Source organism: Centroberyx affinis, unplaced genomic scaffold, assembly GCF_046629955.1.
Source record: "Centroberyx affinis isolate AG114_WGS23_722 - 3 ecotype Tasmania unplaced genomic scaffold, CSIRO-AGI_Caff_v1 ptg003132l_1, whole genome shotgun sequence".
Lineage (NCBI taxonomy): Eukaryota > Metazoa > Chordata > Actinopteri > Beryciformes > Berycidae > Centroberyx > Centroberyx affinis.
Window position 1 is genome coordinate 55,001 of NW_027281193.1, and position 65,000 is coordinate 120,000.

Sequence of the window (65,000 nt, forward strand, 5' to 3'; positions counted from 1 at the left end):
CTATCTTTTTTTTTTCTCAGTCTCTCTCTCTCTCTCTCTCTCTCTCTCTCTCTCTCTCTCTCTCTCAGGGAGTGGGTCCTCAGGGTAAGGTTGTGGCCAGTTTCCCAGCGCTCCCTTGGGAGTCCGTTCCAGCTGCTGCGGCTCCATGCGGTCCCAAACCTCATCCCCGACTCCGCTGCCACGGCCGCAGCCTCTGCGCTGACATCACAGCCCAGACTTCCACGCACATGCGTACGCTCGGACCGGCACACGCACTCTCTTCCGCTGAGACGTCACAGCCGCACGACTGACATGCGGACACATGGACGTCTCTACGTGGACGTTGTAGTTCCCAGGGCCTCTGAGTTGTAGTTCGCAGGACTGAGGCATTGTGGGTACTGGTCCTGGAAATGTTCAGGAACTGTTATGAAACTCTGTGACACACGGAGGGAGGCACACAGGAAGAATCCAGACTTGCTTTAACACACGTCTCAGACAGATAGAAAGCACTATGTACTATGCAGACACTGTGTTGCTGACTTTATGACGTCTCATTGTACATATAATTATTAAAGGCCCATTTAAACTTGTGGAACACATCTGTATTAATCCACTACCATATGCATTTTTGAGTGTGAAAGGCTGCAGACCAGATCTGAATGGCACAGGAACCGGACGTGTCCAGTAGAATTTTTATTTATATAGTAACAGTAATAGTTATATAGTAGTAGAGTGTGCGGCTTTGACTGACAAATAAACTCTTGTATTAAGTTATTTTTGGGGTGAGGAAAACATACAAAAGCAGCTGAAATGGTGTGCGAAAAACAGGCTCATCAGTCAAATTTAAGTGATCAGCACATATTGTGAAAGCACAGGAGGACAAGTTGTATGGATGTGGATCTCAGCTGTAAGGTGTGCTCTCTTGTGTGTGTGTGTGTTTGTGTGTGTGTCTCAGGGCTGAGAGGCGTGTTGAGTGGTCGTTCTGGGTCTTTGGCTGTGTTCGTGAGTTGAGTGTATCTGTTTGGCATTGTGTGTAACGCTCGTGGTCGCTGTGCTGTACATCCGTGTAATGGATGCATATTTGATGGACCTGGGAGGCATCAAGGAGCATGCACGGATAGTCCTTCCCTGTCGCTCCGATGCCTGGCACACTGGACATGATTTCCACATGGAAGGATGCAAATCCTGTGTGTGTGTGTGTGTGTGAGTGTCAGTGTGTGTATTTGTGTGGGTGTGTTGTTCTGTGGAGGAGGAGGACCTGGGGAAAGGAGTTAATCCGCTTTGAATACGATGACAGCATTGATGGAAATGTTCCTCTTTTTTATCCTCTATTTCAATATCAATCTCTTTCTTTCCTTCTTTCCTTCTTTCTTTCTTTCTTTCTTTCTTTCTTTCCTTCTTTCTTTCTTTCTTTCTTTCTCTCTTTCTTTCTCTCTGGCTGGGATGCCGTTGTCCGTCTGTCAGTCTGTGCGCTACTGAACAGGAGGGGGTGTCAGGAGGAGCAGAGTCAAGCTGTAGCGTCAATAGTGGCCACTTCAAATGTAAACAAATTAATGGGACTTGTGGAATGCTGGAAGTCTACTTGTCAATAAATCGTCCAGAGGTTATTCATTACAGCTGATTTCCTATGATAGGCCATTTGCCACCCATGCATTCTGACAGAGGACGTGCTCTGCATGTACACTAACAATTGCTGGGTTCATAGCATCAGTAGACCCGTACTTGGCTATTGTTCCTTGGGGTGTGACACCCACCCACCCTCTCCCACCCTGTTCCCCTCTCTGTCCTTTTGCCTTCCCTCTCTCCTCCAGCACTGTCAGTAGAGGTGTGAGAGGCACCGGTGTCCGCCTCGCTGTCTCTCACTGCCTGTCATCCCTCGAGGTGAACACTCACACTTTTCATGTTCACCACTCAATCTCAACAGAAAAGAGTGCGGAAGGGAAAGGATCTTTGGAGAAATATTGGGAGGAGGGATGGAGGGATAGAGGGATGCAGGGATAGAGGGAGAGGTAAAGAGCCTGAGGGGGACAGGTTGTCCTGTGTTAGGCCTGGCTGAGTCTCAGCATTGATCTCATGAATAATAGAGCTCCAGTGGTCGTGTGACGATATTAGACGTGACATCCCACCACAACCTGGATCTACTACTCCACAGAGACATACACACACACACACACACACACGCACAACTATAGAACATGTTGCTCCACAACTTTATGCAGCACTATTGTGTGTGTGCCTATTTGTGCATAACCTCTTTCTGTACCTAACCCAGCCTGGACTGCCCAGTTCATCAGATATACATGCTGGAAGTGAAAACATTTAAAAATGAAAGCATCCGTCCAGCTCATTGTTGTGTTCCCGTGGAGCCGAAACAAAGTTATTTCTGTTTGGCTACAAATCACAGACACACGACAGACTCATCAATATAAAACAGGCTTATGAAAAAATAATCAGTTGCCTGCTAAACAGACAAGTTCCTCTGTTTCCCTGTATTTCTCAACTTTTTAATAAAACATAGAGAGACAGCGAGAGTCCACTGCTCACAGCTAAGACGGGATGCCTCCTTCATACACACATGCACATACTGTAGGCACACATGCTTGCACGCGCGCGCACACACACACACACACACACACACACACACACACACACACACACACACACACACACACACACACACACACACACAGATGCATGCTCACACTGCCATGTTTACTCATGTTTACTGTCTGTCTCCTCTCATCAATCATTCACTGAGACAAATCTCTGTGAGAAAAATCTGCAAGTCGGCACTTTTCTCCCCCAGCCGATTGTGTCTTTGGTTTGTTTTACCTGTTCTTTACCTCATCCATTTATTCATGTGAGCAACTAGTGAGCACCGTGGGGGGCAGAGCAGGTGAGGTGCAAAGATGAGGAAGAAGAAAGGAAGAAAGGGAGGAAATGAAAAGCTGGATGACAGGAAAGAAGAAGTTAGCAGGGAGGAAGAAAGGCGTTAAGAGAGGGCAGGTGAAGAAGGAAAGATGAGAAGTTGAGAGAAGAAAAGTCAGTAAGTTAGTGTGTATGAGTGTGTGAGCAGCTCCTGTCAGTTGTTTTCCTGATATACCCCCCCACCCCCTTTGCCACCCCAAGCCCCGCACACACAAACCTCTTCACCTCAGGCTGCTAGAGAATTATGAGTGGGGGACTGGTATGTCATTAAGTTATTATCCTCTCTATTGCCTGGGGCTTTGACACACACGTGCTCATAGACAGAAACACACACCCACACACCCACACACGCACACATGCACACACACCCACACACTTATCCTGATTTACAATTGAGTATTTTAAGGGAATTCCCCTGCTCAGACCTGCAGCCAGACTCCCCAGGAGCAGCGTACATGCACATTCCATGCAACTGCTGCGATCGCAAAGCAGCCCAATATGCAAATCCTTGTGTGTGGAAAGGAGGGAAAAGAGCTTATGTAGCAGTTCTGGAGGATGTGTAAGCCAGGGCAGTGTGTCAAGACCGCTGCTTCCGACTGGGTCACAGCAACACGCTGGGCGATGGGTCAGATGAGCTTTGACATGGGCCACAGACCGGGGCATTTCTAGGAATTCAGTAACAGGAGGGTCTGTGTGAGTGGGGGTAAGAATACCAGTTAGCTCATATGAAGGGCAGGTTGGCGCCTGCTCTAGCTGCTGGAGAATTATGAATGACAGAGTAGTCTGATCAGAGCTCAGACACACATTTATTATGTCTGCATAAATGAAACTGGCTTTAGTCTGGCTCCAAATGAATATGCAAGAAGCACCTGTTGCCACTGGGTTATGTTCTGAGTTGCAGATAACAGAGAAGGAACTATATAGATACTATTATATAAGTTTCACACAGCTCAGCAGCCATAAATGTTTGATAAGCAGTTGTTGGTGTTGTGTTTATATGGGTATATGGACTGTACTGTATATGAGAAAGCAATTCACATAATGAACCCACACCCTGAACACTTAAGATTGCAAAATATCTTTCCCCTGGAAGACACACACACACACACACACACATACACATACACACACACACACACACACACACACACACACACACACACACATACAGATTCACTGCCAAGGTTTGGCTGTACCTTACCTGCCCTGACATACCTGCTGAGAAAGAATGAACATACCTTAGAACATATGCTATATGCAAACCTGGCAGCCACTATATGCAAATCAACTGGAAGAAGCTATTGTGATGATAAGGGGGTTAAGTAACATAGATGTATGTATGAAGATGAAAATTATGATAGCGTTCGTGTAACTCACAATTACATATCAAATGTACTCGTGAGAAAAGATGCCATGTTCATAGACACAATATGTTTTTAAAGTATTTACTGTTGTCACGAGTTATGATTTCTGATCCTTCATCACCTAATTGTTATTAAATCAGGGTTCAGTTGTGAGGTTTGAAAGGAGACTCACTCACCCTAGTTCTTCAGTTATGACCCCTCAGGAAAGCTGTTGGGTTAATGCCTAGCACAACAACTGAGGTCGATGATGGTAAATTATTCATAACCTTATTCAGTAGTCAACATCGTCAGTGTTGGAGACGGTGATGTTTCAGTGAGTGATGGTACAGTATATATATTAGTTTATATATCAAAAGCGTCATGCTCTATGTCTGTCCAGCGGACATGTGACTGAAGGCTGCTCTCATGGTATCTGACACTGTCGGCCTTCTTCCTCATTCATCAGCTTCAGAGCTCTGCCGCTCATCATGTGGAAGGCTTCTGAAAAGATAAACCACTAAACCACATGTCTGTTGTCTACCAGTCTGCTGGCCCAGTGCCGAGAGAGAGAGGGAGAGAGAGAAAGACTTTGAATTGTGGTTCTTTAATGAAACAATATTTACAGTGCTGGCAGCCCTCACAGGTACAATCAACATTTAAATTCAAACAGTCAGACCTTCTTTTCCCACCATACATAATGCATTCCACAGCCCTCAAACTTTCATTAATGTGACAATATAATTTCTTTAAAAAAAAAACAATACATGTACTCCACACTAAGGTGTCCTGTTCAGCAATGCCACAGGATCTGTAGGCCTATAAGTCTTGTTCCTGCAGATCAGCCAAATAGGAAGCCTCCCCAGCCTGGCATAGAGAACACTCAACCAGTTCAAAATGCATGTAACCTACTGGCATTGAAAAAACACATGGATCTCAGATAATCCACAGTAAAGACAGTCACCACCTCCAGGATCCAGCCGTGCCAGAAAGTTGTTTGTTGTCCCATGTACTGTCCCCCGTCCTCATAGAGAGTGTCAGCATGTGCAGGCAAGGAGAGAGAGAAAGAGAGGGGAGGGGGCATTGTTGAATGTCAGCACATAGTACTCAATCAAAACTATCAAAAGTGATAGTGCGACATCACCGGTCATCAAAGGAACGGGACTCTCAGCTGCCACTTTAACGAGCCCGTGGGGAGGTCAGAGAGACAGGCGAAGGGCAGAGTGAAGTGGTGTGTGCTACGTGACAGGGGCACCCGCTGCTCTGAAGGAATGCTCTCCATGTGCCTCTGACATCACACCAGAGAGAGAGAGAGAGAGAGAGAGAGAGAGAGAGAGGGACAACCCCCCCCCCACCCCCTAACCTACTACTGTCCCTCATCTGTAACCTACTTACACTCTCATCTGTCCAGTCACCAGACCAAACCCTGGAGAAGGACAGAGATAAGTGAAATGCTTTGACACTGAGAGAGGAAGCAAAAGCAGGGGAGACTGGGAAGGGGGAGAAATGGAGAAGTAAGGGAAGGTGAACTTCTGAATTGTTATAATTTGAATAATTTTTAATTCGGCGCTCGGTACATGTATGTTATTTTGGAGTAAAAATGTTGGTGTACATTAACATTTCAATGTTGATTTACTTAAACTAGCTGTGGCAAAAGCAGTCATGATGCTGCCATATTTGAACCATTATTTTTTATTTTTTTAAATTAGAAGTGCAGAGAATTGTGTAGCAAAATAAATTGAAGGCGTAGTCAGAATGTCTCCATCAAAATATTTAAATGAAGAAGAAAATTATATAAGAGCCAGGTGATTCCCAGACACACTGTACACCCCCCCTCCCCCCTCTGCCTCACCTCTCCCCTCTGTTACGGCCCTGCGCCGCTGCACAAGGAGTGGAAAATACAGCCCCCTAAAAATACACTGCACATAAACACACACTCACAGCACACAGTTGCACACACACACACACACACACAAGCCAAGTGTCTTTAATATTAGAAAGCACAAGGCTGACACCTGAGCCACTCAGCATTGCGGTGTCACCCCCCCCCCCCCCCCCCCCCCCCCCCTCCCTAAATTAGTCCTGCCATGGCCGGTGTGTCCCTGAGGGTCCGGTCTGATCATGCCATGGGCTGGTGGGAGAGGGGTGGGGGTGGGTGGGTGGGTGGGAGGGGTTGGGGGGTTCTAAGGGACTCAGCGGAGGGGGGGACACGTGCTGGTGACATCACAGCCCAGTTAGCCCTGCATGCCTGTGGCAGTCACACGGGGCATCACCAGGCCTGACACGGTGCTACCCGGCTGCTGGTGGGAGGGGGGCTGTTTGTGTGTGAAAAGGTCACAGCGACCAACGCTGCCTTCGGCCTGGGGTTCTCCTTAATGTAAACACCCCCCTCCCTAATTGTACTTCTCCTCGTTCCTATAATGTTATACCACCAACCACCTCCACGCAAATGTCCCGTCTGTTGTCCCTGATGAAATCTGAAATGAAAACTGAAAAGTGTTTACTGGACGCTTAAGAGAGTTTGAGTTTGTTTACTGAGGCAAGAGTGAGGCAGACAGGTATGTGAATGATCATTAAAATTCAAGGAAACAGCATGGTGGTGGATAGTTGTTGCAGTCATCCCCTCAGGACTATAATCTGTTATTTGCTTTGCTTTCTTCTTAAGTGATTCCCTTCATTGTTTTCCATTTGTTCATTCCATTGTTTCTGTTGCTTTGCTTTCATTTACAGTATAAAAAACATGTCCGTTTCTCAGCTGTCATGCTGTGTGTAAGCTGATGCAAATATATTAATAAAAAGAGGACAGACACAGTACTTGTAGTTATTGTTTTTTTTTTGTTTTTTTTGCCTTTCATTTACTGTTTTGTTTTTTCGGTGGTGTTTGAAAATGAAAGGAGCACAGGTAAAATGGAAGCAGGCATGAGGAGAAGGCTGGGGGTCTTCGGTTCTTGAGGGTGGTCAGCCGGGGGAGAAAAACAAAAAGAGTACCAGCATGGGTTACAAATAATTTCCACCTCAGAGGAAAGCTACAAGTACATGAAAGCTTCAATAATTGGTGAAGGCTGCCTTGAATGTTCTTCATTCCTAGCTATTAAATTTCCTTTTTGAACATTACATCAGCTGCTTCTTCTGCCTTACACTCATCCTTTTCTTGGGTGCCACTGCCTCCTGCTTGGTTGCATCAACAGAGAAAGCAAAGTCTAAGGAAGTATTGACTATATATAGGCAATCTAACTTAAATAGTGACACTACAGAAGACCAGTGGACCTATCTTGGACTGTACTGTATATGAGAAAGCAATTCACATAATGAACCCACACCCTGAACACTTAAGATTGCAAAATATCTTTCCCCTGGAAGACACACACACACACACACACACATACACATACACACACACACACACACACACACACACACACACACACACACATACAGATTCACTGTCAAGGTTTGGCTGTACCTTACCTGCCCTGACATACCTGCTGAGAAAGAATGAACATACCTTAGAACATATGCTATATGCAAACCTGGCAGCCACTATATGCAAATCAACTGGAAGAAGCTATTGTGATGATAAGAGGGTTAAGTAACATAGATGTATGTATGAAGATGAAAATTATGATAGCGTTCGTGTAACTCACAATTACATATCAAATGTACTCGTGAGAAAGATGCCATGTTCATAGACACAATATGTTTTTTAAAGTATTTACTGTTGTCACGAGTTATGATTTCTGATCCTTCATCACCTAGTTGTTATTAAATCAGGGTTCGGTTGTGAGATTGGTTTGAAAGGAGACTCACTCACCCTAGTTCTTCAGTTACGACCCCTCAGGAAAGCTGTTGGGTTAATGCCTAGCACAACAACTGAGGTCGATGATGGTAAATTATTCATAACCTTATTCAGTAGTCAACATCATCAGTGTCGGAGATGGTGATGTTTCAGTGAGTGATGGTATATATATTACCATAACGTAACTTAATTGCAGATGTCCCCTTCCTCCTGCTCTCTCTGTCAGATCCTCTCAATCATTCTCTTGTTATGGTCCTTCAATTTCTGATTGAGCCAGTTCAAGGCTCTCCAGTCTATGTTTCTGTCCTTCACAGTTACAATGGTTTCCTTGGAGATTTCAGCACTGGCCTCCCCTCCCTGTTTTTGGTCAGGCTCTGTCAATTCTTCATCTATTTTATCATTACAACCTGGAGTTAATGCCTGGTTAACACTTTCTTTCAGGAGGTTTCTACGATCATCATCATCCTCACCCTATGATATAGTCTCACTACTCTCTGCCATGTGGTGCAACCCAGTTGCTGTATTTTGTTTTCTTTTTAATTGGCCCCTCGTTCTTTGCTACTGTGTTTTCGTCAAACAGGCCAAATGTGTGTTTTGTGTATTTGGCTTCCTTCTTTTCTCCCACTCTTCTCCCACTTTAATTTTTGTTTACCTTAAGCTGAGCCCCCTCTCTGTTCCATTCCGTTAAATTCTGTGCACATATCAGTATATTTCTGTCTATTTTGTTCTGTTTTTGTTCCACCATCAGCTGTTTCCACTGGAGTCTCTTTCTGTAACGTCGTTTACGTCTGTCTTTTTCCAGGGCCTTGTGTTCTTTTGTCTTCCTCTCCTCCTCCTCTCTTTGTACCTCCTGCTTCATCTTCCCCTCCTTGTTCATTTTTTCTGTCCATACAATCTTTTGATGGCTTTATTTCCCCCCTTACCATCTTTTTCTTCTCCATTTTCTCCGATTCTGTTTCTTTTGAGCCCCGGTATGTTTGTTTTCTTGTGTTTGTCTTTTTCTCCATCTCTGTTTGATTTTCTTCATGCAGCTCTCCTGTCTCATTTGACTGCATCCTTGAACTGACAACTGGAATACGCTTGTGATCTTATGCCTATGTGATGTCACGGAATGTTCAACATGACTCCTTACTATGGCATCACACCTTTGTTTTGTGAATGGGGCACGTGTTCCGTGCAAAAGGACACTTAAATGTAGGCTACCAAATAATGTATTGCATAATATATTTGCTTGAGAAATATATGAAAATACCTCTTAGGTTTGAGATGATCCTCATGAGTATCAACTGTTTTTGGGAGATGGTCATAAATAAAACAGTCAATAGTCTAGTACAAACTATGAACATCCTTTCACCTAAATTTTACCCCCTTAGTGCATTCTGTTTGTCTACTTATAAACCTTTTTGAACTACGACTCGTGTAATTTTGTCCTAGTTCAACCAAAGCCAACTGTTTGCTCAGTATTTTGTAACAGACATGACGCACTTAAAGTGGGTGTGTGACAGCACCGTGGAAATCACCTCACAAAACATGTTCAAAAATGTACATGGTGATTGCGGGTGGCAACAACAGGGTAATTGAGTGGGAATACTGGCTCGGCAAGTGTCTAGACTCATTGACACAATTTTGGCAAACAAGTGGCCAACAATTGTTGACGGAATTTAAAATCAATGTGATGTGGGAGGTCACAGGTGTCAGATAATGTGTTCACTGTTTACTGTGGAGCAGCTAGTTTTTGTTTGGTGAAAGTGGAATTCCAGAGATGCTGCACTGTTTATGAACAAGATTGTCCATGTACATGACAAATATCTCAGTAGTAATGTAAAATACTGTATATCTAAAATGAAGTAATCTGTTTTGATGGGTATAATGGATTTGGTTGTGCAGTGTGCAGGTACTGGTGAATGTGTTAATGTATGACCTCTTGATCTTACACCTCTGACATTGATATATGGATATATGCAGTCTCTTTCTATAATAGAATATCACCTGCATTGCTCGGCATGCTGGGATGGAGGTGCAGTGGCCTCCGATCGCATCACTTTATTTAAAGCGGACAAAAATACTTCAATACTGGTTCAAAAATCTCTAAAGACACTATAATCAGTTCTGTCATAAAGCTCTGTATGTCTCAGAGGTACAGGCTGGTTGTACAATAGAAACATAGATTACAGCAAACATAAGTCTTTATTATTAAATATTTATAAAGCAATGCATTATAAATGGATTTTGAAACCACTTTTAAACAACTACAGTTATTGTCATAACACAATAATATCAAATCATATTTATAGCTTATTATAACTACACTGAAATGCACTATAAACAGGTATAGTTAATACTTAACTTAATAGTACTTAATAGAAATGTTATCAGTAATTATTACTTGTTATTTACAAGTAACATCTCTGCAGGGTGTTTAAAACTTTCTGTTAGACCGCAAACCAAGAGACAACAAGTGTTTATGTCTGTAGATATGTAGAGATGTGTGTGTGTGTGTGTGTGTGTGTGTGTGGCTGCATGTTAGAGAGAGAGTGAGGCAGAGTCTTCACAGTATTCATCTGCCATGCATAAACCACGAGGTGAGTGTGTGTCACAGAGTATTAAAGGGAGAGAGAGGGAGAGGCGAGGTAGTGATAGATGCAGACTCAGCCTTGGCCCGGACTCTGACGCTCTTATTTCTGTCTGAAGGAGGGTCCGGATCCAGAGAGAACCAGGGAGTCTCCAGCTGGCACACACACACTCTCTGTCTCTCTCTCCCCTCACCTCTCTCACTGACCCTCCTGACCCAGATACATATGACTGTGGCCATGTGCGCTGCCCCTGGTGGAATATGGAGGCAGATTGTTTTACAGTGAACAAGCCATCACCTCTCAGCAGACCAGGGCATGCTACTGATCACTGGCCATTAACAGAATATCTGGCCTATTGGCTGCTATGCTGCTGACTAATCACTGCCTGACCACTGGTCTTATGATCATAAGGTCCGGACCAAAACACACACATAATGCCAATGGCATAGCGTAAGGATTAGGACATCAGGCTCCAGGCTCGCCCCACCACACCACCCCTTGGTTTTTGGGACGTCCCTTAGGATTCGCTTGGTCAGAGAGCTGAATCGATTCTGCCCGCTTCTCCATGCCACGCTTTACCAACCGTGTGATCCATTCAAAGACACACACACACACACACACACACACACACACACACATGCAAACATACACAAGTGAGTGCACACACACACATTTGAAGAAGAAATATTCAGCATAAAACGAAGACTAGTTTTGGATCCCCCCTAGTGTGTCTGATATCCAATGGACAGTGAGATTGAATCCTCAGGGCTGAGGGAAGGTATCTGAGTGTATCTGCCAGAGAGAGAGAGAGAGAGTTTTTTTCTCCCCATGCATAAACCACAGAGGGAGCAAGTGTCACAGAAGAGAATATACATGTGACCTATTTACAGGTCTCCTATATTGTGTGTGCGTGCGCATGCTTGTGTCTGTGTGAGGGACCGTCCCTTGAAAAAGCCTGCGGTTTCTTCACAGGATATGGTTTCTGGTGAAAAAGACACAGAGAGGAAGAGCTCTAAAGAAAGCTGCTCTTTTCTTTCTTTCTTTCTCTTCCTATCGCTTCCTATCTCTCACTCATCTCTCTCTCTCTCTCTTGTTACTTCCATAAGACACATGTTATACCACTCAGTGTATGTCCAGGATGATTTATGTAGAGTTCGGATATAGTCTTCAGTTGTCTGGTAATTTATACCTGTTGATGAAATCTCTTTTTGATGCAGCTCAGAGTGGAAATGACTATGACTCCCAACACCTTCTACCTAATCGTCTCATCAGCAGAGGGAATAAATCACTCAGTTGTGAATTCCAACCTGACCAAATGTATGACTAGATGTGAAAGACGAACAGTGTTTACCTTCCTTCATCCCGGTTCATCCACACTGGCTCGTTTGCATTTTCTTTTGTCAACTTCTTGAGCTCGAAAATCAAGTTGAAGCCTTAATGCATGCACAATATTCTTTTTCCTATGCTTTTCTTTATGACGATATGCTTTTCTTTATGGCTGATTCACTTTATTATCCACTCTGTTTTATGTAGTTTATTATTTGTTGTTTAGTGTAAAGTGTGTAGTAGTGTAGAAACCTTTTCACTTTGCTTTGCAGACAACCCTATAAATGAGAGCTTCGCTTTCAGTGCGTCACTGAATTTTATTGATCTCTGACTTATTAGAATATGGGAACTGTCGATGCATTTTAATATTCCCTATAATGAACAAGGTGTTGTATGCATCTATCTGTCCATAACACAAGGGGTTCATATGACAAAGACTGTGGGTTTTGGTCCCAGACATTAAAAAATTCAAGCTCATTTTTACCCCTTGATGTAACTTCAAGTTGACTTCTATAGACCGTGTCAGGAGGAGTTTGGAACTACAGGTAGTTGGTTTGGAGCAGCAGCAGCATGGAGGGTGACAGAGCTCCACATGCTGCCTGGGCCTGTCTGACTCCTGAACACTGAGGGACAGCCTCACCACCGCTCCTTCATATTTAATTGTTATGTTGAATTATTCTGGCTCACTGCCGTGTTGTGCCACCGTGAATTGTGCCGTGGAGTTTGTGTGTGTGTGTGTGTGTTTGTGTGAGAGAGAGTGATGTGGCAGTGGTGACTGGGTTTGCCACGAACACTGGAAGCCTGTGGGAAAGCAGAGCCATAGCAACAGAATGAATTAATGAACAGGATCCGAACGCTATGTTAAACACAATGAACAAGCTCACACACATACACACACACACATATGTGCGCGCACAAGCACAGGCGGTGCCAGCTGGTGGTTTCATATTCAACAGAGATAACCTGGGGATGCAGGTTGGCCAACAACTACTTCTACAACTACAAAACATCCAGCCAGCAGCATACTGTACTGCTACAACTTAATTGGTCATTATACTGAGCATCACGTTGTAAATTCTTCTGTAGGTGCTGCACTCTATTTAACCCCATGTAGACAAATCAAATTATTTTGACATATTTCAACCATGTTTCACTCAACTGGTGCAATTCATCTCAAGAGAATTCATTCAAAACTGAGAATTCTGGCTATGACACACTTGATTAACACAGACTTTATCAAATACTTTCACTGCTGTACCTCAGTCTGTCTATGCCCGCTGGGTATGCCACATAGTAATATAATGATTTCATCAGTAAAAAGGCACAGCAGAACATGTGTTCATGCCTGTCCCTCCGCGAGGACAGCTTAATATCTTGAAATCTTGGCTGAGCAAGTGATGTTCAGACAATAGTCTGGAGCGCCCCCCGCAGGAAGAGGAGGACACTGCAGGTGAAGAAGTCTTCACCTGGGCAAACTTCAACTAAAGCACATTTAGGATAGGTTTTCAGTGGTTATAGAGGAAAACTTAAAATATATATTCATTTAATTATGCAAACTGATCACACTCAATAAATATCACTAGAAACTGTGAGCCAGTTCACTGACAACAAGGGCTTGCAAAATACCTATTCTCAAAAATGTTAAAAGAATATGATTTGTTGATTTAAAATTTTTTCTATCTTTTTTCATTTATTAAAAATAGATTAAATTGTACTGTGAATGTATTGTATTTTTGTCTCTCCTAGAACAACCATTCATATTTTCTGTAGTGGTCAGAAGCTTTATTCTCCCCCAGATGTAGTCTACTGGATTCAAAGGAGTAAAGGTACTGCATACTTACGATGTGACATATTTAGTCAAAGAAATTATTAATCTGATGCTACAGGTCATTAAACATCTGCAACATTATTTCTGATGCACTGCAGGTCTTTTGCCTTCTGGTATTACTCTGATGCTATGGATTCTTACTTGCTACTTTTCAAAAAGTAATTTTGCCTATCAGCAATTATTTATTTTGTGAGCTGCAGAAAAAAAAAGCTTCAATGCTGGCGGTGATAGCAAACCCTGGGACAGTTAATGTTGGAGGTTGATGCTTCTGAACTTCTATAGATGTATACATACTGTGAAGTTAAAATTTTCATCTGAAGTCAAATGTCTTTAAAGCTGCTGGAATATGTATATATAGGTCTGACCTTTTCTGCTCATACAGATAATAAGATGCTGTCCATGTGTGTTGTAACATATAATCTTGAAGAGGCTCACATGCAAATCCATAGGATGACTCACATCACACATTACAAGTTGTGTCCCACAAGACATGGCATGATTAGGATTTTGTATAATGCAGTTTGATTATACAGTCAGCAGGAATGCAAATTTTGGGTACTAGCCAAGGTTCTTTAACAAATGTACATGATATCTCTTTCCACACTGATAGGATTAATGAAGAGGTATAGCCCAAACCTGGTTCAAATAAGTTGCAAAAATAGTTTTTGTGTTAACCAACAGGGTGGACAGGACAACTCAGATAGCATTACATGAATTGTCAATACACTCAACTTTTAAATAGTTCTGTGATTGTCCCAACTTTCTGCCACTCATATTGTTCTGTGGCAAACCACACCCATCTAGAATGTAATTACCCTTAACTAAATCAGAAACATCTTCAAATGCCATTTGGTGGTGGACAATAAGCCATAAGTGCAAAAAACCCAACTTTCAATAGTCAGCTAGCAGTTAAAGAAGGTTCAAAGCAGCAACACAAGTCACTGCCTCACTGTTCATTGACAGTATAGTTAAAAACATTCTCTTACACAAAAAGCTCACTGTTAATGTGATCATTGCACTTTCTAATACACATATCACCAAAATAAAATGGGGTTTCATTTAAAACACAGACATTCTATTTGAGTCTTTTATTGTACAATATTACAATTAAATTTTGTACAAATGCGGTTAACAAAAAACAAAAAAAATAATAATAACATGTTCCAATTCAGGCTGGAAAGAGGGATGTTTGCTGGGGGCCTGAAAAACAACAATGTCCTTGAACACTCTGCACTGAACCTGCATGCAGCGGTGGAGGGAACACAAGCTGCTGCTGCTCGGAGGGAAGGCCACACACACACACACACACACACACAGCATCTGAGGTGGGCTAGAACGGCTTCCCCTCCTCCATCCTAACTGATCTTAAAAACATGGGATGGGTAAAAGCAACAAGGTGGATACCATCAGTGCAGATGAAGATCATCTACTGAAACGGGTGCATACAAAACCCAGTTTGTAAGTCTGTGTGTGTGTTGTAGTGTAGGCGGGAGGGGACTAGGGGAGTGTGGGTATTGTTCGCTTGCTGTTTGGTCCAGGTCCAATGTGTTAAGAAGCCGAGGCGCAGGGTTGGAGGTCACAGGATGGAGTTTAAGAGCGGGTGTACTTCCCCCAGATGTGCAGCATGAAGACCGAGGCGATGAAGAGCAGACTCATCACCAGCACTGGCACCGGCCCACTGTCACAACAGAGACACCCAGATTAACACACTTAAACACACACTTGTGTGCAGAGACACACACACAAAGTCCCGTCATTTGCTATAACCCCGGCATGAGCGAGAGTCTTAGTGGAGTGGCTGATTTTATTGATGAGCTTTGGAAACAAGGAGGGGCTCTCATCTCTGAAGGAGGGACTGAGTGGGGGTGGGGTGGAGAGGCGCATCGCTAAGTACCAGCATTGCCATGCCAACCATCTCCTCCGTTGCCCCCTCCTCCCCCTGTCAGAAGGCTGTAATTGAGTTGACCTTTCAGAGTGGATCCTTTAATGAAGCTTTGAGGCCGGCGTCTAACGCAGGAACAAACACACACTCGATATACAGCACTGTATGGCTAGTCTGCCCTCCTTCGACTGCTGGAGAAATACACTCAATAACCTCCACAGCACCATCGATCAACCATGACCGGGAACGGCCAGAAGACGGGAGGCGTTCTCTAATATTGGGGAGGTTTTGCAGCAGAATAAAAGTTTATAAGGTTGAGGAAGTTTTTAAAATGCATGCTCACTCAACAAATTCAAATTGTGTGCGCAACATACACACACACCTAGAAACATGCACAGGTACACTCTCACACCAGGTGATCAGCGGGGCAGAGATTATTTGTTCTACCACAGAGGCACCTAAACTCAATTTCCCGTCATTAAACATTCATATCAATCCACCTAATGAACATGAATACCCTTATTGATACTGTGTGTGTGAAAGAGAGAGTCTATCTTAGAATTAGTGAAGGCATGTATTTGTGAGTGGATGCAAAAAATGAAAGAATATCCAAGACTGAATATTACTGCGTGTGTTTACAGTAGGGCTGAACAATTAATCAAAATTTTATTGAAATTGCAATATGGCCTACTGCAATTTTCAAATCGCAGGAGGCGCAATATTTGTTAAAGGCGACGTGTGTCAAAATACCATTTTAAATGAAATATTGTCGTGCTGCAGAGATGTCCTGGCCTACACATCATATTCTACAGACTTAAGAAAACATCTTTGTTTGGTACAGATCCCCGCAAAAATCACACCATAATCATTTTAATATGTTTTTCAATGAAAATTAGACTAATGATGTAAAAATGATCATTCCCTCTAATATCGCAAATCATATTGCAATTGCAATATCAGTCAAAATAATCGCAATTAGATATTTTTTCAAAATCGTTCAGCCCGGGTTTACTTGCACCTGTGAGTCCATACGTTCATGCAGGAGTGTGTGTATAACTGCTCTTCTGCACTGCACTTACACTTTGAGCCCTGGCGAGTCCTCTGTGTAGAAGCGCCACATGCCCCCAGTGCCTGCCGATGCTGTGGTCCTGCCAGCGCTGCGTGTGCCGCTGCTGGTTGCTTTCCTGTGAAACACACACATAAAACACGCAAAGTCAAAAGTATGTCAACACTGTCAAGTGTCACAAGTTTTGTGTGAAGAACTATATCATATATCTGATTATATGGTCATGGAGTTTTCTTTATTTTTTTAAAGATTCTTTTTTTGACCATTTTTGCCTAGAGAAAGTTAAGAGAGAGGAAAGGGGGAAGAGGGAGGGGGATCACATGCGCCAAAGGTCCTGGGCCAGATTCAAACCCAGGACATTGTGTTTACATGGTACATGCCTTAGACCATCGAGCCACCAGGACAGCGCAGTCAAGGTCAAGTTCATGTCAACGTATTGAAATCTGTAACTGTCAAGTGCCTACTTTTGAAACCTGAGGTTTTTCCCTGTGCAAGTAGTTTCTGAAAACTAAACTTTGCAATCACTACGACTGGCAGGTTTTCCCACCAAGTCAAACCGCTAACCCTACTCAAGAGAAGCTTGATGCCAATTAATTTCTAGTGATTTCTGGAGGATCTGAGCTGGCTATTTAGAAAAAAAAGAGTGGCATTATACGCTGTATTTAGAATACAACTCCAAGTACAGTAGCTGGTGATGGCAGGGCTGAGTGATTCATGGCTAGTTCACTGGTGATGAGATTAAATGGAGGTTAATGCGGTAATGAAGAGGGTGATTGTAATAGGTAATGATGAGAGAGGTGACAGCGAGCCTCTGATTACACACTGATTAAGCCCAGAGCACAACATCTATCTGCTGCTCTAATCTCCTCAGGGCTCACAAAAATACAGCGAAGGGTTATCTGAAAATCATCAATCATTTATTACAGTATGATGTAATGAGGGGGCGGGGTCAGGTTGGGGGTATATGGATAATAATCATGGAGAGGGTCTAAAAGAGTGCACACCAGAATTGCTGGGCACCTTATCTTGCTTATTTAATGTACAGTGCACATCAATACCCACTTTACCAGGTATAAGTACTCTGCTGCTGGCATATAATCACTCTTGTGGAAAATGAATCAGACATATTTTTTTGGAGAGAATGAATGAGTGAGAACTGTAACTATAAAGCCATGCCTTGTTTGACCCTGTAATAGAAACCAGACCACTGTTAGCCATCATCTGGACAGACTGAAAAGTGTAGGAAGTAGAGGGGTAATCAAAAAGAACAGCTGCTTTGCACAGTTTCTCCACGGTTATCATTTAAGCTCCATCTTCTCCTATCTTAAGAGAGGTTATATGTCTGTGTGCATGAGTGAATTTTGTTGAGGTAAAAGTTTGTGAGGCTGTGAGTGTATACCTCTGTCTGACTGTGGAGCCTGCTGCGCGGGGAGCCACTGTCTTGCTGGGGGAACGGCTGGAGGCCCCAACATTAGTTGCACTTGCTGCTGGTCCAGGCTGGGAGAAAGACACCAGAATTAAAACACATGCAGATAGGATTCACACTCACTCAACCACACACACTGACTCTCTCTCTCTATCTTCAGTAACACACACACTCTCTCTCACTCACTCACACACTCTCTCACACACTCTCTCACACACTCTCTCTCACACACACACACACACACACACACACACACACACACACCTTAACTATTCTAATAAAGAGGGCTTAATATGATCTCTTGACAACATCTGGACTGTCACGTTTGTCCCAGACACTGATGGCTATGGCCTTGGCCCATAGTATAGTTTCATTATAAAATTGGCATAGGAAACATACATAGTCTCGTTGGCTAGCAACTGCGTATATATATAATTGCTTACTTAAATACTGGACCAGCTGAAAGATCTTTTGATTCGTCAGTCAATTTAAATGCTGAAGTATAACGTTAGCCACGTCTACAAATGAAGAGCTAACGTTAGCAAGCAAGCTAGCAGATAGCATAACGTTAGCTCCATTCTAACGGAATCTAAGCAGAAAGTAAGCAGGTTGGCTATGAACATACAATGGCAGACGGAGTGGGGGGAAACTCACCATGTTGGTTTAATGTTGCGATGCGAGTTGAATATGAAACCCTGAGCCCCTCTTCAAGCTGATGTCCACGTCAAATGAACAGTGGGCAGCCGGTGTGAATTCGTCAAAACTTGAGAAGAGAGCTCAGAAAGATGACGCTTGTCTAAAAAGGACACGACTGCAAAACAGAAGACCAACGCAGGAGGCCGAGCAGAAGCCTGACAGTCTGGTCGCATTGTCTGCACGGGTAATTAGCTGAACACCTCATTTCACGTGTTTATTTTCAGTATTTCGCCTATAAAATATTTTTCAAAACTATTTATCGTTTTATTCTATTTTAATGGAATATTTCTTGGTATTTAAATTTAAAGGCAAATGGATGACCGCTTTTGTCGTGAGGTGACGTGTCTCACAGGAAGCGTATTGCTGCTCAATGAGGAATTAGGCGCCATTGTGGTTCATACATGAAGGCGCGAATGGCTAGATTACAACGGAGAATTTGAGCCATCATGGCGTCCGACTGGTACAGTGTCAGAGTAATCCATGACAGCATTTCCACTAAAGAAACTACAGGGCAAAAGACACAGCAGCATAATCACGGGTTTCCCCAAACTTGGACAAGGTGCATAGTCGAGATACACAAGGTAAACGTTCGGCATTATAATTGAGCTTAGAAACTCACAAGATGAAGTGTATGGAGATGTGGATGTAATGTTCAGCTATAAATACAGCTGTCCACCAAGTTGCTAACTAAATACAGTTTATAAACCCAGCGACTAGACTAGCAACCACCACCATAGCAACACTGTAAATGATAATTTATCAACCCTGCCTAAAACAAATATCCACTTGAATCAGAATTCATTGATTTTGAACAGAGTGAACAAGAGAACAAGAGAACCACAACTCCTAACTGTAATGCCAGCAAGAGGCTTTCTGGATGTTCCCCACTGACAATGAATGGTAGAAATATTTGGGAACATCTTGACAGTACCCAGGATGATGCGCAGGACATATAGGCACATTTTATGCTTTCGGATCTATAATGAAATGAAGCTGTAGTGGCTGTAGAAGGTCATATAATTATTTTACGAGACCACAAGGACAAATTATGCTAGGTGTTTTTCAACGATGCAGTTCCAGAAAGTGTCTCTTAATGCCATCGGAGACCAGATTCTTGATTTGGAGAGTTGTTTATTTTTATCAACATGGACCTGATTAAATGAAAAAGAAACTTTATCTGAGTAATCTTACAGGCCAAGTCACCCTTTCTGTTAAACTGTTGCTAACACTACAGAATATAGGAGTGTGGGTCAGTATCACATGAGTATAGCCAGCAGCCTTGTTTTTGAACAAGAATGAAGATTATTTGCACTGTATACTTCCCCTCTCATCTTATCAACTGATAATTTGTTTATTGGTATATAATTTGGGGAGTTAATGTGTTTTTACTGTATTTCAAACCCTGTCTGCATACCAAATTTCCCATATAGGAAAAAGACAATGCTGATAAAAATGTAGATGTAATTTGAATTGAATTGATTCCTCAAAAAAAGAAAAGCAGCACACCTCAACTTTGACGGCTCACACTGTGTATGTGTGTGTGTGTATGTGTGTGTGTGTGTGTGTGTGTGTGTGTGTGTGCAGGATGGCGCGGGTGGTGTTCCTCCATCCTGACCTGGGGATCGGTGGAGCGGAGCGGCTGGTGGTCGATGCTGCTGTGGCTCTGAAGTCTCGGGGATGTAGTGTCCAGATCTGGACAGCCCATCACGATCCCACACACTGCTTCTCTGAGACCCTGGACCCAGACCTGCCTGTGGTGGGTACACACACACACACACACACACACACACACACACACACCTCTGAATTGTATATATAAAACATGTAATAGTTAGTTTAGGTACACACACAAAGATATATCACAAAACCTTTAATGAGGTATTGTTGCTTTCTTCAATTTTTCCCTGCATTTTTTCATGTATTTCCCCGGTAACCATATGAATATTTAAGTGTGTATAACCCTGTTTTGTTCTTCTAATAGGTGTGTGTGGGTGACTGGCTCCCCACCAGTGTGTGTGGCTACCTGCATGCCCTGTGTGCCTACCTTAGGATGATATATGTGGCTCTCTACCTGGTCTTCTTCAGCGGGCTGGAGTATGATGTCATCTTCTGTGATCAGGTGAGCCGCCTGTCTGTCTGTCTGTCTGTCTGTCTGTCTGTCTGTCTGTCTGTCTGTCTGTCTGTCCGTCCATCAGCAAGGAGCTCTTGTCATCACTCTCCTTAGTTTGCCTTCTATCTTGTGTAACTGAGTCTGTCACTCAGAGGATAACTTACATTATCAACAATGGTCTTTGTCTCTCTCTTTCTCACTCACTCACTCACTCACTCACAGTTATATCTCTCTCTTACACATAAGTACAGAGTTGTATGCTCATTGTTAAATTTACATTACATTTTACTTTTTAGGCATTTGGCTGACGCTCTCATTTGGAGCGACTTACCACTAGAATGAACCTCTAGAATCAAGTTATTCACTAGAATAAGCTTCAGTTCCTAGATCTACAGCATTACAAGCAACGAAAAATAAGGCTTGTAACGGTCAGGGCCATAGTGCTCTCACAATATAATAATAGATCTTTTTATAGTTATGCTTTAGACATTTTTTATTATATTTTTTATATCTTTTATTCAGATATAATGTGTAGCGTATAGCTATTTTACAGTAGTAGAGTAGGGTAGAGTACTTTGGATCCGTCTCCTTTCGTTTCATCGCTTGGTCGTCTGTCTTGGTGTATGTCATGTCTGACATGTCATGACCACATCACCACTTCTTCTCCCTGCCTGAAGGGGTCACCACATAGTTTGTTTGTCCATGTGGCACGCGATACCTCAGACACCCCTGATTGGATTTGTTCAAATCCTGGGGAAATTATGCATCTCACCGCTGCACTCCAGCATTTTCAAAATTACACAGTTTGGTGCAAGTGGGGCGCTACAATTAGAGGTCTAAACAAGGTGACATATTTGTTCCTGACTAACTGTGAGGGGGGCTGCATTATTTGTGTGGGGCGACATGTTTATTGTTGCCTTGTTTATGCTCCTTTCTTTCGTCCCCAGGTGTCGGTGTGCATCCCGGTACTGAGACTGTCCCGTCACAGGAAGAAGGTTCTGTTCTACTGTCACTTCCCAGACCAGCTGCTGACCCAGAGGAAGTCGGCCCTGAAGAAGCTTTACCGCGCTCCCATCGACTGGCTGGAGGAGCGCACCACTGGCATGGCTGATATGGTACGGGAAGGCTAAGGGGCGCAGGCTGGCTCATACGAAAGGTCATGAGATGGGTTGCATACACGACCGAGTCGTTTCACTGTTCTCATTAAATTTAAATTTCCCATTCAGAGAAATAATAATAATAAACTTAATACACTTAATTTATATTGCACTATTCAAAATGGTGTTATAGAATGCTAAACAAGCAGTAGAACAAAAGTAAATAAAGGTCAATATGGCAAGCCATAAAAATGCCAGTCATGAATTAAAACAAGCTTAAAATATGAATAAAACAAACAACAATAAAATAGGTGTAACCCAATTGCATAAAAGCCTGTGTATAAAAAGGAGATTTAAGAGACGTGATTTAAAAGATGTCTCAGATTTTTCCAGCCTAAGTTCCTCAGGCACCTTTTAACCCATAGGGGCCCTGACGGCAAACGCTGTCAACTTCAGTCTGAAGTGCAGATTTGGGAACAGCCTGAGGGTCCTGCTTGAGGATTTCAGGCCGGGCTGCAGCTCATGGGGGGTTTAAAGGTCTGCAGTGGAGCTAGGGTCTTATAAGTAGTAAAATATTTAAAATCAATTTTAAAACCAACAGGCAGACAGTGTAGAGATGCTAAAAATGGGGGTAATATGATTCAGATTCAAAATTAGATTTTAAAGCCATGCTGCTGCGTTTTGCACTAGCTGCAGACAGGAAAGTGATTTCTGGCTTAAACAGCAGTAAAGACAGTTACTGAATTCTAAATGATGATCATGTATGTTGATTCAGATGCACATAGTAGGTTTATAGCACAAGACAGATAATCTCAGAGGTATATACTTAAAGGAGACGCGTGTAATAAACCATAACAATAAACTTTATTTATACAGCACTTTGTGTAACTATGTCCCAATGCTTTACAGTACAGTACATAAAGCAGTAAATCATCAATTTAAAGTCATTAAAAGTGAAAGAGTAGACTGTAAAACAACATACATATTCTGCACAATCCCATGGTGCATTGGTGATGATGAGATATAGACCATATTAATTATCAGTTTATTTGAATATGATCTCAAGCTCTGTGGCTCACCTAGTTGATCAGCTGCTGTAATCTCTTCTATGGAGAACGGTGATGTTAGGCTGCTTGGCTTAACATAAGAAACTGAACTGTTTGCAAATATAACTTTTTGCATATTTCACACATAGATAGAAGCTCTGCTTATAGAACAATGTGATTTTTTTTCTAAAATGCTACAGTATGTTTTGTCACAAAAATATTAAGCTATGTATATTGCCATACAAGGGGGTGGAAAAAAAATAATGAAAACACCTAACAATGTACAAATATCAAGTAACTTAAAAGGGACAGAGGCACAAATTGCCTTCAGGACACTACTGTGTGTAGTGGGATATCGGACCATTCTTCAACAGGGAAAGCTTCCAGTGTTGTGTTGAGACTGTTTCACAGTGGTGTGGAGTCAAGTCTGTGGTCATTTTTGAGGCCATAATTTGTGGTGTTCAGCAACTATTCTGTTAAGTGTCCATCTATCCCTTTCAATGAGTTATGACTTCTAACCGCTGTTCTCTTTGCCAGTGCACTTTGTGGCATTGTTTGCATGTTTTCATGGTTTTCAAAACTGTTCCCCTTGCCGCATCAAATAATTTTTTCGTTTTTGTGGCCGATGCACTTGCAATTTTGGCACCAGCTATTTGTTCTCTTTGGAACTCTGTTAGTTGCCTCATGTTGTCTTGAAAACTCACATATAAAAGTGGTGATTGATAGGCCTGTTTTTAAAGCTGATGCATACAACTAATTGACATTCAACTGGACTCAACTGGAAACTTCATTTGTAATTGTGATTTTCATTTACCTCATAGTGAAAGTCCTTTTTTATGTCATGTTTGCATTATTTGTCCACCTCCAGTACAACATTGTATTGCCATAGTCCATGCAAACCAGTAGTCGAGGAATCCGGAATTCTCTTGTCATGTGACGTCATTGAAATTTGTTTGTATGCAAGAAGAGGATTGTGGGAGTTGTGAAAAATTGCAGCCAACATGAGATTTTATTTTTAAAGTTTCATTTTCACAATAATACAGTTTTTATTTTTTTCATTTTACTTAACTAATGTTGTTTGACAGTGCCCAGAGGAGTGAAATGTCTCAGTGTGACTGACTGACTTGAATTTGGCTCTTGAAGACCACAGTGCCATTGCAGCCACACTGTGGTAAAAACTATAGTGAAATGGAATAAATCAAAATACAAGGCATACATTATTGGTAAAAGCAAGTCCATTTAACCATTAAAAAAGCAAGTCTATTAAAGTGATTTTGTGAAAAGTAAAAGAAGATACTGATTTGACCAGCCAGATCTCCTCAGGCAGGTTGCTGCAAAAGCCCAGGGCCTGATGGAAAAGACCCGATGACATTTTGATTTCAGTCTAGTCAGCCCTTTAGATGACCAAAGACCTCAGGCTGTCATTTAACTCAAAAGGAATTAAAGCATCTGTGATATATGTGAGATCCTTATGAACTAATCTCTGTCTCCTGCCTCTTAGATTCTGGTAAACAGCCAGTTCACCGCAGGGGTCTTCAGAGACACGTTTCACAGTCTAGGAGGAGTCCAGACGGATGTCCTCTATCCCTCCCTGAACACGCTTACCTTTGACCAGCCGTCCAGTGAGGTGGAGGGCCTGGCGGGGCTGCTCCCTGAGGGAACCTCCTGCCTCTTCCTCTCTCTGAACCGCTACGAGCGCAAGAAGAACCTGGGCCTGGCCCTGCAGGCCCTGGCCGCCCTGAGGGGCAGCCTGGCCTCGGGCCAGACAGCAGGCGTTCACCTGGTGGTGGCGGGGGGCTACGACGACCGAGTGACTGAGAATGTTCAACACTATACTGAACTGAAGGAGCTAGCAGCGCGGCTGGACCTGGAGGATTGTGTCACTTTCCTGCGCTCCCCGTCTGATGTGCTGAAAGTGGCGCTGCTGCGAGGCAGCGCGGCGGTGCTCTACACCCCGAGCAGAGAGCATTTTGGGATCGTTCCCGTAGAGGCCATGTACTGCTGCTGCCCCGTTATCGCGGTGAACTCCGGGGGCCCGCTGGAGAGCGTGGGGGACAGGGAGACGGGGTTCCTGTGTGAGCCCACTGCTGAGGCTTTCTCTGAGGCCATGGAGAGGCTCGTCAGGGAGCCTCAACTCCGCAGGGACATGGGACAAGCTGGGAGGAGGAGGGTACAAGATAAGTTCTCCCTCCAGGCGTTCTCAGACCAGCTGCACGGGTACATCCTGAGGCTGACCCAGTGAGGCGAAGGCTGGGGCCGAGGCAGGAGACGACCGGGATGGAGGCTAGGGTTGAGGGAACGGGGGAACTCTGAATAGAATGCACTGGCCTGAGCTTTGATCTGTTTTTTGGAGCTGCGTTATCTTCTGCTGAACTGTGAGACTGACGGTGGACAAGTGGGGTGTAGGTTCATAGAGAGTGGAAGTGGGTTTCTTATGGGAGAGAATGTATGTGTATATGTGTGGGGAGGTGGTGGTATTATGAGGACTCGAAGGACAATTAATCAGCATTCCCCTGGAGGGGTTGCTTAGAGGAAAAAAGAAGGACGGAATCTCTGTACCAATTAAGAAAAGAGTAACGAGTTTACCTATCCTGGAAAAATACCACCCCTGTTTGTGTGTGTGTGAGTGTGTGTGCGTGTCTAATTGTGCATGTGTACGTGCAGCCGCCCTGCAACCAAGGGCCTAACAAATGAGTGTACTGAAAGGATTGATTGGTGGAATGAAATGTTTTGCACTGTGTATGTGTTTTTTTTTTTTTTTCCTTTCCCTCTCTACAGTAGTCTTTGTCTATGTGTGTATGTGAGAGAAGAAGAATGTAGTTACCACCTTGTGCCATCAGGCAGTGCACAGCCCCAGATCGATAAGCAGGATGCTTTCCGCTACTTCCCGTCCGCCCAGAGCTTTGTTCGCTCCTCACAGTCGGAGGACATTGGTCTGTCCGTGACTCTGCGGCTGCGTGGGGGTTATTAGCAGATGATAGAGAGTGTTTGGCTTTATTAGAGGTCTGGCTGATGGGCAGTGCGCCTGTGTCTGGGTCATTATCAATGGGGAGAATAGCAGAAGGTCATTGTGTCTGCCAGCTGGCCTCTTCAGCCCTCCTACTGTATAGACATGCTCTTATTGACATTCCTGAAGTCTTAATAAACAAGAGGACACATAGTTTCCTGACTCTTGTGTGGTTTGCTTTGTTGGTAAGTTTTTTTTGGCCTTTAATAGTGTTTGCTAAGGATTTTGTGGGTGAGAGAGGAGGCACAGAAACATTGTTAATGCTAAAGAATCCCTTGTTCTTTTCATTGAACAGATTTGATAGTGCCTCGAGTTGTTTATGAAACATTCTCAGACAATATGGCACAGGAGGCTTTGTAGTGGAGTATTTATTTTGCTCATTAACGAAGTCGGCATGATCGATGATGTACATAAGAGACACTACAGTAGATACTCCCATGCTCAGATCTCTGTCTCCATCCGTTGCTGCATTATCAGATCAAATGTTTGAGTTGCACCCGTATGCTCTTCATCCTTTTTCTTAAAGGGGATCTAGAAAAAAATAAGAAGTAGTTAATACATAGAAAATTGAAATGAATTGGGTTCTGGTGGGTCATAGCCCTACTATTTATCACACCACACACACATTCTCTCACACAACTAGTGCTGAACAAACCTGGTTGCACACAGCGCGGCCGTATCGAACGAATGTGGCAAAATGCTCACTGTTGAAGTTTAACAAGTCGTATGTGAACTCCTGGTCGAGAAAAGTGTCGCACCGATGCCTCATCAGGTCTTGTGGAGACGGACTGAGTCGATGCTTGTTGTTATTGACCTTGATGCGAGTTCCCAGAGGCACTTTAATCTGCGCGATGGGCTGTCTGCGGATTTTGGTCCTCTTGAGAAGACGATCGCCAGACGAATGTTGGACCATCTGCTGAAGGAAGCTGCGACATACTCTCTGCATCAGGTTCTCATCTGAGAATTGAGGAGAAAGACGGAAAGAAAGTGTGTTAGAGAAAATAAATTAAAAGTGGTACACTTCAGTTCAGTAGATCTTCATTTAGGAGAGGCAATTAATTTTAGACCACCTGATTAGTTTTATCAGCCTTAAAAAATTATATTCTGAAATTACAAATTATACTATTACATGGCAGTATATAGTTATGATATATGCCAAGATGTTAAAGACTGACTTAACTTGGTACTAATATATGGCATTAAGCATATATTTAAGTTGGTCATATAGGAATCATATTGGTAATGTCTATAAGAAAGCACAGAAATGTAGTCATGTAATCTCTGATATTACATTTCTGGCTTTCTCGCTGCACATGGAAACAGATTTAGTGCATCTGTCCATCGGAGCAATGTGTGAGTTCTTAGGTAAAGTGATATTGTCCTATAATCAATAGGCTACCTGAGGATTTCAAAGGAAAACGTGATCATAAGGCAAGATAGTTATTCATCAACTTCAACCTTCAAAATGATTTTTTTTTAGGAAATCCTATCCATGAATCACATGCCAGAGAAAGTTAGCCTTTACTTTGAAAACTTAAAAAAAAAAAAGGAAAAAAAAATAACATTAATTTTTGTATTACATTTCATTTTCTCACCTGCCACCCCAAAATGGATAACATGGCCATCTCCGTCATACACTCCCCAAAGAGAAAATCCTGTCCCTTGGTAAACAAACTCAATCAAGTCTCCAATCTCTGCTGTGGACACATTCTTATCAATCTAGAGATAAAAAGGACATACAGTTAGAAGCAGTATGCAGTATCCACATTTCCATTTTTTTTTTACATTTATTTGTCCAGGCAAGTCGCATAAGAAATACAACAAATTTATCCAACAAATGCAAACAACAAATTTATATTTATAACGACAGTCTAGAAAACGGCAAAAGGTCTCTTGAGGAGAAGCAAATAGGGGGAAAATAAAAATAAAGAATTTGGCAGGTAGACATACAACAACATGGTATAAGAAGCACATTATTATAGCAAGACGGATACTAAGTGAGACAAGATTCAGCAAACAAAGCATCACCATATAGCATAAAAATACCAAGCAGCACAGAAAATAAAAGAGCACATGTTAAAGCATATTTGGAGATGGGTAGCAGCAGCAAATAAAAAAGCAGCATAAATGGAGGTTTTAAAACATTTAGATTGAGTAGAGTATAAAAGTATACTCTTAAGATGTGGAACCTCCCATAAGAGTCAAAGGTATTTACACTTAAAATAAGAGTTGTAAGATTTTTCCTAGGTTTCCTATAAGTTTCCTAGGCAAAGTGTATGTATAGTTGGATAAAGTTGTCAACAAACACACACACACATTTTTGACAGAATTGTGGACATTGCTGCATCAAGACACTTCTGAATATATTTATGCAAATGCTCACCTGTTTCTCTGTGATTTGGGACAAAATACTGTTCCACTGTCCCATAAGATCCATTGTCGCTGAGAGCTGAAGTCCAAATACTAACTACAGGGCATCATCAAATTATTAGAAGGCTGTAAGCAAGTTAAGTAATAGTTGAAATGCCTTCATCATTCTCAGATAGCCTTGACTGAAGACGAGGAAGCCTAATATGTTACCTATTAATGTAATATGTGGCCTATTATTATGTCAGCTTTGGTCAGGCGGACACTGAGTCACAACAATCCAAAAGTAAATTTCAGTAAATTATTTGGCATTCGTTTCAATTTGAAATGTGTGGTTCAAATACACTGAATTCTCAATTCACACTTGTCATATTGATTCGTATATTTCTTCTAAGTCAATTTCAGAAGTTGAAATGCAAACAAACCAAAGACCATAATGCTGTCTTACTGGACTGCAAATGATTTGTCCCTGTAGGTCTAACTAGCACCGGCATCCTTGGTTTCATTTAGAATTATATTGATTTCTAGCATTGGCCATCACACTGACAGGCCTCAATCAAATTATACATGTAATCCTTTTTTTTTTTATATGTATTTGTCACTAATCTTGGTCCATTGATATGAGGGGTTTACATTTGTTGGACTAAATCAATTTGTCCTAAAAAAAAAAAAAAAAAAAATACTCATTTAGTATTCTGGGTCTCTCCCAGTTGGGAATCTCTGTTTTATATATTTATGACTGTGATGTTTGTTTTGCTTTGAACGTTTCTGGCCAGTCAAAAGCACACACACATTCGAAGACTATGGCAATGCGAGGGTGACATTAGGGTTCTACATTATGTAGAATACCTGACTGTGCTATAAGATGTTAGGTTCAACAAACTGTGCAGAAGTATAATAAATTTAATAAACCAATACAAACAAATAAACCAAATTTGGTGTTTCCTTCATGATCTAACGACATCTATATTGCTGTTGTCATGTGAAAAACCGAAATTTAGCTAATTTTCAGGTTTAATTTGAAGGATTACATGATTCTCTAAGATTGAGACGATGCTACGATCCATGGGCTTATGAAATCTTTTCAAACCCCCACTGGATAAACCCAAAAATGCTAAAAAAGCTAAAAACAAGGCTGTTTCTCTTAGTTCCTAAAACACTGACATGTTAGAGACACAAGGTTTTCACCTGACATCGATAATATACAGTGACAATATATAGTGTAGCCTATATTTCTTCACTGTCTCTAAGCAAAATTCACAGAACTTAAACACACAAGCATTTAAAGGGGATTTTCCAGGATGCAAAATACTTGTGGTATATAGGGCAGGTATCAAAGTGTGTGTGTGTGTGTGTGTGTTCATGCAGTGTGCAGAGGAATTAAGAGGAGATGATGAGGAGGGCGTTACTGCAGTGATTTAGGGGCCCTGCTAGGCCAGATGATAAAAAGGCCCTGTGGAGCCTGCGAGGGAGGGAAGGGGATGCACTCGCAAATACACAGTAGAAACACTCATGAGCCTCCTCTGATCTGGTGGGATAAACGTGTCCCAGTTTACTCGAGCAGGAGAGAGGTGGTGGTGTTTGAACGGACATTTCACCTTAACCAGTGCTCTTCTTAGATGGTGGCTGAGGCCTCTCTCCTCTCCTCTTCTCCATCTCTTCCTCTCTTTCTAACTCTGTCATGAACCTGTCTTTAGCTCAAAGTTGTGAAGGCAGAATCTCTGTCCCTTCCTTCCCCTCCACCTCCGTCCCCCCCCCCATCCCCCTCCCCCCTTCTCCGTGCCCTGTGGTGGGGTGGTTATTGAGATCACCGTGTGTCTGAGTGGCGGTGATAACCGGTACCCAGGTGCTACCGGCACATGGTGTTTAATTAATTAATGAGACCGCGGGGTTGGTTTTCTAATTCCACCTAGCCAGCACCGGGGTGTGGGGGAGATAGGCGGGAAGTGGTGGGGAGATGTTTAGGTGTGTGTTTTCAGGCAAGGAAAGGAGAGATGTATGTGGGAGTGTGTGCGTGTTATGGGTGTATATCTATTTTGTTGGCAGTTTGGGAGCTGGTTTCCTTGTTAGTGGATTATTAAATATGAATGGCATATTTTTACCCTTGCGCCCTGACTTTTAATCACACGTTGTGATTGGATGTTAATCATGGGCTAAATGGAGCTGATGATGAGAGAAACACAGTTGGTGTAAATACATCACCCTGAACCCTTCCTACTCTACACTAACCAGGTCATGGACTCATTGCCCTGAAAATAGAGAAATGCACACACTTAATAACAAGCGGTAAACATAATACAAATACTGCATGTGTTAGAGCAGTGTGTGGTGTGTGTCCTTAAGGTTTAAGTACAGTGAATTGGGTGGTGGAGGGTTAAGACTGTAAGATGCCAGTTTGTGTGCCAGTATTCTGTTTTTTATTATATTTCAGTAGGATTCTCATAGCATTTTTAGCAATGCTAATGCAAGTCAAATCAGAACAAACCCATTTCTCTCTCACTTCTTTCTCATATTTATTTTGAGAAGCTGAAGGGTAAGAATAAGAAATTAAAAAAAGTGTTCAGATTTATTAGAAATGGCTTAGTTCACCTTTGACTAACACTAATCTAACAGGAAACTACCGACAATCAACTATCAAATCGACTATCAAAGACAAACACAGTCAAACACAGAAATTACATTTTTTAGATGTCCTGACCAATGTTTTGGTTTGTGATCAATAGAATAGGCTTCTAAAAGAAATCTGAATTTCTCTGATTTCCTCAAATTTCTCTGATGAATGAGTATGCAACCATCTACATATGATAAAACCCTACATAAGATTATTTCTTGCTTCCAGTATTGTCACTTGCTGTGACACAGGAGGAGTTTTACAGTAAAGGGTTAACGCAGAGAGAAGAAAGAGCCTCCCTGGTCATGAATGATAGAATATGCCTAAACAGTAGCAAATCTGCATTTGTATTCAAAGCTCATCTTTAAGAGCTGTTTTACATGGAACATGTTAGCAAATTATGTATTTCAGACTTTACTGCTTCCATAAACTATTCAAATATATTAGCATATACCTCGTAAATGTTAACACTGCGGAGCTCTCATTCTCTCTCTCTGCCTCTCTCTCTCATAGGCAAACAGCCTTAGAAGCCGATAGCACAGAGGGAAGGAATGATTTACTAAAGCTATATAAAACTCTATTCTCTGTGGGAGATTACAATAAAACTTCTATAATCTCTGATAGTGGAATATTATAGATAGCCTCTATAAAACTCTGTTTATGGCTCAGGAAAGAGAAGCATTATGACTTGTTCTACCCTGTGCACTGTGGTTTAAAACATCTTATAACTTGGAGATAAAAGAGTCCATAGCTTTGAGATGCTGAAGGATGCACATCAGCTAATTTACAGTAGGTTTATCAAGGTTTATCAGTAAAAATGGTAGTGAAATGTCTCAAATGGTAATTGGTTGTATGGTAAATGGTTATATATAAATGGCTACAAATCAGATAAGAAAGAACACAAGATAGAGGTAAGAGAAAACAAAACTTGGCTGCACACCCAGAGCTCTGATGCAAAAATATGTAACTTATTGAGAAGATAAAAGTTATCAGAGAGTGTCAGAGTGTTCTTCCAACTTCTATTTTAAAATTTCATTTCAGCTAAAAGTCCCACATGGATTTTCTCATGTGTAAATGTTATTTGATACTGTCAGATTGATACCTGGTCATCATTTCTCTCGCTCCTTTACTACTGTAGTGAAGATTGTGGTTCCACTGCTGCACCAGAACAGGCTGCATGACACAAACACACACACACACACACACACACACACACACACACACACACACACACACACATACACACACACAAACACACACATACACACACAGATATCCTGGCTCCCTGGTTGCTCTTCCTGGAGCAGCAGGGGGATGCAGGAGAGGAAGGAGGGAGGAGAGGGAAGAGAAAGGAAGAGGCGACGGGAGAACAGACCTCCCATTGAACCTGGCTTGCTTCCAGCCCTCATTCACCCAGTAATCAGCTGCGAGTCAGTCAGTCATACTGGCGCAAAACACACACACATTAACATTTGAGCGCACATTACACGGGCGCAAGCATGCACACACACAAACACACACACACACACACGCACACACACAAGCGCAACTCAGTACCCTGGTTGTGTCTGCTACACTCTCACCAGCTGCATTGTTCAGATTTCCTTGCCAAGCGTTTCCCCCTGGTAGGAGTGTTTATTTACAGACACTGGCCTGGGGGGGTGCGCTTGGTGGTGGTGCGTTTGTTGGTGGTGCGTTTGGTGGTGGTGCGTTTGGTGGAGGTCTGTGGCACCGGCAGGCTGACTGGGTCTGGCTCTGGGCTACCACAGGCAGGGGTCTTTAATGACGAGGGTGGAGGGTATGCGGGTAGCGGGCAGGGGGGCGTCTGTTGGGTGTGTGTGTGTGTGTGTGTGGGGGGGGGGGGGGGGGGGGGGGGGGGGGGGGGGGGGGGAGGTACTGAGGTGTGGTAGGGGGGGGGGATCAAGGAGAGAGGGAGGCTGGCTTGTTAGGCTCTGATCAAGGGGCACCATCGCCCACCTATGGCCCAGAGGGATCTCTCAGCCCGTGGGCATGATGCCACAACGCTGCACAGAAGCTGAGCAGACCCCCACACAGCTGGGGAGGAGAACCTCAGGTGATTACACTCACAGGGGTGAACGTCAATCACACCGCCTGCGTGAATGTGTGTGTGTGTTTGCATACATCTGTGAGACAATGCCCCTCTGGTGTCTATGCAAGTATGCTTTTATGTATAACTATGCGCACACTTATTGTGCGTGTGTATGTGTGTGTGTGTGTGTGTGTGTGTGTGTGTGTGCCCACTGCCCAGTGATGGCCTGTTAGATTGAGCTGTCAGTCGGCAGGCAGCAGATGAAGATTAATGGAGCACACAAACAATAAGAGGCTGGCAATGATCATAAATATGCTAATGACCATTATCAATACACACACACTGACACAGATAGGGGGATGAGTGAATGGCTGTGTGTGTATGCGTGTGTGTGCGTGTGTGTCTGTGTGTGTGTGTGTGTGTGTGTGTGTGTGCATGTAGGGAAGATTTGAGGTAGGAGGTGATTCAGGTTAGTGAGTTAAATCATCCTCCCTCCCCCCGAGACACTCACCCCACATGCATTCACACACACACACACACACGCACACATACACATATTTTCAGACCGCCAATGTGCTGGCTGACTGATGGACTAGAGAGACGGATGTCCCATGTGTTATGTTTGGGTTGTGGCTGTGGGCTAAAAGAGGGAGGGGGGCTCATTGAGTAGAGGACATGATTGGTGTCACATTAAAGTGTGTTTATTTAGTGTGTGTGTGTGTGTGTGTGTGTGTGTGTGTGTGTGTGTGTGTGTGTGCGAAGGGCAGTGGATAGCGATGTCTGTGCCAAGGCTCTGATTAAGACTACAGGTTCAGCTAATGGCACAATGAGAGGCTGATGAAGAGAGGGAGAGATGCTGAAAAAACAGGGAGAGAGGGACATAAAAGGGATAGATAGACAGATCTATTCACTATACTGATGATGGGCTCTTTGTTGTCTCATCCCATTCTACGGTCTCTGGGGTTCTTCCACTCTCTATAGCCTACACTCGTTTTTATAATGAAAAGTCTCTTTCTTTATCATGTGCACTCTCTCTTTTTCTCTCCTCTCTCTCTCTGTCTCAACCCCCCCTCTTTGTCTCTCACAGCCCATCTGGGTCACAGAGCACAAAAGAGCAGTATGGGGCCCAAACTGAAACCTGGTTGTCCACTTCATCACCTGAACACACACACTTCCTTTCCTCCACCTACTTTTCAGCCCCAGTCTTCTCCTCTCCTGCCTCCTGCTCAACCCTCTCCGCTGCACTGGGGTCTGCAAAGTCTGCTGGGAAATGATAGGGGCTCACGGGGCTCCCTGACCTTCCTTGTCCTTTAAACACACATACACACATGCACTCGTGCAGTTTCACATATACACACGCACACACCATCCGCCCGATGCTGATGGAAAGTGTAATTTGTGTGTGTGTGTGTGTGTGTGTGTGTGTGTGTGTGGCAGGGTGGGGATGGATGGAGCGTGTATAGTAGACATAGGGAAGTGGTTATGATTGGGGCTAATGAGCTCACAGGGGACTCAGGGATAGAGGAGGCTGGCCAATCGCAGGCCTGCCTCAGATACACCTCTCTGGAGGGTCCCTGCTGGGCCGAGGCCCTCATGTCCCCGGGGAATCTGTTTGTGTGTATGTGTGTGTGTGTGTGTGTCTGGATAGTTCCTCTTTGAAAGCCCTATAGTCCCTGTGGTCATTATACACTCATTCTGCTGAGCTGGTTATTATTGTGCTCCATGGACAGGGGTAGTTAACCATTTAGATGTTGAATCACATCGGTCATTAAGTCAAGGTCACTGCGAACTGGTACGACACAGAGGGACTAGCTTGTTTTTGGAGTGTTATTGAGCATAATAAGCTGTTCTTGGAAGTCAAGTGGAACAAACTGATAGAAACTAGGTAACAATTGGTAAGGTTGCATCAGTGGAAAGTGTGTGAGTGTGCGAACAGGTGTGTGTGTGTCAGTGTGTCATTCTCTCTCAGACAGTGTGTGTCTCATTACCATGCATAGTGTGTCAGTGTTGTCCGGGAGGCTGAGCCTCGGTGCGGTGCTCCAGAGGAGAGTTATAGATTACTGGCTGGAGCAGGCAGGGGCCAGGGGAGCCGCTGCAGCCCAGACCCAGGCACTGTAGGCTGGGCACGGCTCTCAGCTCATCAGCCTGTCTCTTGAGGCTGTGGAGCTTAACCTGGAGCAAGGCTCTGATTAACCAGACTAATGACGGAGCAGCCCCCAGCTCCCACTGCCCAACACCATAATCACTGCTTAAGGCCCTGGCCAGTCTGTGTGTCTATATGGGGAGGGAGACAGCGGTGTCACAGCTTAATGGATAAGTCTACCGACGACAAGCATTTTAAGTCAGCTGTCAATACAAGCTTTGGAGTCATTCACATGGCAGAAGACCAATGTATGAAATACTGAAAGGAGATCAAATAAATTCACACGTGACATAATTTCTTTCTGTTGTCGGTGTGTGTACATGTGCGTGTGGTTGCATGTGAGTGTGTACCTCTCTGTGTGTGTGTCTGTCTGTGTTCGCAGCCTCAACAGTTGGACGTGTTTAATGAGTGCTGATTGACGTCTCATCTGTGCCTCCTTATCTCTACAGCAAACATCTCATCAACACAATGGAACCTTGCAACCTTTGGTACACACAGAGACCACAACAGACACACTGTACACACCCAGCGATGTATGCAAATACTGAAAAGACAGACATGCTTTTGTTTGTAGCCCACTTTTGCAAAGCTCATGACTCTGAAGAGGAATTATTCAATAAGTGTAATAAGCATATATACCTGTAGAGGTGTGTGTCTTAGTGTTTGTGTGTGTGTGTGTGTGTGTGCAGGTGTGGGGGAGGAGAGGGGTGGGAGTGCATTTGCACAGGAGACAGAAGACTGTGCCAATAGCGCTTAGTCTTCTCTGTGAGTAAAGTGATTTCTGACGGCTCCTAAATGAAGCCTTAGGGGTGGGGAGCCCTACAGTTAGATCACAGACCACAGGCACGCTTTATGACTCTGTGTGCCATTTGTTTGAGTGTGTGTGTGTGTGTGTGTGTGTGTGTGTGTGTGTGCGAGTGTGAGAGTGTGTGGGTGTTAGAGGCAGAGGTAATAGCTTGGTGTTATGAGTGGGCTTGAGTCGATAAGTGATCTCGCTACTCTCCGACAGAGAATGAGTTGGGGGGTGTCCAACACAGAGTTTAGATGCCAGAGACGTCGAAAGACAAAACAAGAGATTCACTCCTTCGGCCCACGAGGGAATCAAACCTGTAATTCTGGCACTGATACCTCTGCAGCTCCTCTAAGTAGATAAGCAATGAATGAACCAGCAAAGAGTATAGGGGACTGCAACGAGATAGAGAGAGAGAGGAGAGAACAAAAGAAAACGAGGAGAGGTGAGATATTTACCTATAGAGGAGATATACAGGCAGAGAGGAGCCGGTAGACCTGGAGTAAGGTGACAGAAATATGTCACGAAGGAGAGGAGAGGCATTGGCTGAGCAGATATGAATAAGCAGGACTGATGTTCGATTGGTCAGTTTTCACTACAGTCTTCAGGGGCCGTTATTGACTGACAGCTCTTACTAAGCCGTCCACATCGCCGCTGATCCCCCATAACATCCAGGGCTTACTGTGTGTGTCTGGGTGTGTGTGCATATTTGCGTATGAATTTGTGGCTGGATGTGCACTGGGCAAACATCTGTGTGTATTAGTTTGTGTGTGTGTGTGCGCGTTCAGTTACGCCTTTACAAGTTTTGGTTGATGGCTAAGCAGAAGACAGATACAAACATGCACTCATAGCAGCTGTGTTTCTGAATGGATCCAGCGGCCATTGTTCTCCTGTCACTAACTCGTCTCCCAGACCCAGGAGACACACCGCTGACATTTAGCAGACACCCCCCCCTCTCCCCCTCTTCTCTCCCACCATCCCCTTCCTCTCTCCTGCCTCATTCTCTCTCTCCTACTGCTGCCATCAGTCCCTCGCTCATTCTCTCTTTCTGTCACTCTATCTCTCTCTGGCATGATGTGTGGGGACAGATGTGTGTATGTGTGTATGTGTGTGTGCGTGCGCACACATGTGCGTGTGTGTGTGTGACTGTGTGACAGAGAGAATGTTTGTGTTAATGAGTGGCCCTTTAAGGCTATTAAGATAAGATAGGTACGCCCAGAGTCCCTCATTACCCAGCATGCATTGCCCCCTACACCGAATGGTAATTGGGAAGGAGAGAGAGAGAGAGAGAGAGAGAGAGAGAGAGAGACGACTGTGGTAGAGGTGGGAATAATAGGAGGATAAACGGGGGATAATTGGGCAGATCGGGAATGAGAGGAGCAATTGATCAGGTTAATTTGTGTCTGCTGAGAGAGACATGCTGAAGAGAGGAGGGGTTAAAGGTCACACACCCTCACACGTATACACACACACACACACACACACACGAATGGACACACTCAAACACCTGGACACAGTCCCACATATAAACACATGCAAACACAAACACACACAAACTTGCACATGCACAGATGCAAGAATATGAATGCAAAGTGATCAAATGTTCTACAATTATACTATTAGAAATATCATTGTTGTATAATTTTCCATTACACTTAATACAGATTTGTGTTTTGGCTTTTGTGCAGTCGTTTAGGTTGTTAGGTTGTGTATGTAATCATGCATGTCAGTCAGACTTTAATATCTTAGAAAGTCATTCTTACAGTCCGTTTACACCTCTAGTCTCTGTTTCACATTGTGTCACACCAGCATCACCTACAGGCTACAGAGATGAACAACACCGTCTCCCTGACTTTCTCAAGCCTCCCACACCTGCTGTCCCTACTGCAAACCGTCATTAGCACCTTTGGTACATATTCAGATATTCAAATAGTCAGCAAAAATAAACAATGCATGCAATTTGTTATATTCTGTGTATAGAAAATGTAACCAAAATCAGACATTATAGACATAAACATAGACAAAATTAGACCATTAGATCATAACCTTGTGCAAAAATATTTGGTTGGCACTGTTGCAAAACTAATTAAAGTAAAAAATTAAGTAATATTAGGTATTATTCACTTCCAGGGACCCGGGTGTCACTGCTGATGGTGGTGTACATTCCTTTGAGATGTTCTGTGAAGCCGCTAAGCAAGCTTTTCAATTTTTTCTTTGTTATGTTTACTCTGGGATAGTGTCTATATACTATGTGGATTAACACATGAATTATCTAAGTACTGAGCAAAAAAAAGAAAGATGATGACTGGAGCAGGAACAGGAACACATCAATTAATGCTTTTATTGTAGTGGAAAAATACTTATTTCACTTACTGCATCTTCATGAAACAGGGAGGACAGGGAGGCATTGGCAAATCTGAGATAGCTTGTTTCAATCAAGTCCACTGGTGGACAGAAAAGGGGCAATGCAACAACTTATGCAATGGCTAGAGATGCCACAAATTCTCTCAGGTTATCTAAAAAATAACCATATATACAAGCAGAAAAAGTGTGCGTTACATCTAAATCACTGAATATTTGTAGTAGCCTCAAAAGCCAGACAATCTCAGTTAATAATCAACCATATTTCTGAACTACAGAGAGAAAAATGTTGTTATCATGACACATTGGTTGTAGGCTACTAAGGTAGATGGAGCTTCAATCAACTATCACCCAATAAAGTCAAAACTTTATTGCCATGTCTACAGGAGGGTTGATTGGAATTTGCCTAATCACAGAAACAACAGACATTAAATTGTATATTTGTCCACCATGCAGTCACGTATATATTCAGATTCAAATGTCCAGAGTAAAGGAAAAAAAAGTTAATGAGACCTCCAGTGAACATATTGCACTCCACCAATTGCAACGTTTTCTGTAATAAAATGTTATAAAAATGAAATAGATGGTAAGCAGAGACTCTTCAAACCGACCTGAGCTGAAAGTTCAAACAGTGGATTTATATCACCATCAAGTGGCAGGTTTGTGTACAACCAGCGAGAGAGACAGGAAGGATGGAGTTACAGTCAAAGGATTTGAATGAGGATGTTCAGAGGATTTTTTGACAAGATTTACCCTGTTGGCCAGTTGAAACAATCTATCCACAAATCTATCCATGTCCATCTTGGATATACACACGTCTGCCTACATATGAATATCTTCAGAAGGTCAGAAGGCAGGGTTGCCTGCACTGTAGTGCCTCTGAAACAGTTTGGGGGTGAGTGCCTGACTCAAGGGCACTGGGGCAGTGATGTTGGGCTGTAGATGAAACTCCAGCCATCTTCCAGTCACCAGCTCACAGCCTGTATACACCCTGCTCCATCCAAGATCTGACACCAAGATCTGACACCCTCGATCCACGTTTAATCAGTTTTTCTTTGTAATTGCCTTCTCCTCATCCTACTTTGTGTTCATTTGTTCACCTAGGCTCGGCCTGTAACCATCCAGCTCCTGTGTGTCTGTATGACCTGATCTGATCCTTTGCCTCCACCACCATTCCCATAGCTCTCCCTCTCTTGGCCCTGCTCTAACCTTCCCTTCCTCCCTTCCACCTCTCATTTCAATGCTTCTGCTCGGGTAGACCTGCACAGGTTGGTTTTGTTGGTTATACAAACTGGGCAGCTGTAGGCTATTACCAAACACGGAGGAATATGGAACGGGTGGATATGGATTAATCTCAGAGGAATTGCGTGATATTGATTTGAAAACATCTTTACAGTGGCAGTGTGGGGACACAATTGCCCCAATTGATTGATCTTGTTAACTGCACGTAGCGGTTCCCCATTGGACGTTACAGCGAGTGACTGAGGAGGGAGAAGAGCGCCCGGACGAAACCATTCATCCGGCCAATGCTCCGACTGAAATCTGTCAAGATTAATGAGCACTGAAGGCATCTCGAGTCAGATTTCCACGAGGATTAGGCGTGTAGCCAAAATAGATGGGTAAGATTACGAATCTGGCTAATTTGCGTTTGGATTAGCCTCCTAATCGGACGGTCAACGGCACTGAATCCCCCCGCATCCTCCGGTTCACAAGCGACCAAAAAGGCAAACAAGCAATTACGATGCGAAGATGATTTGGTGACGCGATGGGTGCCTACGAAGATACCGAAATCCAACCAATAATGACGATTCAGTTTGATTTAAGGTTAGTTTAGACGTTTTTATCGCTCCCTTTTTATTGGCCATGATTTCCCTGCGGAGGCTGGTCCAGTTGTTGGTGCTGCTGATCCAGAGCGGGAGGTGGGGGGTCGCGCCGAGCCCCACCGACGAGGGAGCTCTCCGGGCCGGCCACGGAGAGCACGGAGAGCCGGGACACAAGGAGCCGCACAAGGACTCGTACAGCACCTTCGCGTCCGAGTTCCTGGAGTCCAGATATCTGTCAGATGATGGTAAGGGTCTTATTCCGGATTGAAGAGGCTAGTTCAATGAACTAAGATTTCTCTGTTTGTTGCATCGGTAGATTTTGTTTACATGTCGTGCATACTAGGCTACATAACTACAGAAATATAGGCTATACTGGGACTCTATCTGTACATATGCTCTCTTTATGGTGCGTTGCTCTTCGTCCGACCTAACCCCGTTACACAGGGCCTTTCAGCACCCAGGCCAGCTCCCTGCTAGTAGCTGGCCTCTCTCTCGCACACACACACACACACACACACACACACACACACACACACACACACACACACACTGCAGATGGCCTCCCTCTAGTTGTCCCTCTGACCATCTTGAATACAAGCTTTGTTTGCTTTAACACGGTGAGTTTCGTGTGTAACCTTCTAAGTGCCCATTTTGTATTTTGCAGGTTATCCGTTCCCCACCGCCCCACCAGTGGATCCCTTTGCTAAGATCAAAGTCAGTGACTGTGGAATAACCAAGGGCTGCATCAGGTTAGAAAAAGGATATATCTGTGCTCCCTCTCTCCCTCTCTCTCTCTCTCTCTCTCTCTCTGAAAACAGGGCTCCCATCCAGCCGTATTCCTCTGGGCTCCTGGCCTCACATGAGAGAACTGGAGCAGAGCAGGCACACTCCACTGTCTTGTCTTTGTGCTTTGAATCCTGAATGAAACTCATTTGAATAGCTTTTTTCTTTGCTTCCTTTACTATTACTGTATTCTCAACGTTGTCAACCAGTTTCCATGTTCTCCCACTGAGCTCTGTTTGGTAGTGCCCCCTAGGTCCACCCTTGAGAGTGAAAACTGGATCGTATGACTTTAAAGAGTGCTCGTGTTTGTCTGTGTCCAGGTATGGGAAGCCGGGGTGTGATGCAGAGACATGCGACTACTTTCTGAGTTTTCGTCGCATTGGGACAGACGTGGAGTATGAGATGAGTGCAGACACAGACGGCTGGGTGGCCGTGGGTTTCTCCTCTGACAAGAAGATGGTGAGCAGCTGCAGCACCTCCATGACTGGCTGCTCTATTAAAAAGGCTGTGTCATCTTAATGCATCCCTGTGTCTAGTTTAGGACAACACACATTTGTGTTACTTTTCAGTACAGCTGATGTTAACATTTTGTTGTATCAACATTGGTTAACATAGGTTGTGCTGGTAAGTAACACAAATTTGTGTTGTCCAAAACCAGACTCAAGTGTTGAAAATGATACACCCTTTTTAAGAGTCAATCAACTATGAGAACAAGTAATTCAAAAGATCAATACTATTCCTTAATTCTTAATTCTTGATTCTTAATTCAAAACAAGATATCCACTGTTTAAAAAATATGAAACATGTTCTTACTTTTTTGGCATGGAAGTAAAAAGCTTCATGTAAAACATTTTTAATGATACAATCCAGAATTTATTTGACCTCATAATGTTTGGGTGTCTTTACATAGTTTATGTTCTCAAAGAGTTTGACTTGTGGATGGAACATAATCCTTTAGGAATTTTCTTAACCTCTCACTATTTATAAACAAATGTTTTACAGCTTCAAAATACATGTAAAACTCATAGCTAGCTGTCCTGAACCACCAGTCCTTTTATCAAAACCTCAGACAATCAATTTTAGAGTGAAAAAGTTTCTTCAGTCCAATAAATCAAGTAAATAAAGCCAGTGATAAGGCTACAGCTTCGGCAGCAGACATCGGGGCTTTAAGTCATTTGCTGTCTTGGCCTTTGTGTACAAAATGATATCATCATCTCTGACACATTATCTATATTTGGAAGTATTGAGTAACGCACACCTGCTTATTCCTCAGGGGGGAGACGATGTGATGGGCTGCGTCCACGATGATAACGGACGTGTGCGGATCCATCACTTCTACAACGTCGGCCAGTGGGCCAAGGAGATCAAGAGGAACCCGGCCCGGGACGAGGAGGGCATTTTTGAGAACAACCGGGTGACCTGCCGCTTCAAGCGCCCGTTGTACGTCCCCAGAGAGGAAACGCTCGTGGACTTACACCTGTCATGGTATTACCTGTTTGCCTGGGGACCCGCCATACAGGGTGAGTGTTTGTATCAGCATCTGTTCCACTCTCTAGAGTTCTCTCCCTTTTTTTGCCCCCTTTCCTCTCATCTGACATCATCGCACCTTTGCCAACAGGCTCCATCACGAGGCACGACATCGACGCTCCGCCAGTCAGCGACCACATGATCAGTATTTACAAGTACGAGGACATCTTCATGCCTTCCACAGCCTACCAGACCTTCAACTCTCCCTTCTGCCTACTGCTCATTGTAGCCCTCACCTTCTACCTACTGATGGGAACGCCCTAACAAGGCACCGGAGAACACAGGGTCGAGAAGAGAACAAGAGGGAAGAACAAGCAATAAAATAATTTGCCATTTTTGTCTGATGCCACACCCTGAGTCAAGTGTGCGCTTTGCACAGAAAGACACTGTATTAGATAGATTAAACAACATAGAGAGCATATATATTCACTATACTGATCTCATATGGAGGATCTTGACAAATTCTTGAGAATATATCGTAGTGTTATCATGAAAAGCTAACTTTGTGCCTGGTCCATAGCCTCAGTACATTCAAATATTAGATCTGATAAAAGAGTAGTATTATAGTTTAAGATAGGCCAATGATTTTGAGTATTTATGATAGCATACAAGTATTAACTAGGAAAATATGAGCACTACGCATATGCCAATAAGTAACTCTCACAGTTCTTTAAAATGCCGCATGCACTGGGAAATCACTACTGAGAACAGTAAAGCACCTGAAGATGTGAAAAACCTTTGAACACCACACCAGGTGAAAAGAAGACAGCGCTTCACACTGGACTGGACTAAAGACAGTTTTGTTTTTCCACAGGAACCGAGGAGCTCAGCTCACAGCCTTTTGCACACACTCACCGTCCTTTTCTTGTGCTCTGTCATGTTCATGGACATTATCCTCCGCAAATATGTTTTTGAAAACAAAGATATTACAATAGAGGAATTGGTTCATTCAATAGTTCATACTATCAAAAGATAATACTGTATATCCAAAGTTTTAGCAACTGCCTGCCTGTATTATTTGTATTGCTTTGACTATGTAAAAGATCCCCACTAACTTTGTCTAATGTTCATGTTTGACACCCAAATGTGAAGGCTGGGCTCCATGTCACTTTTGCATAAATTCTTTTTGACAGTTTGACTTGGCTGTTGGCTGTTTGTTGGGGTTTGTTTAACAGTACTGTGGCACTCTATGTGTGTGTGTGTGTGTGTGTGTGTCTGTTGAATGATTAGTATAGCCTACTGAAGCAATAACACACTGAACAGGAGCATAAACCATGATGACATGACATTTTGTTTGAACTAATTTTTCCCCAGGTTGTTATTGTAGCCTTTTGATCTGAAATAATATTACTGAAAGTGAATGGATACTACACTGTTCACAGAATTCATGTTAAGATGCCTCCCATTGAAACCATGCCTGTGTTTATTATCAATAAAACGGACTGTATCAAGAAAATACTTTTACATCGGGTAGTCATTTCACGGAAGACAGCTCTGCCAGTTAATCCGTTTTAATAGAATCAATTACATTTTATAGCACCGTCCAGAAAAAAATAACAAAGAAATAATTCTTATCTGTTAGCAACATGTGACAGTGTTCAGCGCATTCATTTACACTACATTACCCATCGTGCCTCTGGACGGTTTCGTCAGCATTACGTCATATGTTTTCCCCCCTCACGCGGTGGGATCGCTCCCTGGACGACGGAGCGCGAGGCGGAATCGGGGAAGATGGCAGACGAGGAGGACGCGGGGCCGGAGGCTGCCCCTGTGTCTCCCCCGGAGAGCCCGCACACTGCCCGGCCGCACTACGTCTCCTTCTCCGAGAGCGTCCAGCCAGCTGTGGGCATGATGAGCCAGCTGCTTACCCAGCCTTCCTCTCTAAAATTTGACAAGAACATCAAACAGGCCTTCTATAACACCGGGGCGATGATCTTCGTCGCTATCTGTTGCGGAGCGGCTGTTCTAGTTTACTTTATCCTGGAGGCCTTCCTCCGCCCGCTGCTTTGGGCGGTGCTTTGCGGCACTTTCCTCCACCCGTTTAAATACTCCCTAGCCCGGCTCGGCCGCTCCTGGCTCAGCGGCCTCCAGGACACCGGGACGCCCATCGTGGTGGGGACCCTGCTAGTTCCGGTGTGGTGTGTGAACCACGGGGTGGAGGCGATGGGCAGGCTGGTCTTGGAGAGGCTCACGGTGCTGCTGGTGATCGGGGCCGGCGCGCCGCTGCTCTACTTTCTCTACCTGTTCTGGAGTGTCATCGGTATGCAGGTGATCCTCGAGCACGTCTGTGGGATCATCGGGGCCGCGCTTGATTGCTTCCACACTGTGTGGGTGAGTGAATGGGCAGTGGCAGCTGGGCACGCCCCCCCTTTGTAATGACAACGGCTTATTGTGTCACTCAGCATAAGACACTGTGCCACTGGATGGGCGTGGTGAGCCGTGATGTGGCTCAGCCCAAACATGCTCTAAATGCTTCGGATGTCCTAAAAGTAATGTGGACTGACTTTCAGCTGTCAACTACTTGAATTGCATTTCCTAGAACAAGAGCCCTTCAATTCTGTTAACCTCAGTGCAGAAAGTATTTTTCTAAGAATATGCATTAGCTGGTATGTGAGCTTATCTCATTTCCTGCCTCATTTCAGTATCTGATCAATACCTTATTATTACAAAACCGCTCCAGGGATCTGAGTGGGTTAAGTACAGCCATGCTTTGACGAGAGGCTAATCACATTAAATGTTCCTCTCCAGACAGTCAGTCATCTCTAAATGCAGAAGTAGACTGAAGCATGGCCCTTGTCCATAAATAGAATGGAGGACGCACTGTATTAAATTACATATAAAGACGTCTTTGTATGCAGCAGAACTGGCGAAGGCCTTGGTGGTAAACACTTGATTGCACACTGGGGCATCACATTACATGACTTTATTACCAAGCAGTTTGACTGAGGCTGTTGTGCTGAATATATGACAGATTGTAGACAGTTAATATTGACTAACAGGCTTCCTACGCAGGTCTGGAAAGCCTGGAAAAGTATGAAAAATCAATTTGATAATTACTATCGACTACTAAAACTGTCAAGGTTTTGGAAATGTGAAAAAAGTCTGGGGAAATCTGGAACATTCTGTCTGGATAACACTTAAAGAACACATAAAGATTTTATGTAATTGCTGACTGATGGTGATTATTATTGTTGTGAAGAATCATGTTCAGCTATAGACTGATATGGGCTTGTCATTTTACCCAGCCACTATCAGCATACATCATATTGACTAACCAAATTCCTTAACCCAGTCCAGAAAAATTCAAGTCTGGAAAAAAAATAGAGAATTTTGAAATGAAATATGTACAGGAACCCTTGACTTTGCAACATCTCCCCTTATCCTAGTATACATCATCATATCTCATTCCCTTTTTATTATTGTGTCACTCTCTCACTTCTCTCTCCCTCGCTCCAGGTGTGCACAGCGGTGGTGGGCTACATGCTGGCAGTAGCCTTCAAGTGGAGCCCCAGTACTGAGCACTACCTGAGGGCTCTGTCTGTTCCTGTCTGGACCATCCTGCTCTTCTACCTGGGTGAGTGGGGAGGGGCGGGGGGAGAGGTGGGGAGAGGTGTGGAGGCCTCGAGAGCCTGCTGAGACAAGCTGGTTGGAGGGAAGTATGCCGGCAATTCATAGTTTTATCTAGACTCTCCCTTTCTGACCCTGGAAGGGTTTCTTCAAATCATGTCTAAATCGGTGCAGCAGGTAGCTGCAAGCTCCAAAGTTAAATGTAAAATGTTTTTCTAGCTATGATAAGGCCAAAGTTCCAGAAGTCCATCAGGCAGAGTACTCACACACGCACACACACGCACACGCACGCACACTCACTCACACTGAGTTATATGGCCAGATGAGGCAGTCTCCAGTATTTATAGTATGCTTGAGGCGTGCCGAGAGGTGGTGTTAACCTTCAGGCCTCAAATGTTAAATGTGACTGAGAGCTAATAAGAATCTAGGCAGACCGCTCAAGAGGGGAGGGGAGGGGAGGGGGGGGGAGCCAGGGGACTCAATCCACAGGGCTGCAGGACGGTCTGAGGAAATGTTCTCTCCCTCTGTTTTTAGTGTCTCTGACCGGCTCATGGAGAGTGCCCATATTTGTGGTTGTGGTTATACTCCTCATCGTGGGCTCCCAAGAGAAACCACCGGTCCCTGGCAAAGGTGAGGATGTATGGGCACACACACACACACACACACACACACACACACACACACACACACACACACACACACACTTAGATTTACCACAGAAAGAACCCTTTACTCCCTGTCAACCACACATACATAAATATGGTAGGAAGAAGTAAGTAAGTAAGGAAGGAAGTAAGCCCATTGATAATTAACTATAATGAACTACCACAGGAGAGTCGTTGTTGGCCAGATCCTGCCAGCTAACATCCTTCTTCAAACACAGCAGTGGAAAAGTACAGCTAATGGCCTTTATTCTAATTTGGCTACCCGTGTCCTCAAGCTTACACAGCACTTATCTTATATTGAGTTATATTTTGCCTCAATGTCAGCCCAGAAGGTTTACCTAATTCATAAGTGGCCTGAGGTGGCCAGTCTGTCCCTGGGACAGTGGACTTGGGCCGAAGCCATCAGAGTATGGGAAGACCCTGTGGGGAGTGTGGAAGCCTTAAACAGCAGAATGAAAAGGAAGAACTCTTTCTTTTGCCTGATAATTTGCATTCACACACAGATGCACACAAACTTGGTATGGTGTTTTTTGCTTTGTATGCCCTTTTTTTCAATGTCTGTGGTATACTCACTGCTTTTATGTGTCACTTTCTTCTCTTTCTCTCTCCTTTATCTCCCCAGGAGAGTTGTCGGGGCAGGTGTTGTCGTTTGCTGCTAACACTATCTACATGGCCATCTCCTGTAGCAACCTGCGAATGAAAACTGAAAACAACGAAAACTCTAACGCAGGTCAGACAGCTTACCTGCTTTCATCTCTGTTTATTAGACAGCAGTAATGACTGACAAGCACAGTTGCAGACATGATCCATCATCCTTGCTTCACGCTTTCTCTCCCTCTCCCTCTGTGTGTATGCCTCTTCCTCTCTGTCCGCCTCCCTCCTTCCATCCCAGACGGTGTGGACTCTGTGGGTCCCGGTCCTGTCCCCGTCACCCCTGGGTTCCCTCGGGGCTCTCGCACAATGCCCGCTGGCCTCTTCCAGAGAGAGAGGAGCTCCCACAAGGCCAGTGATATCTACTTTGTGCTGCTGGTCTGGGCCATAGTACTGGTTCAGGTGTGGCTCAACCTCTGGATCCTACAGTTGCTGCCTATCCCTGTGGCTGGTAACACACACTTGCACACACACACACAAATGCACACACACATTCACACACTTCTTCACAGATCTTCCACCTCACTTAGGCGCATGCTGCATTGAATGCCTGTATTTGTGCTTTAGTGTGGGTGATGAAGAAGCTGGTGGTCCACTTTGGCCTGAAGAGCTTCGCCGAGCGGACGCTTGCCTCGTGGTGGGCGGTGCTGGAGAAGTTCGGACGCGAGCGAGAGGAAGCCCTGCTGCCTGGACCAATCAAAGGCCTTGCTCAGTTCCTGCTCCGCATCGATACGAAGGTAACGCCTCTGACCAGCGTCCGGGCGACACTGAAGCAGCCAGTGTCCTTATTCCTCCTGCCCTTGATTTGACACTACCTCACACACACACACACACACACACACACACACACTCACACACATTTTCTCTTCAACTGGCACATCCTTTTAGAATGGTCAATGAACGCTGAAGGTGAGGCTTAACTAGAGAGAACTGAAGTGGATCTGAGAGAGAGAGAGAGAGAGAATAATGGAAGGGCTTAGTGCCACATAAATCACAATACTCTGTTACAGGTCATTTAGCTGATGAATCCTCTTATGGTTTTATATTTTATAATGACACTAATGGCCACATGTCTGACATCCTTCATACTAAAAGAGTTTTCCCTGATGTTTTTGCGATATGGTTATGACCTGCTCCGATTACGTGTTTGTAATCGCAGTGATTTACATCCCACTGTATAGTCAATCCAGACTCCCTGTATGCCCTGCATCCAGTTAGATCCTGCCTGCCCCTCTCCACCCACTGATCCCCTTATTGCCTGTACCCAAACTGAGGTTGTGTTCTTGTTGCCTGGGTACATGTGATGATTGCTGCACAGATCTTTCCAGTAATAATTCCCAATGTCTCTTTGTCTCCTCCCCAAGCTCTGGCATTGGCTTAACAAGCAGGTAATGATCTGGAGGAACAGAGTGCTGAGAGAAAAAGAGAGAGAGAGATTGACAGAGCATGAAAGTGTGTGTGTGTGTGTGTGTGTGTGTGTATGAGAGAGAGAGAGAGAGAGAGACCAAGAATAAGGGAATTACATGTGTGTGTATGTGTAGGCGTGAGCACACCTTGTAGTAGCTTGGACTGATGCTATATCCCATCCACTGTCATCATCTTCCCTCCATCATGCTGTCTCAGTGTCCTTCCTCTCACTGCCTTCCCGCTTCCTGCTTCTGTTCGTTGGAAGATACGGTTTGGGGGGAGGAGGGGGAACTCATTGGTTCCTCGGCCCATTCCGTATCTTCCCCGCTGTGATCCGATTGGCAGGTTGGCTTCAGAGTGTATGTAGCTGCATGGAGAGATGGCTGATGTAGACGGGCCAGAGCAGAGTGGGAGGGGGGGCAGTGTTTCCCCTAATAATATTTTGATGGATCAGCCCAGGGCGATCGATTAGATGTAGGGGAAACACTGCCATGGTCTGCTCCCAGAAAGACCCTCTGTGTTGTAAGGGATTGGGAAGTTTAAGGTGTGTAGGTAAGTTTTATGGGTGGCACTGGGACTATTGAGACTAGAGGGGTGGACAAAACAATGGAAACACCTAACAATATATAAATATTAAGTACCTAAAAAGAATTGGGGCCACCCTTCACCTTCAGAAGTCATACAAGTCTTGAGTCATACAAGTCCTGAACTGTGAGATACTGGACTTTCTTCAAGGGGCTCCTGTTCTTTGATGAAAGGAGGTAGAAATCAACTCTGCGCTCCAGAACTTCACATAAAGGTTCAATAATGTCTAGATCTGCATATGACTTCATCCTGGAGTTCATGAAACCACTCTTGAATTTTTTTAGCGGTGTGTATGGGGGCATTATTATTTTGGAATATGGGAACAGTGTTTGGACCCATAGGGTGCCCCTGGTGCCGTAAGATGCCCTCACAGTATTTGGCCATTACACAACTATGCAGTCATTGGACTACATCCCTCAGATGGCTGTCCATACCATTACAGATCCACTACTGTGTTGGACAGTTGGCAACAGACAACGTGGGTTGAAGGCAGGATGTAGAAAAAAACAGTCAAAGAGGACTCATCAGATCATATTCCTGTCTTCTATTGTCCAGGGGTCCAGGTTTTGTTATCCTTATACCAGGTTATACATGTAGTGGTTTTTGAATGGCAGCCCTACTTAAATACCACATTTGTGAAGCTCAGACTGTGTCACAGAGGTGTTGATTCAACTCTGGTCACTTCTTAGGCCATAGTTTTGTGGTGTTAAGCAACTATCCTGTTAATAGTCTGTCTATTCCTGTTGGTAAACTTCAGCTGTTCCTCTTTGCTAAATCCGTTTGTATGTGTTTGGCATATTTTGTCATATGATTTTCAAGATTTCCTCTTGCCACAATAATCATTTTTAAGTGTTTGTGACAGATGCAATTTGGCACCAGCTGTTTGGCTCTTTGGAACTCTGTTAGTTGCCTCATGTTGCTCTGAAAATTCACATACAAAAATGGTGATTGTTAGACTTCTTTTTAAAGCTGACACATTGCTGATTGGCATTCAACATAATGTGATTCACCTGCTTAACCGCTTTTCTATTCTGACTTAGTTACTTCAAAGTTAAAACCCCTTTTTCATGTGGTGTTTCCGTTATTTTGTTCACCCACTGTATGTAGTACTGTATATAAGCCACATCAGTCAGCCTGCCAAGTACAATTCTTCCCCTTGAAAGGTAAGGCTACATCATTTAGATGGTTAATATTTGTGTAGACTCTTTCTTTAAGATTACTGACTGCTGTATCATAACACCATCAATATGACGTCAAACCACTGGGACATGGCCTCATGGGAAAGAGGTGTCGACTAACTGAGCCTCTTCATTGACTCCAGTAACTTGATTTTAACACATGGCTTTTGCGACCTCAACATGCACACACACAAACACATACACACACACACACACACACAGGCAAAGACTAATGAGATTTAGAAGCTGCTTTATGTTAGCTGTTGATACAGGGTTTGGAGCATTGAGAAACCTGGGTTAAGAATTGCACCACCTTGCAACAGTGCACATGGAAAGACAGCAGTCACACATACACAGACACAGAACTGAGGGTTTCACATGCATGTTTTCATGCTTACCTCTCCGCAAGTATGTGTGTATGTGTGCAGATATCCTGGCTATTGGTTCATTAAGTCCGTTACCTTATTATCCTCAGGGTCTGAGGTGGCAGCTATTGGCTCTGGTTTAGATCCAAAATGGCCTCTTCACAAGGGGAGGACACAGGTTTCTCCATGTGTCCGACCGCTGTGTGTCCTCAACACATTCTGAATGGTACTGACTATGTGTCTACTTCTCTCTGCCACTTCCCCCTGTTCCTTCTCTCTTCCTCTCTCCTCGTCTTCCCCTTCCCCTCCCTCTCCGTGTCTTCTTCCTCTCTGTGCAGATGATTGTGTGGTTGGAGCGATCCCTGGACAAAATCATCAGCATCTTCATCATCTTCCTCCTGGTCACAGGAACTCTGCTCATGGCGCTACTGCTCACTGCTATGGTACCGTTTGTCCCTTTTCACCACTTCACTGCATTTCAGCGGTTCTGACATTGACTGGGCTAACAGAGTAGCTTTTGTCTCTTCTAGGTTCATCATGAGAGCGTTCACATCATTGATGTAACCAGCAACCTCATCAATGAGACTGTGTCCAACCACCCAGAATGGGCCAAGTATGACAGTTTTGTCATTCCCTTTTCAGAGGATTATGTGGTCCCTCTTTATCTGTCTCTCACAGCGTCGCTCTCTCACTCTGAGAGTTTGGAATTATGATTTCTCATCTACCAACCACCTGAGCTTTCTTCCTTTTCTCTCTCCCTGTCTCTCTCTCTCTCTTTCCCTTTCTATTTTCTTGCCCTTCCCCTCCTCTAGCTGGCTCCCAGAGGCCCGTGTGGTCCAGAAGGCTCTGAACTCAGCTGCTACTAATGTCTATCAGCATGGGAGAGAATGGATAACACAAAAGGTGGGAATGACAATTGCCTGTTAAGTTTCTCTGTGGTTTCTCTATCCTTGAACAGATGCTCAGATGTAGTTTTGTGTACACAGAAAACAAGCTGGGCATTAGGAGCATATTATGCTATGAGTCTTTGTTCTTTTTCTGTGTGCGCAGCTCCATAAGATGTTAGGAGACAAGGCGAACCACACAGCGGTCATTGAGAAGCAGGTTTTGGAGCTTTGGGACAGACTGTACCACTCCTGGTTTGTTAAGGTAACACAGTAGGGGGTTGGGTCTGTCCGTTAGACTGCTGTATGTAGGGGAGGGTCACAGTCTCCTCAAATCAAGTCACATTCAGTGTTATGCAGTTTTAGACAACACTTAATCACGCGCATGTTTCCAGAATGTGACCCAGTCTGGGCGCCACCGAGGTCAGAAGTTGCCAGCTCAGAGGCAGAACAGCTGGCTAGTGGACATCCTGGACTGGCAGGACATCGCCTCCTTCGTACAGGAGAATATTGAGACCCTGCTGTCTGTAAGTGTGTGTGTTTGATGAAATGTTTACTCTCTGCTGTATGAGGCTGAGGGTTTGTATATATGACATATATGGGCCAGTCTCTGTCTGTGTGTTCGTTTGTTGCTTTTGTCCATCCATCCTTTCGTCAGTCACAAGTTATATCTCAGACACCACAGGTTGTATTTTTAAGAAACATGCGTGACTGATGCATCTTACCACTGAGTTCCAGTATTTACAAAATGATACAGATTAGCCTAAAGGGGGCGCTACATCATTCATTTGCTCTTTTGCCCATGTGTCACAAGCGATATTTCAGACATCGCTGATTGGATTTTGATGAAACTTGGAGGAATGATGCATGTCACCACTGTGTTGCAGCATTTCCAAAGCTATACTGATTGGTCCAAGGGGGTTGCTACAAAACATGAAATGTGATATCTTTGTAACTGCATCATTCGTGGGTGACGACATGTTTGCTGTTGCCTTGTTTTTATAGATCCTGGAGTCTCTGTGGGTGGTAATGAGTAGGAACGTCGGCCTTCTCATCTCCACGACGACCACACTCCTCACTGTCTTGTTCCACAGCGGCACGGCCCTCCTCAACTTCGCCCTGAGTCTGGTATGGAACATTGACTGCTACAAAGCATCTGGCTCAGTAATACATAGAGTAGTAGACATTATAGAAGCCCTCTATTCTGCATTTACTCTCAACATAATCTGAATTAGGTCTGCTGCAGCCACAGTAGACAACCTTTTCTTAATTGTTATAGTAAAAATCTGTATATTGTAACACATAACTCATAAACACACAACTCATAACTAGGTGACTTATTAACATTTCTTATGTCAGATGAAAATAGGTCAAAATTTGAATCTATCTAACTTCCTCTGCTGGTGAGAACAGGTACATCTACTGTGTCTACATGTATGTGTGTGAATTACTGATCACGTTTGTGCCTTTTCCTGTGTGTATGCAGGTGATCTTCCTGACCACTCTCTTCTACCTGCTGAGCTCCAGTGGAGAATACTACAAACCTGTCAAATGGGTCATCAGCCTGACACCCCTCTCCCAGCCGGGACCCTCCTCCAATATCATAGGCCAGTCTGTAGAGGAGGCCATCAGGTAGAGACACACACACACGCACACAAAATCTCATGTCTAGGTGAAAAAAAATAAAAAATAATATGGCATATGACACAATTGTAATTTTTGTTTACCTTGTGTTTGTTTTGAAGAGGAGTGTTTGATGCCTCTCTGAAGATGGCGGGCTTCTACGGCCTCTACACTTGGCTCACTCACACTATCTTTGGCATCAACATAGTTTTCATCCCGTCTGGTGAGTCAGTGTGTTCGCAGCGGCTCATGCTGTCACTATACCTGCAACTGCCAAGCGATGGTCATTTCTTTTTTCTCCCCTCCGCTCTCTGAATCCCTCTTTCCTTCCCTGAAGCGTTGGCTGCCATCCTGGGAGCGGTGCCGTTCTTGGGGACCTACTGGGCAGCAGTGCCGGCTGTGTGTGATCTGTGGTTGGCACAGGGAGAGGGCGTCAAGGCTCTGCTGCTGCTGGTCTGCCATCTGCTTCCAACCTACTTTGTAGACACAGCCATCTACTCTGATATCTCCGGGTACGTATGTGAGACACTGGTGCGTTACCAGCTTGTGTGTGTGTGTGTGTGTGTGTTATGCGTGCTTCCACTTGTAGGAGAGCTGGATCTGAGTGCTGGCATTTGGCATCTGACAAGCAAATTTCAACATCCCGCCTGTGGTTGTTACTGTAATGCATACAAGCCTGGTTTCTACCCTAATATGGCTTTGAGATGAAACCACCCTGGTGTCATTTTCAGAAACTGTTTGTCAGCTGTTTGAGACAGCTGGCAAGATACTGCTCCATCTCAGCTGTTAATGGTAGCCTAGCTTCAGTGGTGGTATTAAGTAGAAGTAACAGTACTGTAAAAATCCACTTAACTAAAAGTAAAAAGCACCTCATTCATTGTGTTTTACTGGAACTATTTTTAAGTATTTCTTTGTGTTGATCTATTCTCCCAGGGGTGGGCACCCCTATCTGACAGGTCTGGCAGTGGCAGGCGGAGCGTACTATCTGGGTCTGGAGGGCGCCATCATCGGGCCCATCCTGCTCTGCATCCTGGTGGTGGCAGCCAACATCTACAGTGCCATGCTGATGAGCCCCAGCTCTGCGGTGCCCACGCCTGTGCAGGCCTCCTGGCCCCTCCACCCGGTCCGGTAAGTACAGAAATACCTCAGATTCGTGCCACTCACACAAACAAGTACACCTGCACAGACAGTGGATAATATCTTCAACCGTAAGCAAAGAAACCACTCCTGCACCATTCCCTCCTTTATGTTGTCTTTCCTGTCGCTCTCAGGTCCTTCGCAGACTCCACTCCTCTGCTGAAGAAGGCCAGTGAGTGACAAAAAGAGGGCGTGTCTCTGTGGAATGTCTTCTGGCTTCCTATTGGCTGATTCCCCAGGGGAAGTACTCCCCTCTCTGAAGCTCCTCCCCAAGCTGCCCTACTCTACAGGGTTGGCCCAGACCAAGAGATGGCGGTGTAATGGTTGGTTACCCATGATGCCGTCTGCCTTCCAGAGTTGTTCCTGTGAGTGACATGGCTCCAGCTGCTCTGGTTCAATGCAAGACCATAAAATTACAAATGAGAGCATACGTTCAGATCCCAAGCAGTGCTCCATGAAATATGGACCAATGACATTACATTGGGCTTACGATTTTGAATGATGGAGAAATTGATGCTAATCACATCGTCTCTGAGAACTCGGTGCCTAAGTTGATGTGCTAATGTTGAGAAATGCCTAAATTTATTGTGTCATCCACCACGTGGTTTGTGGTAAACCCGTATGAATTTTAAGATTATATATTTTATTCACAATGCCCCTGATTTCCAATCTGCACACCCTGGCTGGGTTTAAACAGTATGGCTGTGCAGTATCTGTGCTCCCTACCTCGCTCCTCTTGGAGGCTCAGACAGAGTTTGTAGTGCAGGTTGGTATGTGCAAAGATGAACTGAGCACTTGTTTTTGTAGTAGTCCTCCAGCCTGGTCTAGACAGTGAGCTGATGAAGAGTGATCTTCTTCTTAGTTTAACATAATGCTTGATTCACTTACTGTGCTGATTTCTGAGTTTGGCTTTAACAAAGACTTATACTCCACAGCTCTCCTGGACCAGGCTTTGATACCATTGGTTTTTTGCTTTTTTTTAATATCAGTACAGTTGAATTATAACTATTGTTATTGTTTATTATCTTTAATGGTTACATGTTTTTTTTTACATGTAGTGGCACTTTCATGTCTGTATGGTGATGCGTACTGTGCACAAACCTTTAGTGCGGTCAGATTGGACATCCTGCTTCCTGGGATGTAGCGTTTGGTTACCTAGGATTTTGTTCTCACATTATCATTTGTTTCCAGCTTAAGTTTATATTTGTTCTAACACACTGTGAGTGCACATACACACATACATGAGAACGTATCCATTCATTCTGAAAAGTGTAGTTAATCTGTCAGTGTTGAAACCTGCTCTACACTCAGAATATGTTGATATTGACAAGTTTGACAAAGTATTTTTGCAAGCACTTATGTTCAAACAGTTTGATAAGACTGTGACTGGCATCCTCATCCCATGGATACTTGGATAGTAAATGTGACCACACACACACCTCACTTCCCCCAGTAGGAACGTCTTTGTATTTTCTACTCACCTCATACTGTCTCTCGACTCCATACTAAAGTACAGTAGGAGCAATTTTCTGTACTGAAAATATGAAGCAGTTTACATCACATGAAGCTTTAATAAACAAGCTGTACAGATGAATCATCTGTATGTAATGCACATCATTTATCATACTGGCTACTGCGTTAGCTGCCTAAGGGTGGGAGGGCTGTGATCTATTCTGGGTCGGGTTGGAAAAAGCCTATGGCTTGGCAACGGTTTCACTGTCTCACTAATGTAATCTTCATCTGGTGCCGTTGCAGTGTTTTTTGTTGTTTTTTATTACTGGAAGTGCACTGACACAATAAACATTACCATTTGAACCGGGGGTGGCTTTGTTGGTGCCTCACCTGCAGTCTGAATTTGAGGAGATTTTTATCTGTTTGAAGGAAAATATTTACTTTGGTACATTCCATTCTCACTGCTGTAGTCAAACATCATGGCCAATCCATGCCAACACTGAGGTTTGCCAGGAAAGATTACATTCAATTACAGTGTTTACTCAAAGATATGGAAAGCAAAGAAAATTCTACTTCTAAAAAGAAAGCACACAATAAGCAAACATCTAAACTGCTGATAAATAGCAAAATCTACTCAAGTAAATACATTTATCAAACTTACACACAAGATTCTCATAAAATCAGTGATGATGGGTAATGTAATGATGTGATATTACATTATCTGGCACTTATTACATTATCAGTTGCTACAAGGCTAAATTCATGGTCTCACTGAGGTGACACTGCTTCAGACTGTAGAGTAAATAAGGTAGGTAAATTATGACAAGCAATAAAGTGTTATATTTATATAAGACAACTAAATGTTAAAATCACTAATGATGTGGTCAGCAGTAGAGCGGAGCCCTGTGTTTCACACCATCTCTTTGCGAGGCTACATCCATTCAATCTGCCAAAAACTGCAAAAATTACATTAGCAGTTCCACTGAACCAATAATGATGCAGTTGGAATGCAGCAAAAAGTGTCTGAATTAATATGACAGATCAGTGTCTTAATAATGAAATAAAGAGCTGTTTTCACAAACTAGGAAAACATTCCAGACTAAAAACAGAATTTGGACAGACATTTCTTAGGCTATCAATTAAACCAATGTCTGTGAAAATGGTTGAATATTCCCTCTTTTCTTTCCTCTCTGGCTCATTTTAGAGGCCGTGATCACAGGCAGCAGCCTGACTGATCTTTTATCTGACTTGGTCCATTTCTTCAGATCAAAGACATCAAGATGTTCTTCTGAAGTCAACAGCACATGAAGCAGAGCTGAGTCTTCCTGAGCTCACATGGCTCTGAATCTCCTTAATGAGAGAATCATCATTCAGATCATTCATCCAGACAGTGGAGTAAGGCAGCTCTCTGGGGAGCGCTCTTCCCTGATCTTCTCCTTGAACATACAGGTAGCCGACTCTTTGGTTTTGGTTCTGTTGCTGCTCCTCTCAGGAGAGTCAGGTTGGTCTGCAGTGAGGCCCAGGAGGAAGCAGGAACAGGACCTGGTGTCTGTTTATCTTTTGACATCTGATGTTTGCTGGTTTCTGACCATACAGGAGATTCATATTTTTGCTTTTGAATATGTGACAGACATAAGGCAGGGGGAAACTCTTATATGCTGAGATGTACAAAGGCGTACAGTGAACAAACCAAACATCTCAGACATGCAGCTTGCAGAGTCTCTGGATCCATTGGAAATTTGTAATGAGAAGCTACAGTAGTATAAACCAGCACTACAATACCATATGCACAGTCAATGCCTCCAGAAAGAAAAAGCAGAGAAGGCAACACAATTATTGCTTTTTCTGGGGGGAAAAAAGCACATTTTGTGATTCTGTCAGGCCAAAACATTTATCAAAAAAAAAAAATACATGTCATGAGACACTTCTAATGTCTTCCTTATGGCTCTAGGTGGGCCTAATACTGGCAAATGATGAAAGACGAAATCAAGGCCTTTGGATAATCCACTTCCCAAAAAAGTCCCGCACTTTGAGTATGACCATGTGATTTCCACTTACTCCTGCTCTTCCTCTTTCTGTTAAAATACTAAATTGTTCTTCAGGCAGTACAGCAATTGACTGTTTTAACTGTCACTAATTCACCACTGTGTAAAAGTGAATCCCATTCAAACGTACCCCTTGATATCTTTTACGTAATTGTTTATACCATACTCAACAGGTCAGTCGATGTACTTTCTGACTGAGGAGAGAAAAGAGGAGCAGTCAAGACAGCGATACATACGTGTGTGCATACAAAAAGAGGCAGGAGTCAAGGTTCTCCTTGTATTGTTCTGTAAACTTTTTCACCTTTATTTTCTACAACATTTGGATCAGCTCAGTGTGGAAGCCTGGACATGTCAGTCACTCCAAACCCCGCCCCCAAAACAGAGCAATCGATACGCTCCCTCTTTCTCACAATCAAAAAGCTCACATCTTCACCACACAGTCATTCGCTCAGACATGAATCAGTTGACCGCCTCCTCCCACTACCATGTCCACAACAAAGATGAACTAATGACATGTCCTATGTGTAAACCCCTCCTCCACTGGAGGAAGTTGAAATGGTTAAACCTTTATGAAATTACCTCTCCTGCCCTGTAAAAAAAAAAGTAAAGTATAAAGACAGCATGATGGTAGAAACGAGTGACACAGTGATGTATCTGTTCGGGTGTCCAGTTCACTGAGATATGAATAAACCAGAGTGAAATACTGAAGGTCTGCATGTGAAGTGAGATATGTAGTTATGGATTAAGATATGTCTGCTGCTGCGCTCTTCATAATCATCAATTCAACCTTTCACTCCCTTCGGCTCACAAGGATTCTTCAATCCCCGCTGAACACACCTCCGCTAAAACAGTGACGTCTCTTTGATATACTGACAAACACAGCCGCTCTCCAGGCATCAAGTCCTAGACGTGTCTTCTAGAGGCCGCCGAGACGGTGCGCTGTTCAGAATGAAAGCAGCAGCTTTTGCTCTTTTGTACAATGGAAGCAGGAATATGCTGATCTGCTGTCAGTCTATTCTAGGAGCTCCTGGCGTCCAAGAAAGAACAGCACAGATCTGAGAGCTGTTTGTTCTGGTAAACAGGGAGCTGATGGACTGGGAATAGCATGGATTCATCACTGGAGACACATTCACTCACATTCTCTCTCTCTCTCACGCACACACACTCACACTCACACATACAGACATGCACATGCACCATGTGCATATACCCACACTCCATTGGAGGAAAGAAGCCCTTGGAGTGTATTTTCAAGAGGTCATTGAGAAGAAGATATGACAAAATGGATTAAAGTGACAGGCTAGAGCGGCCTTTTCCTATATGTATATATGTGTCTGTGTGTTTCTATGTAGTGCCTTACGGAAGAGTTCCTTATGGTTGAACACTACATTAGGCAGTGAACATGAGTTACATATGTAGAGTCCTCTGTGTGTGTGTGTGTGTGTGTGTGTGTTAGCTCTATGTTAAACATCTTTAAAGACAACAGAAACAGACAGATAGACTAGGGTTACTGCTCTGTGGCACTCTCACAGGACTGTAGAAACAGACAAAGCCATGTAAAAAAACTGGACATAGAAATCTCAAGATATCACAAACATCATATATCTCTATCTCTAGGTCTCTGCTGATGGCAGACATTGGGCCCTCGTGTTCATGGTCCTGTCATTTTTCCTCGTGGATTTCTCCTTCCTCAGCGAGGAGGCTTCGGTCTGTAGGTTGAAATGCCAAGGAGCAACACTAGAGGGAGACATACACTGCTGCAAGACTGTAGGAGGGGCTCTCATACAGGTGTACATGACCCAGTCTCACACATGCATACTCACTAGCGCACACACACGCACACACACTTGCTCGCTCACACATGCACCCTTCTTCATATGAGTTCACCAGAGATCATTTTCAAAATCCATTACAAAATTAAATAAAAAAAAAAATCATCAAGGAATAGCCCCCCTTCTCATAGCCATACATTCATCTCAGAACACACACACTCACATACACACACACACACACACACAAACATGCACACACTCTCTCATAAGAGGCAGTCAGTAAACGTCACGTGATGAGTTGAGGGGTGGACTGCTTTGTCCAGGGAAGCTGTGAGTGAGCACAGAACCTCGCCTCCGCCAGTCTCTCTCATATTCACACACAGGAGCAAGTCTCTCTCCGCGGTTAAAATCTCTTTAAAAAAAACAAAACAAAAAACAAAACAAAAAAAACACAGCCATCGTCTCCTAGAGGGAGTCTCTTCTCTCCCTGAGGAGGGTCAAACACACTCCTCCCTCTGATCTCTCCATCCAGCCCGGACAGGAGCTGGAGTGTAGAAGGTTCCAGAGGTAGTACCGTCCCATCCGTCCTCCTCTCCTCCTCAAACGCTTCATGGGAAGTCTTTTTCCTTTCCTGGTGCCCAATTTGGATCAACAAGTCCCTTACCCTCGCTTGCTCGCTTGCTCTGGGCCGCCGTGTGTGTGAGTGTGTGTGTGTGTTTGCGTGTGTGCAGAGTGCGGTCAGAAGATCTCTGGTAGTGTGACGTTGCGGAGCAGCCACTGTTGGGAGCGCGTGTGTGTGCAGTCTCTGACGCTGGGCACCTGGCTGTCCTCCTCGCTGGCCTTGTCCAGACACTGGTTGCTGTTGACGTGGATCAGGGTCAGCTTCTGCACAGCAGGGGAGGGGAAGGGAAGGAGGAGGAGGAGGAGGAGGAGGGGTGTGTGCAAATTAGATGTGGGATCGCACCTGTTTCACTGGTTCATTTGAATTCACAAGGGCAAGTAAAAAAAACATCGCAGAACACATAAAAACTTCTAGACTAACAGAAAAATACATAGATATAGAGAGTTGCTTACATTTTCACTTTGAAAATTCTTTGGAAATCTTCAAATCCAAACTCAAAACCTATCTGTTCTCACTGTCTCTAGTTCGGGACGGACACAGTGTCTTCTCTCTCTTCTTTAGTTTAGACAGTATTAATATAGGAACCGGCCGCTGGGAACCCAGTCTAGGGTTCTGCCTCTCGGTCAGTATGAGCGTGTATGCGGCTGAATATGTCTGCTCCGAGTGTGTGTGGGTCATGCTTAGTATGGCTGTGTATGTGTGTGTGTCTGTCCTCTCTGTCAGACACCTTTCCCACACAGTGATTTTACCTGGATGCGGGCGCTGCCCTAGCTGGCCAAAGTCCCATCTTTCTGCCTCATCATGTTTCTCTGTCTCATTTTTTTTCTTATCTCATTTTCATTGACTGTATCTGTGTTGTCCCGGCACCTACTGCATGTTCAGCCGTCCCAGTGAGGGATCCCTCTTTGAATTCACCCGCCTAAGGTTTCTTCCTTTTTAAAAAAAAATCCCTATAAAGTTCTTTCGTGGGAGTTTTTCGTTGTATTCACTGAGGGTGAAAGGTTGTGGTGCTGGGTAGGCCAGGATAGGCTTTTATTTTGTTGCATACTGTATTGCATCATTTTGTTTGATTGCTGATTAGTTAGATCTATGTAGGCTCATTCTCTGAGTCTTTTGAAACACGCTTGTGATGAAGGGCTATATCAATAAACTTCACTTGAAATTCCACACTCCCTCCAGACCTTAATTTCTCCATTAGACTTTGGTCAGTGTCCAGTATGATGTATGCTGTGGTTGGGTAATATGTCAACTACGCCGCATCACTCTAAAACTGAAGATAATTATTCACAACAGTAAGTATCACACTAGACTTTCCAGACCTGTATAGGAACCCTCTGTATATGTTATGACAAATGAGCAAAAAACCAGTAAAGATTCAGATTTACCAGTAAATCTATACATTTATCATTTTCTCCCTGACATATACACTCATATCTTGCACTGCTCCACTCACCACAGGGTCGTACTCCCAGAGCTGGTTGCCTTTGAGGTGATGGCACTTGAGCATCATGACAGGTCCGTTTAGCTTGGACACGTCTAGACACAAGTCGTCTGTCCTGATCTCCTTATTGGCCGTGTAGGAGAACACCTGCAAATACACAACAGACATCAAATAGACATCATTCCTCTTCCTAGCTCTTCTCTTTTTCATGATAATTCTGTGGTCACAGGAATAACAGGAATGCCATCATGGCTCTGACACTTTCTTATGGTTTTTTGTTAGGTGGGTAATCTAAGAATCAAAGCTTATTCTACTGCTCAACTCATTGTAAGTCACTCTGAATAATAATAATATCAGAAAAATTCCTTACGTGTGTGATGTGATCAGATCAGCAGCAAAATATACATTTGAGCTCAACCAACTTTTTTCACTCAACTGACAGCGACCTGGTCAACTTTGCTCCTTCCATTCGAGTACAGTGTCACTTACTCTTTCTTCCTTTCATATATTCTTATCCTACATTTTTGTCCTGTCTTGGTCTTCCGTTACCTGGTTGCCTCCCATGCCGTGGCAGTTGAAAATGCCGACCTTCTCGTTCTCCTTGCGGGCCATGTTGTCCAGGCACTGGTTGGTCTCCACGTTCCGGATCTGAGCAGAATACACACAGAAACCTCAGTATCCATCAGTGTCATCTAAGCAGAAAACCAAACCCATTGATTCAAACAGATTCAGACGTACTGTGTGTGTTCGGATTACAGCCTAAAGGCAGTGAATCACGGATACCACCGTGTGTCTGTACATCTCCCAATGAATAACAGTGTCTAGGAGTTTGTGAGTCAGGATGTGTTATATATATATATATATATATATATACGTGAGTGTGCCTGTGTGTGTGTGTGTGTGTGTGTGAGCATACCTCTCCCAGGGAGTAATAGTGCCTGGGGATCTGAGAGTCGGGGTAGACGTTCTCAAGGTACCAGCTGAAGGGTTTACATTGAAGCTTCTGTCTCAGAGAAGAGCGAGACGTGATGTCACCGTAATCCCACTTTGGTCACACCTGGAACACACACACACACACACACACACACACACACACACACAGGTTAACATACAGGGCAACAACTATGACACCTCACTATATTCATCCAGAAGTGTTTGTTGAATGGCTGTTAAATGTGTTTTTCCATCTACACATTATTTATAGGGTATCATTGGCATAATAGGAGAACATCATTCCTTCATTTCGTTTTACTTTTGGTTTGCTTTTGGTTATGTCTGTCCTCTGCCAGCCTGGGTGAGTGTGTGTGTGTGAGTGTGTGTGTCCACGCTGAAATGGCAAGGTTAATAGACGCTTTGTAGCGTGAAATTACTCGCTGCCCCCCGTCCCGCACTGTCAGGTCACCATGGCAACATCACACTGTCACTCAGTTAATGGATGGATCACACCTGCCACCGAGATTAACCTCCACACACACATAAGCTCATACATGCATGCGCGCGCGCACACACACACACACACACACACACACACACACACACAGCATCACATGGCCCAACTCACCAGGAGAGATGATGTAGAAGAAGTTTTTAAACTCATCCATCCAGACCTCTGCCAGGCGCCGGTTGTTTTTGTTTATGATCTGTCCCGTTCCTCCGGGAAACGTGTAGGGCGTGGCCTTTCTGAACACATGACCCACGTGAGAACATGTGACAATCTCCAGAGTTCCACCACACTGCCAGATCTGTGAAACACACACACACATATATAACATAGGCATGGGTCTGATTGCTATATGAGAAGAGGCTGGCCAGTGAATTCTACTGGGAGATACATAATGCAGATTGGTCCTGCCTGAGTGTGTGTGTGTGTTTGAGAGAGAGAGTGAGAGGATGGAGGCTCTGTGTGTGTGTGGTTATGTGTCTGAACCTAAGCAGGGTCTCCTGGAGGCTATACATAAATGTATGCGTGTCTGTGAATAGAAAAATATACATCATGTCAATTGGCTCTGTGTGTGTGTGTGTGTGTGTGTGTGTGTGTGTGTGTGTGTGTGTGTGTGTGTGCACTCACTCTGAAGGAGATTTCCAGGTTCTCTCCCCCCCAGATGTCCATGCCTGCGTCGTACGTGCCAATCTCCTGGAAATAATCTCTGTCTATGGAGAACAAGCCGCCTGCCATGGTGGGAGTCCTGGAAGGAGACGGGAGGGAAGGAGAGAGCAGTGTAAATTAAGAGGGAGACGGGTTTGTGCCATTCACTTCATCAAGGTCCTGATTTCTAAAGGTCAGAACATATTTTGAGAACACATCAGAGAGTTTTCTATTTCAGAACAGCAGCACACTTCTCTCTCTCTCTCTCCTTGTTCTTTCCTGTTTTTCTGCTCTCCTTTCTGTTGTTTTGAAGGTTGTTGGTGTTTAATGACCCGAGGCTCTCTCCCCTATTTTTTCCCCTCACAGAATGGTTTCTTCCTTTCTAGAACTGGGTTGTTTTCCTCACAAGCTGTTTTTACTTCCATTCAACTTCTAAGTTCACCTACAAACATGCAATAACTTGCACACAAACGAACAAATGTAGATGAAAACATATCCTGAGAGCGGGTAATGGCTTGTTTGTAGAGTGCAGCATTTGGCTGAGAGTGGAACAAAATAAGCTACCCAGGAGTAAAGAAAAACAAATACTAGCTCTCTGTGTGGTAATTGGTAACACAACGAGAGTTTGTTTAACAACCACGGATAATAAGTATGGGACTAAAAAAGAGTGACGAGTGATGATGGCAATTTTAATAATATATTATATTTGTGTCAACACTTTTCATTTGATCTGAGCTTTTTAGCTTACAATAAAATTACTCTTTTTACAAAACACAAACATATAACATGGCAAAACAAGAATTTGTGGTGAATCCTTAAGATGTAAATTACAAGGCAGATATACCCATGACAACCAGATTAGCTTCTGGACACAGGTAGGTAGGCTGTTGGTGGTTAGCCAATAAATCTGTCTGTTAGTCTGTAGCTTCCTGCACTTCAGCTAATTAACAGCACCCACCTAGGTA

General features: G+C 43.9%; 6 protein-coding genes across 7 annotated transcripts in view; 3 read left to right on the forward strand and 3 right to left on the reverse strand.

Annotated features, from left to right (window-relative positions):
• Nucleotides 1-14,843: 14,843 nt before the first annotated feature.
• sec61b (SEC61 translocon subunit beta) lies at nt 14,844-18,935 on the reverse strand. Its single transcript, XM_071537834.1, has 4 exons — nt 18,799-18,935; nt 18,118-18,215; nt 16,732-16,836; nt 14,844-15,448 (listed from the first exon to the last, which is right to left on the reverse strand). The coding sequence occupies exons 1-4, from the start codon at nt 18,799-18,801 to the stop codon at nt 15,361-15,363; spliced, it is 294 nt and encodes a 97-aa protein (XP_071393935.1). The 5' UTR covers nt 18,802-18,935; the 3' UTR covers nt 14,844-15,360.
• A 387-nt stretch (nt 18,936-19,322) lies between these two features.
• Nucleotides 19,323-26,435, forward strand: alg2 (ALG2 alpha-1,3/1,6-mannosyltransferase). The gene is made up of 5 exons (XM_071537835.1): nt 19,323-19,421; nt 20,425-20,596; nt 20,822-20,959; nt 21,898-22,065; nt 24,595-26,435. Exons 2-5 carry the CDS (start codon nt 20,426-20,428, stop codon nt 25,333-25,335), a joined length of 1,218 nt encoding a protein of 405 aa, XP_071393936.1. The 5' UTR covers nt 19,323-19,421; nt 20,425; the 3' UTR covers nt 25,336-26,435.
• Nucleotides 26,436-26,541: 106 nt separating this feature from the next.
• LOC139659524 (phospholipase A and acyltransferase 4-like) lies at nt 26,542-29,354 on the reverse strand. Its single transcript, XM_071537829.1, has 4 exons — nt 28,484-29,354; nt 27,696-27,819; nt 26,756-27,057; nt 26,542-26,631 (listed from the first exon to the last, which is right to left on the reverse strand). The coding sequence occupies exons 1-4, from the start codon at nt 28,535-28,537 to the stop codon at nt 26,542-26,544; spliced, it is 570 nt and encodes a 189-aa protein (XP_071393930.1). The 5' UTR covers nt 28,538-29,354.
• A 10,931-nt stretch (nt 29,355-40,285) lies between these two features.
• On the forward strand, nt 40,286-42,819 carry LOC139659533 (DOMON domain-containing protein FRRS1L). The gene is made up of 5 exons (XM_071537839.1): nt 40,286-40,490; nt 40,910-40,994; nt 41,349-41,487; nt 42,302-42,548; nt 42,647-42,819. Exons 1-5 carry the CDS (start codon nt 40,286-40,288, stop codon nt 42,817-42,819), a joined length of 849 nt encoding a protein of 282 aa, XP_071393940.1.
• Nucleotides 42,820-44,058: 1,239 nt separating this feature from the next.
• On the forward strand, nt 44,059-56,432 carry tmem245 (transmembrane protein 245). 2 transcript variants are annotated; one of them, XM_071537832.1, is made up of 18 exons: nt 44,059-44,886; nt 46,012-46,129; nt 46,657-46,752; nt 47,413-47,517; nt 47,680-47,889; nt 48,006-48,175; nt 48,803-48,826; nt 51,312-51,416; nt 51,504-51,586; nt 51,786-51,876; nt 52,024-52,122; nt 52,253-52,384; nt 52,863-52,985; nt 53,344-53,489; nt 53,603-53,703; nt 53,818-53,992; nt 54,414-54,608; nt 54,752-56,432. In XM_071537832.1, exons 1-18 carry the CDS (start codon nt 44,287-44,289, stop codon nt 54,795-54,797), a joined length of 2,619 nt encoding a protein of 872 aa, XP_071393933.1. In that variant the 5' UTR covers nt 44,059-44,286; the 3' UTR covers nt 54,798-56,432. The 2 variants fall into 2 exon arrangements, with proteins under 2 accessions (XP_071393933.1, XP_071393932.1); XM_071537831.1 differs by lacking the exon at nt 48,803-48,826 and having other exon boundaries at nt 47,410-47,517.
• A 1,962-nt stretch (nt 56,433-58,394) lies between these two features.
• galnt1 (UDP-N-acetyl-alpha-D-galactosamine:polypeptide N-acetylgalactosaminyltransferase 1) overlaps nt 58,395-65,000 on the reverse strand; it is a 44,474-nt gene continuing 37,868 nt past the window's right edge. The window contains 7 exon segments of the mRNA XM_071537830.1: nt 58,395-60,771; nt 61,962-62,096; nt 62,499-62,597; nt 62,866-62,991; nt 62,993-63,006; nt 63,511-63,691; nt 64,018-64,135. Of these exon segments, the coding sequence (XP_071393931.1) occupies nt 60,625-60,771; nt 61,962-62,096; nt 62,499-62,597; nt 62,866-62,991; nt 62,993-63,006; nt 63,511-63,691; nt 64,018-64,135 (820 nt within the window). The 3' untranslated portion in view covers nt 58,395-60,624.

Excerpts from the sequence above, each read along its gene's own strand:
- sec61b (XM_071537834.1), bottom strand. Across the intron at positions 16,837-18,117 it reads GGCTCCACAGTCAGACAGAG|GAAAGCAACCAGCAGCGGCA; the intron begins GTATACACTCAC and ends TGTGTTTCACAG. Across the intron at positions 15,449-16,731 it reads GACTCGCCAGGGCTCAAAGT|TGGGCCGGTGCCAGTGCTGG; the intron begins GTAAGTGCAGTG and ends CTGTTGTGACAG.
- alg2 (XM_071537835.1), top strand. The coding sequence starts at position 20,426 with ATGGCGCGGGTGGTGTTCCTCCATCCTGACCTGGGGATCGGTGGAGCG. Across the intron at positions 20,960-21,897 it reads ATGTCATCTTCTGTGATCAG|GTGTCGGTGTGCATCCCGGT; the intron begins GTGAGCCGCCTG and ends TTTCGTCCCCAG. Across the intron at positions 22,066-24,594 it reads CCACTGGCATGGCTGATATG|ATTCTGGTAAACAGCCAGTT; the intron begins GTACGGGAAGGC and ends CCTGCCTCTTAG.
- LOC139659524 (XM_071537829.1), bottom strand. The coding sequence starts at position 28,537 with ATGGATCTTATGGGACAGTGGAACAGTATTTTGTCCCAAATCACAGAG. Across the intron at positions 27,058-27,695 it reads TATCCATTTTGGGGTGGCAG|ATGAGAACCTGATGCAGAGA; the intron begins GTGAGAAAATGA and ends CTCAATTCTCAG. Across the intron at positions 26,632-26,755 it reads GCCGCGCTGTGTGCAACCAG|ATCCCCTTTAAGAAAAAGGA; the intron begins GTTTGTTCAGCA and ends ATTTTTTTCTAG.
- LOC139659533 (XM_071537839.1), top strand. The coding sequence starts at position 40,286 with ATGATTTCCCTGCGGAGGCTGGTCCAGTTGTTGGTGCTGCTGATCCAG. Across the intron at positions 41,488-42,301 it reads TCTCCTCTGACAAGAAGATG|GGGGGAGACGATGTGATGGG; the intron begins GTGAGCAGCTGC and ends CTTATTCCTCAG. Across the intron at positions 42,549-42,646 it reads CTGGGGACCCGCCATACAGG|GCTCCATCACGAGGCACGAC; the intron begins GTGAGTGTTTGT and ends CTTTGCCAACAG.
- tmem245 (XM_071537832.1), top strand. The coding sequence starts at position 44,287 with ATGGCAGACGAGGAGGACGCGGGGCCGGAGGCTGCCCCTGTGTCTCCC. Across the intron at positions 46,753-47,412 it reads ACCACCGGTCCCTGGCAAAG|AGTTGTCGGGGCAGGTGTTG; the intron begins GTGAGGATGTAT and ends TCTCCCCAGGAG. Across the intron at positions 47,890-48,005 it reads GCTGCCTATCCCTGTGGCTG|TGTGGGTGATGAAGAAGCTG; the intron begins GTAACACACACT and ends TTTGTGCTTTAG.